Source organism: Arctopsyche grandis, chromosome 12 (assembly GCF_051622035.1).
Source record: "Arctopsyche grandis isolate Sample6627 chromosome 12, ASM5162203v2, whole genome shotgun sequence".
Taxonomy (NCBI): domain Eukaryota; kingdom Metazoa; phylum Arthropoda; class Insecta; order Trichoptera; family Hydropsychidae; genus Arctopsyche; species Arctopsyche grandis.
Genome location: NC_135366.1, coordinates 23,575,488 through 23,647,576, shown reverse-complemented (window position 1 = coordinate 23,647,576; position 72,089 = coordinate 23,575,488). Strand labels below are relative to the sequence as shown.

General features: G+C 34.5%; 3 protein-coding genes across 7 annotated transcripts; 2 read left to right on the top strand and 1 right to left on the bottom strand.

Moving 5' to 3' along the window:
• The first annotated feature begins 13,804 nt into the window (after positions 1 to 13,804).
• Positions 13,805 to 19,406, top strand: Grip75 (gamma-tubulin complex component 4). 3 transcript variants are annotated; one of them, XM_077442786.1, is made up of 12 exons: positions 13,805 to 13,959; positions 14,147 to 14,294; positions 14,375 to 14,672; positions 14,747 to 14,924; positions 15,017 to 15,204; positions 15,284 to 15,410; positions 16,805 to 16,961; positions 17,035 to 17,175; positions 17,256 to 17,430; positions 17,499 to 17,700; positions 18,922 to 19,082; positions 19,165 to 19,406. In XM_077442786.1, exons 1-12 carry the CDS (start codon positions 13,891 to 13,893, stop codon positions 19,319 to 19,321), a joined length of 2,001 nt encoding a protein of 666 aa, XP_077298912.1. In that variant the 5' UTR covers positions 13,805 to 13,890; the 3' UTR covers positions 19,322 to 19,406. The 3 variants fall into 3 exon arrangements, with proteins under 3 accessions (XP_077298912.1, XP_077298913.1, XP_077298914.1); XM_077442787.1 differs by having other exon boundaries at positions 13,811 to 13,959; positions 17,256 to 17,424; positions 19,165 to 19,405; XM_077442788.1 differs by having other exon boundaries at positions 13,814 to 13,959; positions 17,035 to 17,160; positions 17,247 to 17,424; positions 19,165 to 19,405.
• Art8 (Arginine methyltransferase 8) lies at positions 19,346 to 26,579 on the bottom strand. The gene is made up of 6 exons (XM_077442792.1): positions 26,398 to 26,579; positions 23,047 to 23,283; positions 22,778 to 22,971; positions 22,496 to 22,707; positions 20,900 to 21,131; positions 19,346 to 19,579 (listed from the first exon to the last, which is right to left on the bottom strand). Exons 1-6 carry the CDS (start codon positions 26,452 to 26,454, stop codon positions 19,420 to 19,422), a joined length of 1,092 nt encoding a protein of 363 aa, XP_077298918.1. The 5' UTR covers positions 26,455 to 26,579; the 3' UTR covers positions 19,346 to 19,419.
• Positions 26,580 to 42,662: 16,083 nt separating this feature from the next.
• Positions 42,663 to 69,184, top strand: LOC143920088 (growth arrest-specific protein 1-like). 3 transcript variants are annotated; one of them, XM_077442796.1, is made up of 3 exons: positions 42,663 to 42,810; positions 65,035 to 65,297; positions 66,793 to 69,184. In XM_077442796.1, the coding sequence occupies exons 2-3, from the start codon at positions 65,043 to 65,045 to the stop codon at positions 67,285 to 67,287; spliced, it is 750 nt and encodes a 249-aa protein (XP_077298922.1). In that variant the 5' UTR covers positions 42,663 to 42,810; positions 65,035 to 65,042; the 3' UTR covers positions 67,288 to 69,184. The 3 variants fall into 3 exon arrangements, with proteins under 3 accessions (XP_077298922.1, XP_077298921.1, XP_077298920.1); XM_077442795.1 differs by lacking the exon at positions 42,663 to 42,810 and adding an exon at positions 57,415 to 57,537; XM_077442794.1 differs by lacking the exon at positions 42,663 to 42,810 and adding an exon at positions 57,421 to 57,460.
• Positions 69,185 to 72,089: the final 2,905 nt, after the last annotated feature.

Sequence of the window (72,089 nt, the reverse complement as noted above, 5' to 3'; positions counted from 1 at the left end):
AATTGGCAAATTCTGATAGGAAACGATCGACTTGGAGTCACAAATATCCAAGTCTGACTAGCAGCATTACATATATACTCAGAATGAATTCTTTACAATCGTGGTAAACTCACGGGATCGAACCCGGTGACCTCTCGGCGTTAGACAAGTGCCCAACAACCGAGCCATGCTGCTGGCTACCGAGCCACCAGTTGTCACACTGATGGATAGCGATTGACGAGGACTTATATTTTATTTTGTTTCTCCAAATATACTGAATTCATGGTCTTCATATTTTATTTATTCCTCATCAAAACTTCTACGATTCGAATTATGTAATTACGAAATAAAATAATTAATCAATATCAACAGAAATAACTATTTTCTAGGGAAGCTCTATCTACACGTCCTCACAGATGTGAGATAGAAGTAGGAATTCAGTACGCACCGCCCTCAACGATCAGTGTATGAATGATATCTGCCTTGAAATGACGGCTCTGTTTTTTTTTTTTTTTTCATTTTTTGCACTTATTTTATATTTGACTTTTAATACGTGATAATAGTTTTCATGACTCATTACAATAGTTAATTTAACAGATTTTGTATTATTTTAACTTAAAATACACATTTTTAACTAGACGCTTGGCGTTGAGCACAGTGGTTAGCGGATTTTTCTTAGCACAGTAAGGCAAGGGTAGCAAAAAGAATATTTGTATGTATGTATTGTTATGTTCCAAAACGCAGTTTATATATTCTTTAAATTACTTGGTTAACAAACCAAGTTTTTCTTTATTATCATAAAAACGTTATATTTATGTTATTGGTATGCGAAAACTACAGATATAATTATGGAACGATGATGAATTTAAAAATAGATACGTAGAACTTTGTTTCTCTAATTAACTTTGGTTCATTTTGTTCTGCTGCTGTGCTGACCGTCACTTGCGGGGTCGATATTAATGACTACCACTCTCGGAGTCTCTATGGTGACGACTACCACTCTCGGAGTCGATGGTGATGACTGACTAATGTGATTGAATCGCGATCTATATAAATGATTTCTTTATCTCTTGGGTTGGGCAAAGTCCGGCATTCCTATCTTATGTGATTATCCCTTTACAGGAATTTTAATGGATTTGTTACTCACGTATATGAATGTGAGAAAGTGAATTTGATTATTGTGGGAACTACATTGATGAGCAAGGTACATAACAGTATGTATGTATGTACTACTCATATTTAAATAAAAATTTAAATGTTATGCTTAATAAAATATTTTATTTATTTTAATAAATTTTAACACATTATAATTCTTCTCTTAATATAAAGTAATTAAAAAAATATATTTGAGGTTTTGAAATATACCTTTTATATAAACTTTCCTATCAGAATCAATTCTCGATGCTTTCATTTTTTTCTCGTAAATTTTTAATACGCACTCAATAGTGTAGAAATTGGAAATTACATTTTAAACTGGACGTTTGGCGTCCAACACAGTGCCTAGTGGATTTTTTGCACAGTAAGACAAATGCTGAAAAAATAATAAAAAATAAAGTAGCTATACAAATAAATTTTTACACGTAGGCAAACATTCCTACCAGTAATTCCCACAATTTGTTTATAAATAGCCTTTATTAATTAACAAACAGAGAGTAATATTATATTTATACGTACCTGTGTGCCTCGGGCTGAGATTGAATCCAGTATTCAATCATTTTCAACTCGGTTCGGCTATTTTGCGGCATTGACGCGTCATCAATCATCCCCGATGTAAACGGATACTTTCGCGAATAAGGCAACACGTGCACGAGAACGTATGTACACGTAACTACAATTTACCGGATGAGGAGAGAGGGTAGGGGGGGGGGGGGATTTTATTTGCTTTTTTATCGTTTTATAAATCAACGAAAATTAAAGCCGACTCGTGCCCCTAAAGCTCCATTTCACACTCTCCATTTATCACCAACCCAAGTCTCACCGCACCGGGTTGTTCGGCTTAACAGGTCGCCTACAAAAAATAAAAACTAAATTTTCAGCAGCCGTTCAAATTTGTTTTATTATGGAGAGCTCTTTTGGAAGCCGTGAGCGATTTTCCCGGGCGCTTTTCCAAAGGTGGTTATATGTATGACGCGGGCGAGAAATGCCATCCGATTCTGGGCAACTTTTTTTGTAGGGCAATGTTGTGTGGTCAATCTACTTTTAGATAGAGCAACTTTATTCAATGACAATATGCACGTGGTTTAATAATTAAGAATAAACTAATCATATGACTATTGACCAGTAGTGGCTCGTGGAAATTCATAGTGGTGGGGCTGCAGAGATAAATCAGGCTGTAGTAGCTCGTTAACCAAACCGGTGATCGAATGAAAACAAAAATAGCATGCATATGTACTATACTGGGAGGTCTGCAGCCCGCAACCTATGTAAACGACAAAAATAGCATGAATTTGTACTGTACTGGGGGGACTGCAGCCCCGCAGCCCATATGGACGAGCCGCCACTGCTATTGACTATTCTCATTCTTAGTATATATGTATGTACATATGTTACAGTGAAACTATTTCACTAGTGAGATTATAATTTCACTGGCTCAAGCAGTGACTACAGATATGACAATATAATTAGAAATTTATTTCTCAATGTCAGTTAATTCGTAATTCGAATTACAAAGTACTTCCAACACTCACAACCTAACCCCAAATAAATAAACCCATCCATAACTTAACCTAACCTAACCTAATCTTAAATAAATAAAACCAATTCTAACTTAACCTAACCTAACCTCACCTTAAATAAATAGTTGTTGGTTGCAATGATATTATAATGTGTAAAACTAAATAAGTAAATTCTACTATAAAATCTACATTATATGTTTAGTGTATGTAATACAAAATAATCCGTTGGTTTTAAACAATACTTCGTTATCAAACTAGCATTAATCCCTTTGGCACACTTGTCAATTAGTTACCAACCACTTCTAGTTAAATATCGGAAATATGGTAAACGGACTACTAGTCATGTGTGAACCAGTCACAGGACAACCGGTCGCTGTAGATCGGTCACACGTGATCACCCGTCACACTAAAACTGGTCACGAGAAAACTAGTCACACCCTAAAACCGGTCACGAGAAAACTGGTCACACCCGAAAATTGGACCAATTTTTAATTTTACACATTATAATATCATTGCAACCAACAACTATTTATTCACATTTGACTAGTAATCAACGAACCGGAAATATACCTCTACCTCTTGTTGCCTCCCCACCATCAACTACAATGGATATTTATTGCCTTGTTAATGAAATTATTTTCATACACTTACAGCAGGAAGTGCATTATTAAGAAAGGAAATGTTGGCAAGAAGTCCAAATAAATATAATTGTATACACGATGCTTACGCGATTTGATACGCATTGAATTTCCTATAATGAAATATTATTAACTACGAATTATTCAAGTTAGCATAATACTACGGGGACTCGAGACGGTTAATCCACCTGCTTCCATTCCGCATAGTTACGCTTAATTATATCTAATTTTACGGTAGAACGCATATCGACCATACCAATATCGAACACCGAAATGCGTAGATATCACTGTGGCGTAATTAACTCGTCGTTTTCCTCGTAATCTGCTATCTTTCGCTACATACAGGGATGTTGAATACATACGAGTGGCTCTCTGATTGGTCCCGACAAAGTCCGTCTGTCGGAAACAAAATTGAGAAGTGCCGATCCGAGACAAAGCTCTCGATAAACTGCTTTGTCTCTCGTCCTTTGTTCTTTTACTGAAGGGATTTTCGTTATTAATCTAAAGAGTATTGTCTCTGAGAGTTTACTTACGCGTGAAAAATCGCCACAGTGTCATATTGTATGTAATTTATATATAATTGCCGAATTTCCTACAAAATCTATCGTTCGATTTTTGATTCAACACAAATCATAAAATAATTGCCACTTGACATAATTCCAGTATTAATTTTAATATCACATGTAATATTTTTAGAAACAGATCCAATTGATATACATATATATTAAATAATTAAATACCAAGATTATCTCCTTGGGGTACTCCAGAGTTAATGTATTGACATATTTTTGATCGCGTCACGACATAAGCTCCATGGACATTCAGTATAACGACTAGTATATGTATGTGTACGGCAAAAAATCCAGATAACTAAAGTTGCAATTGATCATTGATCCAACAACATAACGGCCAAACAAAATTCCAAAATGAAAAAAAAATTACTAACATTTTAGTATTTTATAAATCAGCACATTCGAGATGCTGAAAGCTCGAATTTTGCGAGAAATAATACAAGCTTGTCAATTTGTTGGAACCGTTTCAATGAAAATCAGATAAATTGGCAAACTCTGATAGGAAACGATCGACCTGGAGTCACAAATCCAAGGTCTGGCCAGCAGAAACCAGTGGGATATGAACCCGTGACCACTTTTTTCAAAGCATTGTATACTAACCACTAGTCTATTATATAATAAACCTTTTACTATCGCTTTTTACTAACTTCTTCTTAGTTTGGAAACGATTTGTATTATTACTAACCTCTTCTTAGTTCGGAAACGATTTTGTCGTGTGACAAAGTTTGAATTCTTATCCAATCGTTTTCAAACTTTGCCATTTTGCTCGGTTTGGTCATTAATACAAGTGGAAATGAAGTCCGCCATTACGATGGTGAAAAAAAATCGTCATGGACACGTTTAAAAAAAGTCCATTCTCTTTCTCGGTGACGTCTATTGTCCACATTGCTGCATTTGTCCACACAGTTCCGATCGTTTTTTCTTGTCGCCACCCTCTCGCTATGTCAGATTTTAATTGTTTAAACGCCTATAACTTTTTCTTTTTTCACTCTATATTTTATTCCTTGTATCGACATAGGTTTGATAGTGATTGAATACGTTGTTTCTCATATTAAGCCAGCAGCATAGATCAGTGGTTAACGTCTATTGTCCACATTGCTGCATTTGTCAACAGCGTTCTGGTCGCTTTTTCCCTTTTCGCCCCCCTCTCGCTATGCCAGATTGAGCACTTTGCCATATTCATGATCAAAGTTTACGGAGAGAATTGGTGATTTCTCAATTAGGTTTTTTTATATACATTTATTTTTTATATATCTTATTGTAATACGATACGAATAAATTATGTATTTAAAAATTAAAATTATTTACAAATATACATATGTGTATTATACATATACATATACCTTTATAATACATGCAGACGAAATAACTTTAATTGTAAATTTAATTTTCAGATTCCGCGAAGACTACCACGGACACAATAAACACCGGGAGTATTTGCGTGCACCGTGGGGAGCTCCACAAGAGGAGTACAACATGGGAGACGATCCCTCGTACTATCACACCGCTCGTGACAGGTAACAATGCAACATTAGTTCTACCTGATGGCTACCCACAAACTAATCTCGTAAATGTTGCCAAAGAGGTGTGAACAAACTGTATAGACGTGTATACATTAGCGAGATCTAAGACAGAGTGGTTCTCGAATATTAGTTTCCACGGTTGGTATTGTGTTCACGGTGGAGGCGTCGTTCGTTGTCTGGTTGCTTTATTTGCGGCCCAAATGAAACACTCAATTATTACAGACACGGTGGTTCATTCGGAATCAAATTGAATCGTTTTAATAGGATAGGCTGACGGGTGACGTATTTTATAATGAAGTGTGAATTGAAACCGAAGATTTTCTGAAACAATTAACGCCATATGTCAACTCGTTAGGTTGTCGCTGTGTATCGTATTTGAACATTGTTTAGACCAAATATATGTATAATCAACTATGAGAAACTTTTTAATGCACGTATAAATGATTGTTTTAATAACTCGGATTTTCGTGAGAAAGATAGGACAGGGATCTCAATTTGAGGGAACCGTTTCAATGAAACGATCATTTATTTATTTATTTTATTCTAAACAGACCATTGTGGCATAACAGGAATTCCTAAAGCGCCACAATGGTCAAAAAATATAGCACAAAAAAAACAAAATAACAATTAAACATAAATTAATACATAACGAAAATAATATACTCATCAATTATACATAAAGAAAATACATTTGAACATAAACATAAATACATCCATACATAAACATAAAAAATAGCATTTAATAATAGCAGATAAAGTAAAAATATCAAATAAAAAAATATATAGCATAAGGAATGCCTTGCACCTACAGCCAGTTTCAATAAATATGTAAGAAACAACTACAAATACAAAACATCCCTGTAAGGCCCAAATGGAAGAGAGTTAATCAAAATTTCACTCATAAATCACAATCAATCATGAAAACAATGATGAGCGCAGACTACCAGATAAATGGGTTAGAGTAATTTCCGACAATTTACGCTCACTAAGGTGGAAAATATCACATTCAGTCTCGGCAGCAACGATTTCATTAAGAAGTCGAATAGCTCTTGGAATAGGAGCCATTCGAAAAAGAACTGTGCGGGCAGGAGGTACAGCCGGCAAATGATGATGTCTACCACGCACATAGTGATCATAAACCAAGGTCTGACCTGCAGCAACCAGTGGGATCAGGGGCGTCATTTCAGCTTTTCCCAGGGGGGGGGGCAAAGTAAGGAATGACTTTCTAGGGGGGGGGTGTATTATATTAAAAAAATAAGTGTATGTATGTACATATATAAAGTATAAAATAATCTCCTGAAAATCTTTCAAAGCAAGACAAACAACAAAACAAAATGTATTTCGGAGTTTTTCGCGAAATGTGTTGGGTGCAAGTGAGACGGCATGTAATCCACCTCACAGAGTACAGCGGTCGGACTACATGCCATCTCGCTTGCACTGTGCACATCGAAAGGTTACTCGTCATCTGATGTGCAATCTATCATTCGTGAAGTCGAGAATTGCGTTTAAAGCAGCCATCCAGTTAATCTGTGGTTCAGCCTGTCTGGCACTTGTCGATCGTTTGCACCAAACCCCGCTCGTTATGTGCTCAATGTGAAAACACATTGCATACAATTCTATGAATTTGAAATGTTTTTGTTTTTTAGATATTCTGGTGATAACGGTCCTCAGCGTGTGGGTCATGACGGAATGATTGCATATCCAGACCTCTTAGCTCCACCAAATCGTCGTTCTTCAGCCGTATTCCGAGCTCAACACTCGCAGCCGGGCTTCTACTTGGCACCACTTTTAGCCGACGAAGAGGCTGTCTACTTCAAGCCGTTCTCATTCGGCTCGCAGAGTGGAACAAATTTCTTCGACGATCACGCGTTTCAGGTATATACATACATATGTATATAAGCACTGTTTTATTCACATACGTATTTGTTTATGGTTACCATAGTGTCATTCTTAAGAGGGCTGGACACCAGTGCCTTGTCCATACAAACGTATTACACTTTTCCCTTCCTCAATTGTGGCACTAGAGAAATTGATTTTTAATATGCTATGGATATCCACCATAGGCATGTTTCAGTGGCTTTATTTTTTTGATTAGTTATTTTTTATAGGAGCTAGGAGCCGCCAAACATCTATAAAATTGCCTCTTTTTTACACCCACGAAAAGAGTCCAGCGTGCTTATTTAACGGTCGATTTAAAAAAAAATACGCACATAGTTGCACAGAAAATATCTTTCTCATACCGATGATGAAATTTTTTTAATAATTGGTCCAGATTTGGAGGAGAAAATAGGAGAATACGAAACCTCGATTTTGTCGATTTAAAATACGTATTATCTGGTCGAAGCGCAACTGTCGTATTCACTCAATATATGTATATATTGATATATATTGTCACAATCAACTCAATATATACATTCACTCAATATATACATATATATCGAAGAAAGGAACGGCAACAAAATTGAGGTTTCGGGTGTTCAACCCTCTTAAGGCTTGATGGAAAATCTTTAAAACAAATCTTCAGTGTACCCCTTACCAGACAAACAATCATTGATTTTATAACTTGTTTTTTATCAAACATACATACATATGTCGTTAAATATTATTAATTTAATTTATTGATTTTTCAGAGAATGGACAACGGTGCCGAATTGTCTTTCAACTAAAAAATTCATCACCATTAAATAATGACGAATGTGTGACTACTATGACAGAATTAAAGAATAAATTTTCATTTTAAGATATATTATTATTAAAATAATATTAATAATCATTGAAAGAACGTTTACAATTTTCCTTGATGTTTAACAATGTTTGTGTTTTTATTAAACACACTACTCACTCACAAATAAAAAGTGATCTAGAATCTACATAAATCTATCTAGGATGATGGTGGCATTATTATCCCAGATATATCCATTACTTGTATGTATAATAGGATATACAAATCTTTATCGTTAAGAATATTGTGATTGTATTTACGGTATTGTTATATGTGTATATGACAATGGTATCTCAGACAGTTTTGTGATGAATACATTTATAATTTTGTGTACTGTACAGTCGTTTGTGTGAGAATGTTTTGAATTATTTAATAATAAATAGTATGGGAATATCTGGGGATAATTGATGTGATAAATAAAATCCCAAATATGATGATATCACCTGGATATTCTATCACAAAACTGTGATAGATAAAAGACAAATACTCTACAATTAACTGAACTCATACTTTTATTTATTTATACTAATTATGGGATGTGGTAAGCGATGATTTCAAAATAAAGACATATGAAAGATTGTTAAGAACTTAACTTAATTGCAAAAATGTTGCTAATTATCGCATGAGCAGGCATATCGTTGAATGAATCTATTCTTGTCTTCAAATTTGACTATCCATATCTCGTTTTAAATGAAATTAAAACGTACCATATCAGAATAATATCAAAAAACCTATCATATCACATCGAGTTCTGTTTTGAAAGGATCAAACTATGTTGTATGTGCATGAGACAATACGACGGGGCACTAATTTCAATGACAATAACTATGTGGTTTGTTATTTTAGGAAAATATTGAATATATTGTTATCATTATGAACATTAGTCATTAAAATTTACATATTTGGTATTTGAAGTAACTTTTTTAGTATGAATAAGCTTGTCTAAAGGTGTGTTGATAATAAAAACAATGCGAAAATTATTGAAAATTTATGTTTGAAATGAAAAAAATGTATGAAAAAAAATATCAGGCTTTGCCTATGAGTTTTTGCTTAAACGCTATATATAATTAATGACAATAAATTATGCTTCTACACATTAGAAACAGTGGCGTGCAATGATATAATGTGTTAAACGTAAAAAAAATAATTGTTAGTTATTATATTCAGTCCAGTTTTTTTTTTTCATTATATTCAAACTTTAAATGTCAATAATTCTAAAATAAAAACCAAGCACACCACTGGCATTTCTTATAAATCAAATCATAATTATATGAATAATTAAAAATTGACAATAAATCAATTCAACTACACACGTATGTATGTATTTTAAATTTTCTAAAATATACATACTATTGTATTGCGCAATTTCTTATACATATATATTATATTATATATATTGTAATAATTATAGATATTTTTGTTACTAATATTAACGCATTCTAAATAAAAATGATGAATATGCATGACAATAATATCTCCATCGACTGATTTTTAATCAACATAATATTAATGACAATAATAAAATTCATTTGCGTTTAATGCAAAATCATCCACATGAATTTTTCCATAAGTAATGCTGAATTGATTGTATTAAATTAATTGATGTACCATTATTTTCCTTATCGTTGAGAATGGATGTGAACTTTTACCACCTATGTATGTAAATAGGTTTATATCATTAACAGTTCAAAATATCACTTTATATATCAATACAGTAAAATTTTAATTCAAACAAAATATGATACATACTTAGAAAAGTAAAGCCCGCTAATTCCAAGTGCAGCTAAAAATATCAACGTTAAAATATATATTAACAGCAATTTTGACTCTGTCTTGTCTTGTATACTTAGCGTGTACTAAATGTGAAGAGATAATGTATTTTTCTGTGTAATTGTAGATTGTAAAATTTAACTCTTGATAATGTTTAAGACTAACAGATGTTAAGTGGCAGTATTGTTAGCACGTAAATAATCTGTCGATGTTAATTTGTGTAGTGTCAAGTCCACATTTACACACGTTATATATCCATATAGGGGAAGGTCGACCACCCCCGAACACTTTTTGATGTCCGATGGTTAAGTAACACATTAACAATCGGGCCTCTGTTAATATAAAGAGCGTTACATTCCTCAACAATAGCTAAAATAGCCTACTTTGTCAACTTTTTATTCATTATGAAGGACATTAAGCTATTTTGATATACATGTGTAATTAAAGTTTAATTATCATGTCTGTGTTTTTATTTAAAAAATACCTACAAGTGTCTGAGGGCTACCCGACCTTCCCCTATATACATTTTCATCTATAGAAAGGTTTGTGCAGAAGAAGTGAGACTTTGTGCATGTATATATGATGCCTAATGCGTAGGTCCCCTAAAAAATTATCGTACAATATCCGTATTTTTAATACAAATATATTACATATATACATAAATATGTGTATATATGTAATATACATACATATAATATCAATATAAATATTTTTTTATCTAAAAGTTATTTAAAACTTTATATTGTTTAAACATGGAAGTGATTTTCACTTACGCGACACCTGAGAGAGTATTGTACGCTGATTTGTATGGGTTTATATAAAGGTATTATTTATTTCAATTATTATGAGGTTTATATAATAGTTTGTCAAGAATAACGAATTAGGTAATCGTCCATAGCCTGTTGTGATGGTTCTGAGATACGAGGCACGGATTGATATACCAGAGCCCTAATTCGTTGATTCTTACATGGACAGTTTCAAAAACATGAAACACGTGATGAAATGTGAACTTTTTTATTTATATTGTACTTTCAGGACAAAATTCTTGTGAAACTTTCATATTAATTTCTATTTAAATATAAAATAAGCTTTAAAAACTATTCTTTGTCAATTTCGATCTCATTAAGGGTAATTATAAAAGTTTGGAGAAACATTTGGACAATAATTTTTTATGTAAATGCACTCATACATATATATATACATACATACATGTAATTTTATTTTCCTAAAAATTCTCTTCGTGTAATAGACTAGCCGATAGCGTTGTTTTGACTAATTGGGGATGTGAAATTTGGAGTAAAAGGGGTACAAAATTTAACTTTCCCTCTCCCTTATTGCATGTAATGATTGTAACAATGTTTTGAGTATATATTTATAACATACAGAGTGATCTGTGTTTTAAATATGCTCATCTTATATGAAGAGGTGTTCTGGGATTTGATTACGCTATCAGGTTTTGCAAAAAAACACTTACTATATTTTATATATGAATAAACGAAAATAACAGCCTTCATGATGGTTGTATTGACATTCTGTTGCGTGCAAATTCAGCATCAATTATTAATTTTTAAATGTCAAAACATTGAAACTGTTCAACTCTTCTCCGTCGAGTCATCACCTTAGTTAATCCTTCACACAAGAGTAACAATGATTAAATTTCAATCACTAAATAAATCGCTGCCCCATTTGTAGTTTTGAACTCTTTAACTGATATGCATCAATGGGATGTTTATACTTTAAAAATGCTTTAATAAATATAATGTACCGTAATTGTATTAAATTCCTATATAAGGTCAGCTTTATAGAATTCATATTTTGAAAATATTTTGACTATGATATGAAAAACATAGACTACATAACTTGGCTTTAAATATTATTAAACATTTTATTTTGAATTATTAATATATATATATATATATATATATTATATTATTAAAGGGGTAATACTGCAATCTTGAAATTAAAAAAAATTATATTATCATAAATTATGAATTATACATGAATAGATCAAAAAATACTTTTTAAGCATACTTTATATACTATATACATATATATATATATACCTACATTAATGTAAATCCAATGTGTTGTTTTAAAATTCTTTCAAATTTGTCTACGATTGTATTTAAATTTTGATGACTCTTGTGTTCAATGAAACATTCCAACTATATGCAGTAAATACTTGATTATCCACATTTAATATATAAATAAGGATAATGAAATATAAATCATTCGAATGTAATGATAATAGAAATGTAGAGATTGTTGTTATTAAAACACATCGAAGAATCTATTATCATATGGTTGATTTTGAATTTCTCGTATGTTATAATGTTATAATTCCTAATGTGGTCTGGATAATCGAGAATTTGTTGTTTTCAATAGAAAATTTAAATATTGCAAATCTTGTAATGATCGGAAAAGTTTTAATGCTATTTTCGCAACGTGACTATGGAGAACTTTCTATCGATCAATATAAATTTATATGTATATTATATAAATGTATCAAAACTTTAAATGCAAAGTATAATTAAATGTGAAATTTAACCAAAATTAGAAGAAGATTAATAATCAAAATACTAATTGTCAATTAGGTATTTAAATTTTTTTCTTTTTCTGTTTTTAAAGTCGAGAAGCAAATATTTTTTATTGTAATGTATGTATACTTGTATGTTTTATTAAGATATACTAAAAATTTGTTGGTATGATACCTTATAGATTTTATGTTTATTATAAAACAAATATCTTGAACATATAAATGTCAAATAAATTTTACGCCATTATAAAATAATTAATGATTGTGTAATATTTTATGTAGATTGATATTAATTGAAATAAATTGAAATGAAAATTCGGCATCTTTCATTTGCTCCTATGCACATACTTACAAAACCAATTCAATAAAATGATTTAAAAGATATCAGTTTCAATAATACGTACAAATAAGTTGATATTGAAGAATTGTTAACTCCTGTCTTTAATATTAAATAAAACTCAAAAGTATTTATGTTCCATATATTTCCTGGGCAAATACCAAATACCAAAATTTGCTGAGCAAATACAAAAATTAATGATCTAATCTACAGTCGTCAAACACTAGAATCTTTAACTTAAAAATAACATAAATTATAATTTCATGATCACACTACTGCTCTTATTGACTATTAATTCAATGGAGAGTAGCATATTTAATTTTCATGATTTCTGTCTGGATCATGAAAATTAAATATGCTTCTGAATCTGGTCTGGTCTATATCAATAATCCAAATATTGACCAGGCCCTTTACTGTGATCTCCCTCCGCATACATTCAAGTTTATATTCACTGATCACATGAAATATTTATTGATCACTTTTGTGGAATAAACGAAACGCAAGTGGTTTGCGCTACACCAAACACCTGTTAAAGCTTAGAAAATAAGAAAATAAAAAGAAGAATCCTGTAACATTAAAAACCTTTGGTACTCTTGTCCAGAGCATCGTAACCTGTGCACCGCGGTAATGACTGCCGATGAAGTACATATGTATGTACGTAGCTGACAAACTCTACAATGTGAGCCGCGGATATCCAGAGGTTACGATGCACTGCAGTCTTGTCTATTAAAACTATGGGGGGGGGGGGTAGGGGGTAAAACAACAATATTGTTGTAGACATGATATTTATTTGCATGGCCTTACAAGGAAGTAAGGTGGGATCTATCAACATGCTCGAATATCTATCAACTCACTGGATAGCAGCCCAAGTCCAACCATGTCGTTGGGTCTTCAAAAATCGAATAAAAATATATTATCTTAGCGTTTGTATATTTTTAGTTAAAAAGGGGAAAGCTCACAATACACTGGTGAACAATTATATTTTTTTCGATAAATTTAAAACTAATAGAAAATATAAATAAAATCAGTATATGGTTATACATCGACGTGTTACAGCCAATGCGACAAATTTGTTATGGCCACTGTATTTGACGTTTATTTGAACGGCTGTCATCGATATGCATAAAAATTAGTTAAAATGATCCACGATGCAATACTACTCCTCTGGGAGTATCATAATAAACCAGAATCCACACATTACGAACAGGTTATGGCCAAAAAGTGATTTAATTTAATATAAATGCGCAATGAATTAAAATATTTGACTGTCATATGAATACAAATTACCATACTCACATATAGTGAAATTCCTCAATAAAATATTTTAAAAAAATATATTTGTTCTACTTGTTTTAATATAAAACTAACAAAATCAATTCCCACATTGCTTCCAGGAATTCAAAGAATATGTTGTGAACTTAAATGACGCCGAGAAGGATATATTTTTAAAGATCGCCAAAATTGCCAAATACCATGGCTCAATCCGCCATTTTATCAAAAAATTTTCTTTCACATCAGGAAAGAATTCATACAACCATCATAGTGCGTATACATATATATTTATTTACACTGCATAAAAAGTATATTATACTTACATTTATTACTATGATATAAAATTTTAGGTAAACACTCTCGCTCATCTTCAGGACTGTATATTCAAGCCTTAACCGAAGGTATTGACGAAATATTAGAACCATATCGATTGCACATCATAGAATTGGAGAAGCATGCGCTGAGCAATCCTCACTTGCCGCTGTCGTACATCCTTGGCAGCGTTGAAAAATTCAAATTCTTACTATTCACAATCAGTAAAATACTATCGTCTATCAAAGAGAAGAACTTGTACGGGTGTCAGATTCTAGACGTGTTGCAACATCACGCTCTGAGCGGTAATAGAGAAACCACATGTGCCTTGCAAAAGTATGCATATACGTATATTATTGATCATTTACATGTAGGTTATACTGTTTTTAATTTTGGATTTAATATTCTAGTCTATTGCACATAGTTCACCGGGTTTTCTACGAACAATTATGCAGTTGGATGCTCTACGGAGACTTGAAGGATCCACAAAAAGAGTTCTTCATACACATGATCGAAAATTCAATGGTGTCTACGCCGACTCTCAACACTACCAAAGCTAGCTCTATACATTCCAACGATAGAAATAATGTACTTTCCTACAGTTCATACTTCTCTGATATTCATATGTATAATGTATATCTTTCGAGCATATAATATAATATAATTCGTTCTATTTTCAGGATTCAATAATTAAATATGGTAAAAATATCAACTATGAAATTAATGAAGTTATGCGACCATATTATATACCATTGTCGTTAGCTCAAAAGATTTTATTCATCGGAAAATCTGTAGTGCTTTTTGATTCTACGCCCTTCGAAGCCAAACAAGACTCTTGCCTCATATCGCTCGGAAAGGATCTGAAAAGGTTTTGAGCCCATTCAGATACATATGTATTTAATATTTACATTGTCATTATTATTAATATGTATATTCATTTATATTAGATTTACAATATGGGGAGAGAAAGAGACCGACTTTCACGTCAACCTGTTGGAATTGAAGAAAGCTGAAAGTTTCGACGTGTATAAATTAGATATGCTAGTTGATGAAATTAAATCATATGTCACCGAGGTATATATTTTATTATTATAAGAAAATAAGGAGACGTATGAAATTAGGATGGATTGCATTTGGGTGAATGAACACTGTTTTTAAATCAAAAATGCCAGTTTGCCTAAAGAAAAAGATCTTCGATCAATGTGTTTTGCCAGTGATGATGTATGGATGTGAGACTTATGTAGATATATTGAACGCCAAAATTCTACACTAAGTTCAATGCACTCCAGGAAGTATGCTCGGCATAAAGAGGACAGATAGGAAACGGAATATGTGAGTGAGAAGTATAACAAGGGTAGTTGATATAGTGGAGGGAGTGAAGAGATTGAAATGGCAATGGACAGGACAAAAGAAGTGCTGGAATGGTACCCAAGAGAATGTAAAAGCCAGCAGCATGGCTCGGTGGTCGCTTTGATACTAAGCACCGAGAGGTCGCCAGGTTCGATCCCATAAACTGACCTCGATTGAAAAGAATTTATTCCGAGTATAACCTTTAATGCTGCTGGTCAGAATTGTATATTTGTGACTCCAAGTCGATCGTTTCCTATTAGAGTTTGCCAATTTATCCGATTTCATTGTTGAAGCGGTTCCTCCATCAAATTGGCAAAAACAATCCTACCCACTATGTCACCACTATTTGAATATGATTTCAAAAATGTATTATCTTCAACATAGATGTCTCGTTAATTTTCTTATATATAGTATTTGTACTATACTCTATATGTCTGGTCACAGTGACGCGTTAGAGTATACTGTAATGTCACTGTGGCTAATATGTAAATAAATAAAATGGTGAAAGAAAGATGGGTGGGGAAAAAAAAGGTATGAGGGCGAAAGGAATGAAATGACAGTGTGGTTTAATGCACGATTATTTAATGTGACGGCTGGGAAGGAAGTTAAGTGGTAGCCACCAACATGGTGGAATCAGTCCCAACTCACAGGACTATGAGCCAAACTTGACCATGTCGTAGAGGTGGATAAAATTAGAAAAATGCGTCACCAGTTATGATGTATAGATTGAATTCAAAGAAGTATGAAACGCTGTATGCTCAACATAACGAGGAGAGATAGAATACGGAATACATGGGTTAAAAGTATGACACGGGTAGTTAAATATAATTGAGAGAGAATAAACCGATTGAAATTGCAATGGGCGGATCACTTAACTAGAAGAATGGACGATAGATGAAGGAAAGAGGCGTTGAAATGGTACCCAAGAGACTGTAAAAGGTTGCAAGGAAGATGGGTAAGTGAAATTAGAAAAATGTGTAGATTGAGATGGATGAGAGTTGCTCAAAAAGAGACGAATAGAAGCGTGTTGAAGAGGCCTTCACCTGGCAGTGGATGGTAAATGGCTGTAAATTTTATAATTAACATAGAATTTTTAACTGAGCTGATATGTATTATAGCACCTTTGGATCGTCGCTGGTGAAGAAGCAGGTGTGCTTCACGAATTGCAACTGATGAAAGATTTCTATTTGCTCGGTCGTGGAGAACTGTTTTTAGAGCTGTTACGATTATCTTCGCCGTTGTTGAACTCGCTTCCAAATTCAGTCTCTACTAGAGGTATAGTATCTTAAGACTCATTTCAAGAAATTTATCCAGATCGTATATATAATATATAAATTTGACATTACAGATATAAACCGAGCGTTTCAGGCGGCTGCACGAGCTGTCCTCTTGGGGACAAATAAAGACGTTGAAAAATTCAGCTTTGATATACCGTATAATAAGCAAAATTCGTCATTGAACATTTCCAATTGTGAATACGGATTGTTAAGTAATTATACATTATACTCGATAGTTGTTTTATGTGTGTATTGGTAATTTTTATAATGAAACGATACGTGTTTGTATCAGATGGTTGGTCTACGGTGGTATTGAAGTACGATGTAAAGTGGCCGCTACATTTAATCTTCACACCGAAAGTACTGCATCAGTATAATGAAATATTTCGTTTCTTATTGCGACTTAAGAAAGTTCAACACGATTTACATTCAATGTGGTATGCTTTCAAGGAGTCTAGGAAGTATGGGTTAGTTGTTCGAATTCTATTGTATTGAATCATATACCATGTATTGGTCAATATTTGTACACTTTCAGAAATTCAGTATGGCAATTACACAACAAATTGATGTTCCTAATGGACCACCTCCAACATTACCTTCAAGCAGACGTACTCGAGAGCAACTATTCAAAGCTTATTACGGAAGCTGAAAAGATAAAAGACTTTGAGCTATTGAAAACGGCACATCACACATTTCTACTAGACATACGAAGTCAAGCTTTTCTATTGATGACACCGGTAAATATAATAATAATGATATACATATATGTATATAAAAACGGACGCGATGTATGTATGTATGTATGTGGCGGATGCGTTAACAAGTATGGAGATTTAAAAAAAAAACAAATTTTAGAATACCAGTACATATACGTTATGCATAGGGATGTGGTGTGACGACTGATCGTGTCGAGGAAACACGGGGAAGCGGGGTAGCAGGGAAGTGGGGGGTTGGGAAGCGTCTGAAATATGCTCCTGATATTGAATATTGAAACGGGTGACGTCAGCGTTAGATGCGCGGGAGCGTACACATATACACATCCCCAAAGATACACACACACATTTATTCATCATTTCAATGCGGGCAAACGGGTAGGTTTAATGACTTTTTACGATTAAAAATATATAAATTACCTACTAAAAATATATAAAATACGTGTATCAATTCCATTCTGAAGTCACCCGTTGAAATCAACGAGCATAACATAATATATATAAAAACGGACGCGATGTGTGTATGTATGTGACGGACGCGTGGACAAGTATGGGGATTTAAAAAAAGCAGATTTTAGAATACCAGGATGTTGTGCCTAGATATTTATAAAATAAATACACGCAAACAAGGCGCACAGCCAATCAGAGTGAACCACCACAAAACCTTTGACCAATTAGAGGAACGTATCGTCATTCTGACCAATGGGTGCATTTTTAATCATCCGCTATAGGAATGTGGCGTGCGATCGTGTCGAGGAGACGCGGGGAAGTGGGGGGGGGGGGTGTGGATCGTCCGACATATGCTTCTGATATTGAACACCGAGCAACGGATAACGTCAGCGTCAGATGCGCTGCGCAGGAGCGTACACATACACACATCCGTGAAGACACACACACGTTCATTCATCATTTCGAACGGGTTGGATCAACGAGCGTGTAATGCGCGCATTCAACTTTTTCTATTAATACGCGTGCGCCTATAAATTACCTTACATTATATTTATATATAACGTAGAACTTTATTTTAATTCGTGTATCAATTCCTTCCCAAAACCACCCGTTGAAATCAACGGGCACAACATTAGTCTTATATATAAAACAAAGACTGTTCGCTGTGTGTTCGATTCTGATTGGCTGTCGTTAAATATTCAAATAAATTTAATTTAAAAAAAAAAATGAACGTTTGCTATTGGATTTACTATTAAGCGGTTTATATTTTATTCCATAACCAAATCATCATCTCAGAACGAAGAAGACGATGCCGAGGGTTATTACATCGACTACCAATTAAATCCTGTCATGTCGAACATCATGGATGTTATACAACTGTGCGACAATGTATGCTCGATAGTCAACGATCCGACAGATCACAACCGAGACTATCTAATCGCCGGATATTCCACCAGGTACGTTTACATTCTACACATTCGAGAAACTTCCATCTATATATTATATGTATATCCATATATATATTTGTTTTATTTTCAGATTTGACGATCTGGTCGGCAAACTCTTGAAACTTTTAACGGCACTCAGTACACAGCCGTGCGGCATGCACCTAGCTCGTTTGCTGATGAGATTGGATTTCAACCGTTGGTTCAGCAGCACGGCACACCTCACTCAATCAGTCAGTTGCATCCTATAGGAGAGGAGATATGAAAAGTCTATACATGTTTATAAAAAATCGCTTTAATACAAAATATTTAATAAAAATATACATTCGAATTTGAATTATTGTATAATTTATGAAGTACTGCTACTGTCTTCCGAGTTGTTCGGTTCATGCTCCATTGTATACTGCTGGAGATAGGTTCTTATTACGATGCATTTGGTCATGTCGCAGGAGCAAGGCATCGGATGACTTTCTTTGGTCGGATCCAACAACTCCAACTGTAAGATGTACCTACATTCCAGAAAACAAACTATTGAGACTGACTAAGGATTGTCTTACCGATTTAAGGTCTGTTCATACCTAGTCAGCACGTACCAACTGCAGCAGGTATCCGGCCGTACGAAAAGTATTCTTTGGTACATTTTGTATGGGTATATTCATACCAACCGTCACGTTTCCGCCACGGCAGGCTTACAGCAGAACCCGACATTTCCTGTTCATACCTTACAGCAACATCCGTCAACATATCGTATCCGTTTTTTTGGCCATCGTGGAAATATACACGCGAATTACGTGCCATGAGTCTGCCGCTTTGCTGTTTTGGACCAATTATCGATAGTGATAGTTGACAGCTGTTCAATCTTTCGACATGGTTTTGGCGCAAATATTTAAAAAAAATTTTAAATTTTTACGGAAATATTTAAAAAAATTTTGTCCATCATCCACAAGCTCCTTATACAGTGTCCAAAACTCTCCTTCGGTTTTTCTATTTTTTAACATGGGATGCACATCAAAACGCCTCCGTGCTTTTTTATTGCCTTCTTGAGCTTCTTCTTCCAACAACAGCGCGATTATACATAATTTTTCGTTCGATAAACGTCGAAACATTTTTGCTGAATTGTATTCTGACGCGTAACTACGAATGCACGTGTATGCATTCATATTGCAAGTACTCGACAATACGACGTAAGCAATATTGCGCCGTATCGTCAGGGCCTCTAATGTATAAGTAAGCCGATTTTGCCTTGCACTCGGCCAAATTGCTGTAAACGTGACGTGACCGCGACGTGTAGGTAGATATGAATAGAAATGTAATAAAATGACATATTTGAAACGGAGTCGTGCAGTGCTGAAGCCGTGCAGTGCTGTTAAGTATGAACAGACCTTAACCGGTAAATCGCCAAAATTTCGCCATTGGTAATTATAACATTTCCAGATATTATTATATCGCAAATTAAGTACATATACAGGCATAATAATGTATCAAAAATCGATGCCAGTGAAATTTTTAGTCTAAACACCATTTTTTACGACTGGCAGCACTGCTTTCTAATATGAATACAATATATTGCAACGTTTTAGTAACTCATTGTAATAAGTTGTAGCGGATAACGAGCCTTTTGTCAGTTTAACAGTTCTCTTGTGGCACCACTGGTACATTCGTAACAGTGGCTACACTGATGCATACTTAAAGAGTGGCAACACAGACCAACCAAGTCGTAATAAATGCGATCAGAAAATTGTTTCAATTATGATTATTAATTTTTACGAATGGACATATGTATTTATGACATAATTCACCTGATATTTTAATCCCTAATTGAGACTAACCTTCTACTGCTTTCATCGGATCTTTTCATATTAAGCTCCCATGCAATGGGTTGGCCCTTTTCTATGAGTAGCTCGTTCGGTAATACTATTACAGTTTGTTTCCAATGCGTCGGTGGACTCTTGGGAGCGGTACATAAGATGACCGCACACTCTGTATTATCTCCGCTCATTGCCGGGAACAAACACTCAAACCAAATGCACATGCCTTGGTAATAGCCGCTCTTATTTGAACCTAAGAAAGTAAGTTAAGTGAGACAAACTCAAACCAATATTAAATCGGGTAAAAAATAAGTCAGTAGTATTTTACAGCAGGTGTTTCAAAACTTTGAAGCAGGTCCAAAAAATAGTGACCATTAAAGGTCTATTCATAAATAGCAGCAAAAATCAGTACGAAAAGTATTATTTGGTACATTCTATATGGACACATTCATGTTCCGTAATGTGTGCGTGGCTTAGAAATAACAGCAGTAGCTGACAAGATCTATTCATACTATACAGCAGTACACATCACCGTAACGCATCAATCAAAATCAGCTTTCTTTAGCCACTGTGAAAATATTCGCGTGACAATATAGTAGCGAGTGCACGCGTACTAACGAAAGTGCGCATGCGCACATGAATATTTTCGGAAACGTCCTATTGTGACAATATTGACTCGACGCTCTGTAATGTATATTTTATTTCATTTCAAAGAACATGAAGACTCGCCTTTACAGATCGCTCCAAAGCGACTAGTGCACTTTAAACAGATAAAGACATCTATGGAGAAATTTTTGCAGCATTTTATAATCAAATTGGCAAGAGAGATAGGAAAGGAGATGCCAATTTTACAGGAACCGTTTCAATGAAAATCAGAAAAATTGGCAAACTCTGATAAACGTGGAGTCACAAACCAAGATCTGGCCAGCAGCAGGGCTCTAGTGGAAATCGAACCCGTGACACTATGCTCGAAAGCATAATATGCTAAGTACTAGTCCACGCCGCAAGTTATATGTAAGCCGATTTCATCTTGCACTCAACCACAACTTGTCTGAACGTACGCTGCTGTATAGTATGAATAGAAGTCGTCTTTTCCCTGCACTGCTGTGCCGGACTATATAGACGTTCCGAAATCAATTAATGTTTTGAATCCATTTACCATATCAAATCAGGGTCAATTTTAAAGCGAATTTTGAACCGTTTCATAATTTTGAAACACTGGCATATTACAGAATACATTACTTTGTATGTGCCTTTGAATCAATACAGTAGAGATAATAAATCAACATTTTATGTACATTAAACTGCACACAGAAGAGTTTAATATATAATCAAGTCAAGTTTAGTTTACCTTTGAGATTTATAACGCTTTTATGCATGTCGGAACCACTCCTTATCTATGCACTCTCCTTGCATCTTTAACCTCCATATACTAAACGATCAACTCTTCGATGTATGTATATGTAGATGTGTACATGTAAACTAAACATGACCAAACTATAGTTTGTAACACACATATCCATATTACAAAGTATAATTACTCTCATTTGTATGCAGTTTTATAATCATTATCTTCATATTTCATTTTTCATAACATACAATAGTGAAATCAATTACCTATGACTTGTCTCGCTGTGAAAGAATCCAAATTTTCAAGAGTGTTTTCCTTCAAATCGATCCAACACATCACTACCGGTTCGGAAAGCAGTTGACTCTCTTTGACTTCTATCACTTTGGGTTTATTAACATCGCTCTTCCGTATCAAACTTCCGAGCGAGTTCATTTTCACTCCGTGAATGTCTTCCCAAAAGTTATACATTGACGGCACGCTACGGTAGTATACACATTATTTACGATTGAGGCATTGATAAATATAATCGACGTGTGGCTCATCATCACCTGCAAGGTGCCATATATATCGTGGCACTTTCGGGAAACATGTAACCACCCGGTTTTAAGAACTTATCTCTGGCAACGAGCACCGAATCTAGCATGCCCTCGTGGAGCAGATAAAATCCCATCCACTCCGATACAATTATATCCACCTTTTCGTTGTTCGGCAACTTGACATCTTCCACTTTACTGTGAATAACCTGCGCAAATTAAAATCTCAATACGTAAATATACACATATGTACATATATGCCAAATTAATCTATGTACTACGACCTCTATTATCTTTTGGAATTTATTTTCTTTGATTACACTCTCGGCCAATTCGGCTACATCGCTCGCTTCTACTGCGTACACTTTCTTAGCACCGGCCATTGCGCAAAATATGGATAGTACGCCAGTACCAGCTCCGACATCCATTACTGTTTTTCCTTCTATGTATTTCTTATTAGCCATAATGGCCGCTTTATACGATTTCATTCGCTCGTCATCTTGTAACATCAATCGATGCACCTGTAATATATCCACAGTTCAATTCATTCACATATGATATGTATATATGTACATAGGTAATATATGGTGTCACGACAAAACGTCCACGAACAAAACGTCTGACGACACAACATCCACGACAAAACGACTACGCGACATAATGTTGAAGGATGTGTCATAGGACAATGCGCCTTCCTAGACAATTAATTACAAACATTGCAGCATCATTATTATGTACATAAATCACTGTATTTCGAGAGACTGAAGAACACGAAATCAAAAATTAATTAAATAATTAATCCGTAGAGACGTCTATGGATTTAGAATTGTACATAAATTTTTACATATTGTACATAAATTTTTACATATTGTACATAAATCAAATTCAGATATTTGTGACAGCGGGTAGGATGATTTTTGCCAATTTGAGGAACCGTTTCAACAATGAAAATCAAATAAATTGGCAAACTCTGATAATAAACGATCAACCTAGAGTCACAAATATCCAAGTCTAACCAGCAGTATTAAAGATTAGCACGGGATCCAACCCAGTAATCTCTCGGTGCTAGACATAAACGCAACCACCGAGCCATACTGTTGGCCAAAAATTATAAAAATTATGGCGCGTTATCATTTTGTCTGTGAACATTATGTCGCGTAGTAATTCAGTCGTGGACGTTGTGTCGTTAGACATTTTTCTCGTAGACGTTTCGTCGTGGAACCGTAATATACATATCAAATTTACAAATAAAAAAAATACTTCAATAAAGGTCTTCATTGTTTTATTTTCATCACAATAAAAATATCGATAAATATATACAAAATTATTTTTAAAACTTCGTTGTAATATTTATTTATTTTAAAATTAGACCATAGTGACTTAATAGGTTGCTCCTAAGCACCACTATGGGGGGGGGGGGCGTCTGGGGGGTTTCAGTTCCGGATCCCGATTCCTTTTTCAGTTCTGGATCCTGATTCCTTTTTCATTTCCGGTTCTGGATTCCTTTTTGTTTCGAATACGGACTCCATTTTCAGTTCCGGATACCGATCCCTGTTTCAGTTCCGATTCTCGATCTGTTTTAGTTCCGATTCCGATTAATTTTATTACTATACGTATTGTAACTTTATTTTTCCGAAACCACCGGGAAAGCATTGTTGAAAATGTGCTACTTATATCTTCTGTGACGATAAAATTTCCATCTGGCTTCAAATACGTTTGAATTCCCAAATATTGAGTCCACAGCCCTCGATATTTTGATATAATACTATTTTATATTAGATATAATATATAGCTTGCAATTAAAAGCTGCATTATTTAATGTCAAAAAAGATAATTCCTAAAACTCTTTTTGAGAACAGACCAATAGGCCAATATTTAAAAAGCTGCATTGATTTTTACACTTGGTACTTCATAAATATGTAGTGCTTAACAACATATTTAGAATTGTAGCTTATAAAGATAAGTACGACATAGTAGGATTTCCGTAATACGTGGGAAAGTTTTTCCTTATAAATTCGTCCCTAGCTATCAATGCAATGTTTTCAACGGCCGGTATTTCTATTCTTTTCCTTGGATAGTCCTTTTTGCCCTTCACCTCGCTGACAATCGAATGCTCGTCGGCCATGGGCAAAGCGTCCTTATTCAACTTGGCTATATTATGCAAAATAGCGCAACACATTACGATGTTTTGCTGTGTGTGCGATTTGCAAGCTAGAAAAGTTTGCAAGCAACGAAAACGCTTCTTCCACTCCATTATACACTCTCCGGCCACATATGTCTTCGACAAAGCTTCATTATAATAATATTCTCCCGTGTGCTGCGGTTGCTTGACACACGTCATGACCACCGGTGTCGGATTATAGGCATAATTGCCTAAAAGTACACCATTCACTTCTCCGGAGAGGAATCGTTCGTTGACTTCACACGCATTGAAAATTTTGTTCTCGTGTGTACCACCTGGCCATTTCGATACTATGTCCAATATCTCTAAATCGGGTCCAATGATCAACTGAAATGAATATTGTAATTGTAATCTATTAAAAAAATAATAATAATGTATTGCATTAAAACTCACTTGTACTCTCACTGAATGATATCCATTTTCATTTATATAACCTACGTTATAATCTCTGATTCCTTTCACTCTGACACCAACGTGAGTCGATCCTATACAGCCGACAACATCAGGGAACTTTCCCTTGTCGTAAAATTTACTTTTATTACAATCAACTTCAGATTTGTTAGGAAATCTTATGAATTGATTTTGTAAGGCGGCTAAGAGTTTCGTTACCCTAGTGTTGATCCTAGATATTGTTGATTGACTCACTCCATTCATTGCCTTCTTTTGGACGGAACCTAAAACACAACGTTAAATAAAATACAATTCATATATGTTATTATTGTTGTATGCATACTCACCGGTTGTTAAGTATTTAATGGTCGTAAGTAATTCGATGAGTGGGGGAACGGGTGAACCTCTATTGGTGTGTTTTATTAGACCGTTTTTAATCAGCTCCATCACATCATATATAGTCTTCTTGCTAAATTTGTACGAAATTAAAAAATCTTGATCTGTCATAGTCTCTAAAGGATTTCCGGAATCTTTCAAACCTCTGTATGGGTTATCAAGATCAATTTTCTTTTTAGGCAAATCAACGGTTGCACTGTCGTCTTCAGATTCACTATCGTCATCGTCTGATTGAAAATAATCATCGCTCATTACTTCACCGTCACTTTCTTTTTCGAGGTCTGAATTAGTCTTGGATCTTTCGATTGCAGTCGGCCTATCGGCAGTACGATTTAAATTGTCGTTTACATGCCCGATTGAAGCGTCGCAGACTCCTTCTAGAGTGTCCATAGAGTCTATAATTTGCATATAATGGAGATATCTTTCATATTGGGCGAATCCACCGAAACTCTCCATTTTGTGTGTAGTTAAAAATTAACCGCCATTTTATCAATGTAAACAAACGATTGACAGCGGCTGTCAACGGGTAAACGTTCCAGCATAAGCTGCGAAACCTCTTTTTAGGGACCGCGCGCAGTTGCGCAAGCAGCGCACACTGCTTGTGCTGAAACGCAGCGGCGCACCGCACGTAACCTCAAAACCTAACTACATATGGAAAAAAACATACCTCGATGTCGGCGTAGCTTTGAAAATACTTCTGGGGTTCCGGAACGACTTGTTCCATCTTTTGTTTTATGATTTATAGCCTTGAATCTGCAGGAAAAATGGAACAAAACGAACGCCGATGTATAGACAAGTGTTGAGTTCGAGTTTCCCCCCTCCCGCCAATGATAATCTTGGCCGTAATACAATACAATACACATCAGTTGTAACAATAATACTTTTAAATAATAATGCAATCAAACTGATTTAAATTTGATATGAGATTTGTAAAAGATTTGCCATGATCCTATAATATCTTCAATTATTAATACTTAGGCAGCAAAAACCTCTTATAAATTTTGATGCATTATTTTAATCAAAACCAATTTTTAAAAATGCGCAATTTTTTCTATATATAGAAAAATTTACAGTTTTTGGGCAATGTGTAATTACTAGCCATTTAAACTAAAAAATAAATTAATGCCAATTGGCGACAAAATATTTCTTTTGGTCAATAATAAACAGGGTCGTCAACACGAGTACAAATGACTCTCAGTAATTTCACGGTATTCTTATTTGTTAGCCAGTGCATAGCTATAAAACTTAGTTTACAATTAAGTTGCATAACTATGCACTGGATAACAACTTTAGAGTATCCCCTATTGAAATTCAAATAAATCCTAGTAACATTGTCAACTACATACCATTTGTTTCTTTTTGTATTTTGCAGGACTGGAGACGGATTCTGTAAAAATCAAGCGACTCTGACTCCAATTACGCAATTTAAATTGCATTATTTTTTTACATGATAATATGTTAAATTACTAATCAGTAATGACTCACCTAAGTGCCCAATATATCGATGCGGTGCAAACGATTGACAAGCGCCAGACAGACTGAACCACAGATTTACGACACGTGTACCTTATGCGTGCGCACTGCTCGCACTTACACTAAGCGAAATCTACCCGATGTTCCGACATACCTACCCTGTATACGTTCTGTGCTTCTGATACTTTAGTTCCGAATTTTGCCTTATTAAACTCGCCAGAAAGATCCAACTCAATTTTAATCATTGCATCTGTGCACATCGAAAGGTTACTCGTCATCTGATGTGCAATCTATCATTCGTGAAGTCGAGAATTGCGTTTAAAGCAGCCATCCAGTTAATCTGTGGTTCAGTCTTTCTGGCGCTTGTCGATCGTTTGCACCAAACCAGCAATATATGTATGTATCTAGATCTGAAAAGTAGTACATATTTAAATGTTTTTTTCTCATGCTTAGATCAAATTAAGAAGAGGCCTAATTGTTGACAATTCCGTTTCACATAAAAGGTTAATCTAAAAAATAATGATTTACGTAAACTCACTATATCAGTATTCCAGAGAGATTAGAAAATTAATCCAATAGGAAGATATGTAAAAAAAAAACAATTTTGCATTTTAAAATTTTTCAAATGTAAGCAGAGTTGGATTAGGGGAAAATTTCGCAGTCGTATTATGGGGAATACATACATATACATGCATGGTATTTGGCAATTTTTTTTATAAAATTTACGATTTTAGAAAACTGATTCTAATTAATTATAAGAAAGAAATATAAATCAACATCGAACAGAAACCCACTTTTAAATTTCAATGTGTTTCATTTCATTCTAGAAATCTAGAATCTGGTTTCTATTTAGTATCTTGATTTTTATAATTTATTTAGCGCATATCTATTAAATCTGCGACCTCTTTTCTGAGAAAAGCACTGTCATAAACCTTTTTTTATTTTATACATTCGCCAGCATTTTTTTTCTTACGACACGCAACCTTTCAATATAGAACTATACAATAAATCGTTCAGAGCAACACCTGCACTTATGTACATATACATGTATGATGATAAGAGCTGGGCTAAAATTTTCAAGAATTATCACACCACCCATCTTCAATTCGACATAAATAAAGTAAAAATATATCAACACTCATCATTAGACACCGGATAGTCACAGTGCTTTTTCTAGGAATCGGGGCGGTTTAGTTCTATTAACAAAGCTAGAGTCCAAAAAAAAAACGTTCGGCGAACCTTTAACAATGCAATGAACAATACACAGACTCTGGGTCCGTTTTTTTCAAGACGGCACCTTGGCTATCCGGCCTTTACTCATCATCTTCCTTATCATCAATAACTGAATATATGTACGTAGGTACTAGTACTAGGTACATATTTGCATGCTGCTTCGCATTGGGAAGTGTAAATTTACAATTGGTACATGTAACAAGTTTTAAATTGAACCAATGGCACACATGGGTATGAATGGGATCTGGTATCGATGAATTTGTATGTTTACTCGGGTCGGGATTAGTGAGCAGTGTCCTACACGAGCTTTTTTTATGAGTGTTTATTTGGGCGGACGTGCTCCGCTACCGTAAGCAAATGTTTGCCCAAGAATTTCTTGTGTGTTTATGGTGTTTGCGCATCCTCACCGGCTCTCATCACAATAACAACTTCATTACGCCTCCCCCTCCCCCCAATCGCACCTTCGTCAAACACAGAGGTGAGGAATACCTAAATATGTTTAACGTTGACATATTTCACACTGCGCAATCAGAATGTAATCAAATTTGTGAAAAAAAAAAGAAAAGTTTCGTAAAAATGCAACGTGTGTCAATAACTGGTGCAACGTGCAAGCAATTGATCGTAAAAGTCATCAGCTGTAGTGGAGAGATCGTGAGCAATGATGTATTGTCATGGACGCACCCCTTTTTCAACCGCGTCGTATCTTCTGTCACGATTTATCATAATCGGTTTCACGGATAAACCGATAAATGTAAAATAAAAAAGTAATCCTTTTTAAATGTATGTTCCTAAAAGTTATTCAAGCAGAATAAGTAAATTATGTTCGAGTATAAATATAGCTTAACTTGACAATATCAACAATGTCAGCAATAAGTTATTGCAAACTATTTTACTTCAATACAATCTATATATGTATAATATATAACCAGTAGCGTGGTCTAGTGGTGAATGTTGAATTATCTCGTACTTGATGTTACGAGTTCGATTCCCGCTAAGTCTCGCTATTGGCCAGACCTTGATTTGTCAAGGTCGATCGTTTCTTATCAGAATTTGCCAATTTTTCTGATTTTCATTGAAACGATTCCTGTAAAATTGGCGTTATTTATCGTATTAATACGAAATTTGTAATATCTGACGATAGATGTCAGATATTGTTTAGATTTACATGTATCTATGCAATAATAGGAAGTGGGAATCCACTGCAGTATTCTCCCAAGATAACTATGATGTACAAAAATAAAAGTGTGAAGAAGTCTGACTCTCCGGATGACACCCGGCGCCTTCGAGGTTCCAGGTCTCACGGTGTGAAATTGGCTACTGGCCACATGCATGTGACTCACCAGGCATCATGTGGAAAATATACGACTGGAGAAACTTTACGGAACAAATCCAAAATTGGTACTTGGAACGTTAGAGGACTCCTGAATCCTGGGAAAACACTGGTTGTTGAGAAAGAGATGTACAGTCATGGGCTAGATATACTCGGAATCTCGGAAACGCACTGGAAGAACAACGGCCATTATAAAACTTCAAATGGAAATACGATATATTTTTCTGGTAACCAAGATTCGTCACATAGCGGTGTCGCGGTGATCTTAGCATCTAAATTAACCAGTGCACTAATTGGCTACAACCCCATAAGCGACAGACTTATACACTTAAAACTCAACACGCATCCGTATAAACTCAACATCCTTCAAATATATGCTCCTACTGCAGATGCCGAAGATATTAAAATAAATGCGTTCTATGCTTCACTACTCGATACATTGTCAAATATCTCAAACAAAGAAATGACCATCATTCTTGGTGATTTTAATGCCAAAGTCGGTAATAATAGCAACATTGATAACATAGTAGGTAAATATGGATTGGGTATTCAAAATGAGAGAGGAGAGAAACTTATAAGTTTCTGCATTGAAAATAAAATGTCCATTATGAATACTTGGTTTCAACATCATCCTAGGCGATTGTACACTTGGATATCTCCTGGGGATCGTCACCGCAACCAAATCGATTATGTATTAATAAATTCTAGATGGAAATCATCGATACATAACGTCAAAACATATCCAGGTGCAGATTGCGGATCGGACCATAACTTACTTGTTGCTAAATTTCGACTGAAATTGAAAATGATTAAAAGACATCAAAATAAAGCAATTAAACTCACCAATGATGATGTAATTAATTTTGGCAATGTAATCAGAGAAAAAGATGCAGAATTCCAAATAAATCCTAATGTAGATGTAGAAGAGTCTTGGAAAATTTTTAAAGATCTCATAATTCGGTATGCCAGAAAACATCAAACACCGCAAAATGAACATCGTAAGTCTTTTATCTCTGATTCAACTTGGGTTAAGATAAAAGAACGTAAAAGACTTAAACAAACTGGCATAACATCGACAGAATATCTTGAAAGGTATGCAATATTACATACAGATATTTTTTTTTATTTTTTTTTTTATTTTATTAATTGAAAAATCAACAGACAGGATGTACAGAGATAGGTATAAAAAACACAAAAAGTAAATAAATAATATATGTAACACCCGAGTCCAATAATAGATTTTTACAAAAATGAAAAAGATAAATATAAGGAAAACAAATTAAAAAGTAAAGAATAAAGGCATGACAAAATATGTAGTACATTGCATAATTAAACTATAGTATTAAAATATTTGGAAAAGGTTATAAGATAGAATATAAGAAGAAATTGAAATTTACAAATATAAAAAACAAATGAAAAAGGTAAATACAAAATAAACAAATGAAATGGAAAGGAATGAAAGCTATAATATGATTAAATAGCACATTACATAACTAAACTAAAGTATAAAAATAATGGAAATATTGGAAAAATAGAATAGAAGAAAAAATGAATCAATCGGTCAAGATTCTCTTGATGTTAGACCTGAATTGATGTAGGGAAATACCAAACAGATCAACCTCATTCAGCTCTCCGTTAAACATACGATAAACGCGCTGCAGATAAAAATATTTTTGGGAATTAGTATTGAAAGGATCAAGTGAAAAGAGTGTAACGCGTCTAGGGTATCGAACTGGGATTCTGAAATTAACCTTATTCAGTAAATCAGAACAATCAAGGAAACCATTTATGAGCTTAAAGAAGAATATAGCATCAGAATGTCGTCGCCTGACAGAAAGATTGTTAAAAGAAAGGATTTTTAAAATGTCGGAAACAGTAGAATGGGTATAGGTAGGAAAAAGGTAGCGTAAGGATTTAATAAATTTAAGTTGAACTTTCTCAATACAATTAATATGGGATAAATAAAAAGGTGACCAGATAATTGAGGCAAATTCAAGGTGAGACCTTACAAAGGAAAAATAAAGTAATTTTAGTACATAAGGATCATTAAAGGGTTTTGTTGAGCGGAGTAGGAATCCAAGAGATTTAAATGCTTTGTTGGTAATAAAAGAAATATGTTCAGAGAAATCTAGTTTATTATTGAGTATTACACCAAGATCCTTAATAGAAGATGACGTGTTAAGGATTGAATGATTTAATTGATATTGATTAGTAATAATTGACTTATTTCTAGTGAAATTTAAAATAGAGCATTTTTCTAGATTAATAAAAAGATCATTATTTAAACAATATATAGAGAATCTATCTAGATCTTCTTGTATCTTATGACAATCGTCTATGGTGTATATAGGTTTGTAAATTTTTAAATCATCAGCGTAAAGAAGTATAAAGGAATGTTTGAAGATGTATGAGATATCATTAATATAGAGTAAAAAGAATAAGGGACCTAAATGCGACCCTTGTGGGACACCGGAAGGAATATGTCTAAGTGATGATCTAAAACCATTGAGAATTATGATTTGGTGACGATTTAGTATATACGAAGAGATCCAACGAAATAAATTTCCTCGGATTCCAAGGGACCAAAGTTTATTGAGTAAAAGGTTGTGATTGATTTTATCAAAAGCTTTAGAGAAATCCGTATAAACGACGTCTATTTGGATTCGTTTGTCCATATAAGATGTGAGAGTACTAGTGAAATTAAGCAGGTTAGTCTCTACCGATCTCCCCTTAAAAAAACCATGTTGTTCAGGTATAATGTAGTTTTTGAAATTGGAGAAAAGGAAATTATAGATAATTTTTTCAAAGATTTTACTAATGACAGATAGTTTAGATATAGGACGGTAATTCTCAATAAGATTCTTATCACCTTTTTTAAAAATAGGGGTGATGTAAGATAATTTCCAATAGTCAGGAAATTTACCGTTCGACATAGAAAGATTGAAAAGGATTGTTATGGGAAGAGATAATGGGACAGCACATTTAACAAGGAAAAAAGAAGGCAAACCATCACAACCCGCACCAAGATTAACATTGAGAGAGTTGATGTGACTGAGTACAGTAGATAAGTCAAAATGAAAAGTAGATAAGTTACAAGAAGAAGTATCTGTATTAGAGATAGAAAGGTTAATGGTAGAATCACTATTGAAAGTGGAGTCAAAATAGTCAGCAAAAATGGTACAGATTTCAGAACCATGTGAAGCCGACTTATTTCCATAATACATTACGGAAGGATATGAAGAGGAGGTATTTTTTTTTGAATTTATATATGACCAAAATGATTTGGGATTAGTTTTAATATTATTTTGAATAAGAGAAATATAATTTCTAAAGCAGATTAAAGAATATTTATTAATTCGAGCTCTTAATAGTGAAAAACTTTGATAATCTAAGGGATTTGAATAAATTTTAAATTTTTTATGGAATTTGTTTTTTTCTTTTATTATTTTAATAAGAGACGATGTAAACCAAGGGGGATATTTGGTACGTTTAGATTTAAGAGTAAAAGGGACGTGGCATTCAATAATATTTTGTAAGGTATCGTAAAATTTTTTACAAGCTAAATCAATATTTAAATTGGACAAAAGTGAATTCCAATTGATATCGCTTAAAATTGGAATAATTGTAGCATAGTCAGCTTTTCTAAAGAGGAAAGTTTTATTATAATTATAATTCAAGGGTGAAGATTTGTTGTAAATTATTGAGATGCAAAAGGATAAATGATGAGAATCTTCATGGATTAGCGTAGAGTCAGCACGAGAAATATATAAGGGGAAACTACTAATAGCTAGGTCAAGAATACGATTATTAGTATTTGACAAATAATTGTATTGATAAAGTTTATTATAAGATAAGAATTGAGTAAAGGAAAGGGAAGAAAAATTAATACAATTGGAAGGAAATAGATGCAGATTTGAGTCGTATTTTGTCCAATCAATAGTGGGAAGATTGTAATCACCGAGTAAAATGAATCGATCCTCTGGATAATTGGTTATTAGATCAGATACTTTATTTAAATGGGTAACTAATAGAGTTTGGTGAGAATTACCAGGAGGAATATAGACAGTACAGATATTTAGTTTAAAAAATTTAGTGGTAATAGTAATCCAAAGGTCTTCTGTGGAAGTTAACCAATTATTTTGAATGACAGAGGGTAGATTATTTTTCACAGCTATGATTACACCACCACCAAATATTTGGTTATGAAGAGAATAATCTCTGTCACGTCGAAACACCTGATATCTGGCATCAAAAAACTCACTATTATTGAATGAGTCATTTAGCCAAGTTTCTGATAGACAGATAATATCATAATTATTAACTAATACATTTTGAAGAAAAGAGTCAGATTTAGTTCGGAGACCTCTGACATTTTGATAATAAATGACAAGACGATTAGAAGACATTGTAAAAAAGGAAGTAGATAGAGCACGTACTGATATAAATATAAATATCCATATGCATAAATGAAAATAGATATATGCATATAAACATACACATAACTGCATACACAGATAAAGATATGGAATTATTAAGCAAACCATCCTTGGTGATACCAGTTGAAATGCAAAGGTATACATGGACACAAATATAAAAACGAACTCGTACCTTTTTTAGTTTATGAGTAAAATATATGTAAATAGCATAGTTATATAGTAATAATAAAAATAATAAATTATATAGCCATACGTACATAATTGTTTGCACATACATTATAATATGTGATGCAGACCAGTAGACAATAAATGCATAGATAATTATTAGGTTATTAAAATTTAATATTGCACTTAGTCATTTGATTTTGCAAAGATCTGATTCTTTTGAGATTTGTATGATATTGGAGCTCGCACTTTTTCTAATCATGATCTTGCAATCTTTAACCCACAAGTAGGCGTAGTTATATTCAGTTTTCAATTGGCGTGCTCGCTTCAATAATAATTTATTCGTTGGTGTAAGGTGATCCGTTACGTATAGGGTGGTGGGCGGGCCTGGAATATTGATGTCGTTGGTGGTGATGCCGCGGCGGGCGCGCACGGCCGCCATCAGCAGGTCCTTACGACGGCGCTGAGTGAACCGTACGACCACTGATGACGTGCGCACACTCACATCGCTGTTGCCCTCTCGCTGTTGCTGTTGCTGTTGCTGTGAACCTGCAACGCCCTGGGACGGGTACGGCCGCACACGGTGTATGGTGTCAATATCTGTGTCGCACAATTTGTGACCCACGACAGCACATAAGTCATATAATATAGACACTAGATTTTCACCCTTTTTCATAGGTATGCCGGATATTTCTACATTGTTTTTTCTAGAGAATTGATCTTGCAGATTGTTTTCTTGTTTCAGTTCAACAATAGTATTTTGCGCCTCAATTAAACCTTTATTTACATCAGAAAAGCAGGAAATTTTCTTTTCAGCAGTGGTTAGTCTCCCATCAAATTCATCAGACTTAGCCTCTATTGTGAATCTATTCTATCTATTCAAAGGAGTTGTAGGCGGGATAAAGCTAAATATATAAATGACATATGTGAGGAGATAGAAAAACACGCATTAAAGAATCAGGCAAGGGATATTTTTCACAAAGTAAAAATCGTCACTCAAAAATTTTCACCCAAAACTTGGACAATAGATGATCAATTTGGAAACACGCTTACAGATATTGATGTGATACTCAACCGATGGAAAGAATACTGTTCGGAATTGTACAGTGGTAGTTCGTCGACCTCAATTGTTTCCCTAATTGATGATGTCAGGGAGCCTGACATCTTGACATCTGAAGTTGTAAATGCCATAAAGAAACTGAAATGTAAAAAGTCTCCTGGCAGCGATGGTATACAAGCTGAACTTCTGAAAGAGCTTGGTGAAACTGCGATAAAGGCGCTATGTAATATGTGCAACAAGATCTGGGTAAACGGAGTATGGCCGAAAGATTGGGTCAATTCAATATTCATTCCCTTACACAAGAAAGGATCTACAAAAAAATGCGAGAATTACAGGACCTTAGCCTTAATATCGCACTCTAGTAAAGTATTGCTGTATATAATTAAAGATCGTTTGAGCAGTTACCTTGGATGGCAAATACCGAACGAACAAGCAGGGTTTGTAAAAGGCAAAGGGACGAGGGAACAAATACTGAATATACGTCAACTCATTGAAAAATGTCGGGAGTTTCAAACTCCAGCCGTTCTTTGTTTTATAGACTATAAAAAAGCTTTTGACTTTGTGAACTGGGACTATCTGTGGAAAGTTCTACTGTACATGGGAGTCCCCATGCATCTTGTAAAAATAATACATAACTTGTATAATGATAACAATGCAGTAGTTCGAATCAATTCGCTAAACTCGACAAATTTTCGAGTACAACGTGGAGTAAGGCAAGGGTGTATATTATCTCCAGACCTATTTAATATATATGGAGAGTATATAATGCGTAGAGCACTGGATGGTTGGAAGGGTGGAGTGTCCATTGGTGGAAAAAAACTATCCAATCTTCGGTATGCGGATGACACAACGCTCATAGCTAATAATCATGAAGAAATGGCCGAACTGATCCGTCGTGTTGAGACAGAGAGTAATGTGCTTGGCCTCCAGATAAACCGCCCCAAAACAAAAATTATGATAATTGACCGTCACCAACAGCTGCAAAACAACAACTCGGCTTTAAACGGTATAGATGTGGTTGATAATTTTGTCTATCTGGGGTCACTCATATCTAACAACGGCGGCAGCGAATTGGAAATACGGCGCCGGATTACATTAGCAAAATCGGCAATGTCACAACTAACGAAGATTTGGAAGAATAGAGCCATTACAACTGCTGTCAAAATCCGTCTCGTGAAGAGTCTCGTTTTTTCTGTCTGCCTTTATGGTGTCGAGACGTGGACCATGAAGGCGGCGGATAGACGGAGAATCGATGCCTTCGAGATGTGGTCCTGGAGACGGCTACTGCGCGTGCCTTGGACCGACAAACGCACGAATGTGTCTATTCTTGAAGAATTGAAAATCAAGGATAGATTGTCAACAATATGCCTGAAACGTATATTGCAGTTCTTCGGCCACATTGCACGAAGAGGTGAGGAGAGCCTGGAGCGGTTGGTTGTGGTTGGTAGCGTCGAAGGCAGAAGAGCCAGAGGCAGATCCCCCGCACGCTGGACTGACCAAGTATCTGCAGCGACGGGCGCTTCCACGGTAGCAAGTCTTCGCCTGGCCGAATTTAGAACTGAATGGAGGCAGCTGGTTGACCGCACATCATAGTCACGATCCTCAGTGATGAGGGAACCGACAGCAATAATGTAATAATTATGTGTACCAAGAAGGCGCATTTAGGGTTTACCTGCCTTCCTGGTATATTTGTATATATGTATGTAAAAAATATGTATGTAAAATAAATAAATAAAATATAAAATCTGCCGGCCTGTCTCGTATAGGCTCCTAAACCACTCAATCGATTACGATGGAACTTTCACGATTTGTTGTATGCATGTCCGGGAAGGTTACTGTTAAAAATAAACGGGAAAAAACCTCTTAATAATAATATTTGTAATTACGATTTTACCGACGCTAAAGTATGAAGCGCCGTTGTGTAGTCAAGGAAATATGTTTGTTGGTAACCACGTTACCAGTTGGTTTACGACGACACGGCTTTGAAGAGGCGTTAGTTGAGTTCCAACCATCACTTGAAACAAGAACGGGAACGGGAACGCAACGGGAACGGGAACGGGAATTGCATGCCTTATTCTGGCATTGCAACGCATGCTGGTTTCAGCTAGTATAATATAATATTAGCACTGTTAACGTCTTTGTTTCTTTTTTAATGATAGTCTTTAGTTTTGAAGATTGTTATTAGTAGTGAGCGGAACGGGAGCGTGCTGTTCATTGTTAATTGTTGGCCGTGCTTTGTTAAAGGTTCGCCGAACCTTTTTTTTGCACTCTAGCTTTGTAAAAAGACCCAAAACGCCCGATTCCTGGAAAAAGCACGCTCCCTATCCGCCCTTTAGTTATTAGCAGAGATCGACGGACAAGTTTCTTTTGCCCACAAAAAATGGTTCACTGTTGCAATTACTGTTGTCCTACAAAGCAATTATTCGTACACTTAATTAATTTAAAATATCAAAAGACAAACATGTAGGTAAAATGATAAACTTATGTATTTCTGTCTCTCGCGCATTTCCCAAATATGAAGGAAATGATAGTCAATTCAACGTGTCATCATTAGTTAAACACCTTCGAGTGCTTCAAGAACAGTTTGAAAAGAGATTTCATCAGTTTACTACATATAATCGAACCAATGGTCTTCTTTTTTCTAATTTCATCAATCCTTTTACTTGCCAAATAAATATAATGGAAACAGCTGTATAAATACATTGCACAGCTTGTTCAAGTAAAGACAGAACTGGGGCTAGAGATTTCGGACCATCAGAATGATATTATGCTAAAATCCTTTATATCAGATGAGGACTTCTGGAATACAGTGGACAAACAAATAGTTTCCATTCTTAAAAGAGTAGCTTACAAGATAAAATCTTTTTTCAGTTCCACATAAATACCTTTACGAATCATTGTTTTCAAACATGAATTTAATAAAATCAAAATATACATAGATCTCGACTAACCAAAGAGCATCTTTATGATTGTTTACTAACAGGAATATCATCAGTGATCCTAACTATGAGGCACTCGCTAATGAAATGCAATGCCAATGACTTTGAGATTGATATTATAATTTTTATGTAACGCCTACTTTTTATTATAAGGCTTTTGTATGTTTCACTTAGCTAATGGTTCAGGCAATATTCCTACATTATTTCGATATGTTTGAAACTTTGCCATTTTGCGCAGTTTTGTCAACGATTGAAATTTTGTATGATGCAACCATGACATGTATTAATTTTACATAAGAATATAAACAACAATTTATATATTTTAAAGCTATTTTTTGTGTATTATTTATTACCTGTGTCCAACTATAAATTTGCTTTTAAAAAAACTAGGTGTTGCTCGCCGTCTTACCGATATTTTAGAATGTGCTCTAGGGTACAAAAAGGTTAGGAAGCCCTGGTATAATCAATGCGCTTGCTTTTTTTACGTTTATTAGGACTCGTTTACACCGGAATTTCTCGTTAACAGTCTTCGGATGCATCTTCCCGCTTTTGTACCCGCTGTCATTTGTAAAAAAAATAGATGTTTTAAAAAAAACTTACACTTAAATTTTACAAAACTTCACACTCTAGTCGTCATCTCATCACAAACACACAAACACTCCATTTTAATTATGACTCGTCTCTCGCAAACAACCCCAATCCAATCTCAATAAATAATACGCACGTGGTTCTATTATAGATATATCTTAATAAACAACAATAGTGACTTGTTGATAATAGTAATTGACAATACTGAACCATTTATTGTGGGCAAACGAAACTTGTCCGCCGATCTCTGATTGTGAATTTATTTAAAAGAAAAATCAAGGTAGATTAATATATATTATTTCCAAATTCCATACGTCCATAAATTGATTGATAAGTGTCCTTCCATCCATTAGATATAGCGATGTTCATCGCAACTTGCATTGCCAAAAAAGTCTGTAAATATATTAACGTTGTCACAACATTAATATATTTAGCGTTTAAGGAAATACAGGCATCAGTCATAACGATTATGAATAAAAATTAACGAATATTAATTACACTAACCCAAAATATCTGAAATCCGAGAGCAGCTAATCCTTCTAATCTATGATATTTTAAATTCCAGCACTGCACTTACTTAAATCTTAATAAATATAAAATATTACAACATTTGAAGCTATTTTCGGTTGCTTTCCTAGAAAAAATCAAACTAGATACATACATACATATACCTTTTCTACAAGAGCTACTAATGAATTTGTACACGTCATCTCATATGAGTCAATCTAAATTAGCTGAAACATAAATCAAACTTAACGCATACGCCATAAAATGCTCCCCCACATGAAAATATACCTCAACTGAGATTTTAACGGACTTTCGGATATAAAAATTATTAGTTCGAATTTTCGTATGAACACAAAACTACATCTATTGTTACTACGTACATAGATAAAGTAAATATATATTATGAAAATTAAATTATAAGAACTAAAAAATAAAACTTTTTTAATATTATAAATATTGTCATTTTGGTGTTTTTTTTTTACAATGTACATATCTAGTATTTGTATAAAGTAAGAAAACAAAAGAGCCGCAAGTAAATTCTTTTTTTTTCAAATAAATAAAATTAATTTATCAGTTATTGAATTTTGGGGACTAAAGCAACATCACGAATTAAAATAAAATGTTTCGAAAAGTGAAAACAAAAAAGATCGCGTTGAATTGATGCTGAAGGTCCATGAAAGAATTCAAACCAAAACTGAAATATGTTTTCTTATTCTATTAGATTCAGGGGTGTCATTTCAGCTTTTCCCAGGGGGGGGGCAAAATTTTCACCAGTAAGGAATGACTTTCTAGGGGGGGAGGGTGTATTATTTAAAAAAAAATATGAGTGTATATAAAGTACAAAATAATCTCCTGAAAATCTTCCAAAGCAAGAAAAACAACAAAACAAAATATAGAGTGTTCAAAATATATATACCTGGCAGTGTTCTAAAGAATTTTAATTCAAATTCATAATAATACATTAAACAACGTGGATAGTCCCGTTCAAATCTAGGGGGGGCGGCTGCCCACCCCAGTCCCCCCCCCCAAATTCCCTCAATTAGAATTATTATAACTAGTCTTCGGCGGTGGAGCGTGCTTTTTCCAGGAAAAAGGACGTTTTGGGGCTATTTTCCTAAACTACAAAGCTAGAGAACAGAAAAAAACGGTTCGCTATAAAAATGAACAATAGTGCGCAGGGTCGCACCGGCCTATGATTATAACTAGAGGTAGGACCGGAAGCGTGCTTTTTCCAGGAATCAGGGCGTTTTGGGTCTATTTACAAAGCAAGAGAGCAAAAAAAAAAGTTCATCATAAAAATTAACAATGCGCCGCGAACAATAAACAAAGAACGGCACGCTTCCGGTCCTACCTCTAATTATAATGGTTCGGTAATTATTGGTAACAAAGCGCTCGTCCAAAAGTTACTAAAATCTATATAACGGAACATCTTTACGAACGAGCCTTTTACTCGCAATTTTACCGATTTAAAGTTCAGCACACTTCCAATGAACCTCTTTAAATGAAAATAAAAAATAGTGCGGTCAGAACACTATTCCAATAAACATGTTTCAATAGAAAAAAATCAATATAAAATAGTATTAACAGTGGGAAAAAATCCGAAGTGAAAATACGTACTTTTGACTTTTGATTTGAACTGGACGACTACTTAGAGAAATTTGAAAGCTGAAAAGTACTACAAATGGAAGATAAAATACCCGACTATAGATTCCAATATTCATTTTGAACAGGAAATTAACATATTTTGAGACATCGACCGAACAACACCAAGATATAGAAAAATCGCGCGATTTAAAAAACACATACTGTACATATACATATCTCCGAATCTCGAGCCAATCAATATTTTTATGATTACCAGATTCGTGTTCACTGGGCATATATCTATAAGAAAAGTCATATCTCGTCTCTAAACCAAAAAAAATATCGTCATTTGTCGAACAGTGTAATCCAATTACCGATTATAACTTGAAGGTTTCAAACGAATAATTTTTATAAAAGTCTGTTATTATGTTATTAAAATCTACATTATTCGCTAATTCATATTCTTGATGTCCGATTTTGGCCACTGGTCGATCTTAAATAGTTTTTGACAATTTAAAAATAATAGGAGAGGGGCGGGTGCACCTCACGGGATCGAATTAGAAATGCACGAAAAACCAAATATCGGAAGGCAAAGATCGAAAATCGAAAGATCAAAACAAAAGGGTGCATGGTAAACGGTACATACTCACTTAATTTGCGCAAGCAGGATACAACAGGAACAAGAGGAACAGGCTTTTCCTCCCGTATTCTGCGCGCGCACATTAATACAGGAGGAAAAGCCTGTTCCTCTTGTTCCTGTTATATCCTGCTCGCGCAAATTAAGTGAGTATGTACCGTTTACCAAGCACCCTTTTTTTTGATCTTTCGACTTAAGATCTTTCGATTTTCGATATTTGCCTTCCGATATTTAGTTTTTTGTGCATTTCTAATTCGATCCCGTGGGGTAGACGGATGCGGTGCATCCATCTACCCCACGATAAATTGAACGACAGATTAATAGACAGCTGCTTTAAATGCAATTCTCATCTTCTCGAATGATATATTGCACATCAGATGACGGGTAACCCTTCGATGTGCACAGATGCAATTATTAAAATCGTAATTATTAAAATTGAGTTGGATCTTTCAGGCGAGTTTAATAAGGCAAGATTCGATAAGTTCCGAATCTTGCCTTATTAAACTCGCCAGAAAGATCCAACTCAATTTTAATAATTGCATGTGTGCACATCAAAAGGTTACTCGTCATCTGATGTGCAATCTATCATTCGAGAAAACGAGAATTACGTTTAAAGCTGCCTTTCTGTTAATCTGGCGATTTTAGAGCGGATGCACCAAACCCGGGGTAGACCCGAGAGGGGCGCCCAAAGCGCCCTCGGCAATCGCCCCGTTGCCAATGCGTTACTACAGCACTGACTTCACCTCACATTACAAAAATTGTATCATACGTCTGAAACAACACTTGAGACCCAAAGCCTCAAAAGCTACACAAGATTAGTATGCGCAAGGCAGTACCAGGAAGCGGCGTGGCTTGAGCCTCCATAGGTGGAGCTGGTAAAGCAGCGAAATAAGACAGCAGTGGAGGGGATGTTGATGTTGATGTTGATGTGTTGATGCGCGCGAGAGGGAGGGAGCAAACGAAGGGGAAGGAGAAAGAGAGAGAGAGAGGGAGGGGGCTGCTGGGAGCAAAACCGCTCACTCCGTGGCCCGCCGGTGCCCCGGTGTGGCGGTTCGCGCGTGTAACATCTGGCAACATTTACCCCCGTGACATGTGACCACACTAGCCATCACACTACCCCCCCTAAAGGTGCGGCTACTTTTCAATTTATTTATTTATTATGTGTTCAATCGTGGCTGTTTTTTACATGTATGATTTGTGTTATATTTTATCTCGATTTGACTGTTGAACCGAAAAGTGGCGCGATAACCTTCTCCCCTTTTGCGTGTATTGTTTTGATTTGTACTTTTGTACTTACAATAAACAATAATGATACGTGTGGCGTATGGTGGGATTTATTAATATTTTAGGACGTATTAATCAGCTCAATTGTTTTATTCACTGGTACTATGTAGAACGAAGTTTTGCGAAAACCGATTCAAAGGATACGGTATTTGGTAATAATTTATAAATGCTTACAATAATAAATTTAACGAATTTGTTTTTGCATTGTACAAAAGTGATTCTTGGGTGTTTAAAATGTTGCTTATATTTGTAGGACAAAGTCCTTTTTGTTCAAGTTCAGAACGTTTTTACTCCAATCTGTATGTAAATACAGTCAAATCTCGTTATAATAAACTTCTAGTATCTAGTTTTAAACTTATTATAGTCTTAAACCCCTGAATTACTTCGTAATAATTTATTTATTTATTTAAAGTTTGGACCATTGTAGCATTACAGGAATTCCTAATGTGTTACAATGGTCAGAAACTACATATGAGTCGTTATATTTAAAAGTGGCGCAAGCCCAATTTCTATTTGACTTAATTCACAAATTGTTATCACTTCTTTTAATTCGATATGTCTGGAATCTCGGGAAAGCACAGAAGAAACGTATTACATGCCGCCAATATTTTTAAATATTGTTAAACGAAAAACATTATATTCAATGTTTTGCAAAGTATTTCTCGAAATGAAGAAAAATTAACTTATGCCACTATCAATTATAACGGCTCATATGTGGAATGAATTCTTGAATGAACGAAATTTTGACTATGACATATCAATACATATTATTTTCGTGAGAAATTTCGACCTTGAGATTTTAAAATGTATCCAATATGAATCCAATATTCCAATATGAAAGTGTATCATGTATGTATATATATTTGTTTTGTATTAAACTGAAACGACTTACATATTTAAAATTTTGATATATTTGATTATATTTTTATTGGATACAATATTTAAATAAATGCATATGTTCAAGTAATTAATTACTCATTTCCAATGTACACATGTACATATTTATAATGTGTCTGTTATGTCACGTTTGTTTCTATTTCTGATGTCAATAAAAATTGCTCTGAAGTAATAGCTAATTTTTGCACTGCTCAGAATTTTCTGCTTCAAATTCTTTTATTTTTTTTACTCACGAAAAACAGATTTATTACAGTATTTTTAAAACGACGGAAATATCATTTTTTCATCCGCGCGCGACACGTCAAAATCGTAGGCGTATCTAATTGAGACACCCAAGACCGGATATTCCAACTTTTTGGGAGTGCATTATATTAATTTTAGTGTCAGGTCGTTAAATTTTCATGTCGACATTTCAAACAATAAATAAACATTTTTGTTTTAATCAAAAACGATCAATTTTCAAGTGACTTCTTTTGTTTTTGTTTTATATACAATATGTAGTATTCAAATTTTCTTTAAGCATGTTCATATGTACATAAGTATTTGCTTTCGAACTGTCACTGTAGTCTCCTGTTCAAGAGTCAATTTATAAATACCTTAACCGCAGCAGGGATTAGTAGCGGTGGTGCCCTTTCAAAGTGAGATCTCAATTTAGTACAGACTTCACACTTTACAGACATGAATTGTTGAAAAAAATCTATTTTATTTAACAACATATATACAATGAAATAAGTAACAAAAGACAAACGCATATCCGCTGGAGGCGAACATCGTCGAAAATATATACATAAGTACGTTTGTAATCGTCTAAAAATACGTAAGCACTGATACGGAACGTTCACAGTACTGCCAAAAATTTGTTACACAATATTGTTTTTTTTTTTAAACAATTTAATATAAATAGTAAATGGGGGGAAAAACCATAATTTTTTTGGTTTGACTTTTTTAAAATAACATTTCAGTTAACTTGACACTGACCAATAGAAATTGCGTGTAATAAAGGCTCATATTAATCGAAAACCTCTCATTTTTGGTTTAATTCTCTTAAAATTCAGTTAATTTGGCTTGATTCTTCTCGGTGATCAAAGACGTTTGATACATAGAAAACGCTTATGTATGATAAAGGCTCCTATTAATCAATATCTAAAGGCTACTCACTGTATTTTTACAATTTCATACAAATAGTAAATGGGGTAAAAACCTCATTCTTGGTTTGATTCTCTGTAAATAACATTTCAGTTAACTTGACGTGATTCTTCTTGGTCATCAAATATGTACGTCTAACCAATAGAAATATATAATAAAGGCTTATATTAATCGAAATCTAAAGGCTACTCACTGTATTTTATCAATTTCATACAAATAATGTGTGTTAAAACCATCATTTTTAGTTTGATTCTCTTAAAATAATAATTCAGCTAACTTGACGTGGTTCTTCTTAGTGATCAAATACATCTGATTAATATAAATTGCGTATAATAAATGCTCATATTAATCGAAATCTGAAGGCTCCTCACTGTATTCATACAAATAGTAAATGTGGTATAACTCTCATTTTTGGTTTGATTCTCTCAAAATAATAATCCAATTAACTTGGCATAGTTCTTCTTAGAGATCAATAGAAAACGCATATGATAAAGGCTCATATTAATCGAAATCTAAAGGATACTCACTGTATTTTAACAATTTCATACAAATAGTAATTGGGGAAAAAACCTAATTTTTTTGGTTTGATTGTCTGAAAATAACATCAGTTAACTTTGTGTGATTTTTCTTCTTCATCAAAGACGTTTGATCAATAGAAATCGCTTATGATAAAGTTTCATTTTAATCGAAATCTAAAGCTTACTCACTGCATTTTATTTTAACAATTTCCTACAAATAGTAAATGTGATTCTCCTTGATCATCAAAGACGTGTGTGTGATCAATTGAAATCGCTTATGATAAAGGCTCATATAAATCGAAATCTTAATTTTCTCACTGCATTATTTTTTTAACGACTCAATGGAAATAGTAAATGGGGAAAAACCTCATTGCAAGGTACATCCATTCCGTTTTTAGAATTGTGCAATCGCAATGAAGACCGCTAGCTCCACCAAACGCATCTTTAGAAAGCTTATCACACCCAAAAACCGAAGCAACGTTCGTTAACTGTATAAAACTAAATACATCTTCTTGAACTTATTTTTAAATTTAACGTCTATTTAACGATCTAGTTATATTTTGCTTCGTTTACATCGTTAAAGCCAACTTCTATCGACTTGTTTACGTTTTCTCTTTTTATATTTTAAATGTAAAACACATTTTTTTTTAATCTTGCGCAATTAGTACGTGTAATATATGTAAGTACATATATACTTTCTTATTTTTTTTCATATAATATATATTGTTTATAAAGTCCAATATCTGATACCTGTTCTGTAATCCTTTTAACGCTCGATTTAACATCCTTATCCAAGAACGATTGCGGTATAAGCGCTTGCGGTCAGATTCTTGCGGTCATAACCCGATGATGATAACGCACTAATCAAGCGTTCTTCTATTCATTGCTACTTTACGTTCATATACATTATTATAATTGATAACAAAAAATAACTTCACGTTGTTATATCATCAACATCATCGCGAATGGAATAAAACAATCAAATTTCTTATGGTTGCGTTAGTTATCGAACACGCTGTCTGTGCTCAGGTATATAAATTTTGCTGAAAAGCGTCGAGATTCACATGTTCATGTGTTGAAAGTCGAAAGCAACAGCAAGTCCACGCCATACATAAAACATGAGTCGTGCGCTGCGCAACTCCGATTTACTTCTTTTTCTCGGTTCTTCTTCTTCTGAACACGTTCACACCGAGGTGCCACTAACAAGCCATTGTTCTCACGAGGCGACATTTTCAGCACTGTGACTTCTCCCGTGTTTGCTCTTCTTTTTTTTATTCTGCCTCTTATTCACACATGTGTGCAAGTGCTCCTACTCGTTCACCTTCGGCTCTTCTTATTCGAAGTCTCATCTCGTCGTGGTGTGGTATTCGGTCCGACAAGTCTATCTGGATGCAATTGAGCAGTGTGAGTCATCGAAAATCAGAGTCAAAACCCGCTAGATTTTATCCACACGTTCATATCGAGCTGTGCGTACGAGAGCCGTGTCTATAAACGAAGAAAGCAACCAAATTTGGAATACTTCCATAAGCGGTTTTGATTAGTGGAAGGACCCGTATTGAAATGCAGAATTACTCACATGCTTCATTCGTATTAAAACTGTTATTATTTTGACGTTTTTATGTATGTTACGATACTTCATACGATACTATTTTAAGGATTGTAAATAGGTTTTTGAGCTCTTTTTCCTATTATGCTTTAGATTAACATTAGAATAATAATATAATACTGTGATTACTAACCAAATTAAATTAAAATTGTAAAATAGAAAATGATCAGTAGATCAGTAGCTATTAAAATAGATATAAGATGTATTGTGAACATAATTTCGTAATAATAAAAAGCATTTAAAAATCAAAAATACGATACTATTTTGACGCAAAGCTATGTACGTACACATTTATGGGGACAATTTAAATGCGCATTTTATAAACCAATGCGCATTAAAAATAATTTCTAATATATTTAAAAAAAACGTAAGATTATAAATGAAAAGAAAATTTTCAAAGTTTTATGTTTCTTAAATATCATGTTTGTAAACTTTTACAAACTAAAATTACATTAGCATTTTCATATCAAATGCGGGCATTTGATAAGTTACTTTCACAGCAGATAAATACAAAGCAGCCTAAATTGAAAGAAAGTTGGCCCAATATGTATAATAAATGTTTAATCTTAATAACTCGCGAGTTAAGAATTTGTGATTTAAACTGCAAATTTGTTGAAGTTGAAATCGATTCTACCTTTAGCTGCGCACTTTATAATTCTAAAAGGAAAAGGAACATTTTTTTTATTCATACTATTGCTCAATGTAACATTGTTCATTTAACAGAAACGCGTTTATTTAATGCGCAATTTTTTAAATTATAATGCACGAATGAGTTCATTTTAGGAGCAAAGCTATTTTTTTAATGCATTTTTTAAATAGTACCCCATATTTATTCATGGAAAAAATGTCGCTTTTAAAATCATTATTCGATAATGTCTTTCGCATTGCAATAATATTTTGAAAATGGCGCTTTTTATATTATGTCGAATTGTCCTAGTAACCTACAGTTAGTCTACAGTTTTGCATCAAAGTTATGCTAAAAATATATGTAATTCGTCAAACTGGAATTCTGATATCTTCTTTCCTGCAAGAAATCATAAACTATTTGGATGACTTCTGAAAGATTTCACATTTTTTTTTAAACTTATATACATACATATGTATGCTATGAAGCAATTGAAGTCTCCCAATAGCCGAAGATCGCATACTGCAATATTACCGATGTGAAAATTTTCACTTGGAAATGTTGCTACGCATTCTGAGATTGTCATATTTCAACGTTGAAGATGATGTGAGCGTTTCCAAGCTAATGCTATCTCTCTTGTCTTAGCCGATATAATTTATGGCCTGTCGCTCTCGTGGACTCTGAATGATTTACTGATGTATTTCCGAATGCATTTCTGAGGCCGTTCTTTGCTTGCCTGATGTCTGGACTCACAAACTGCACAAACAAAAATGGTGCTGATCTACAGATAAGGCAACTAGCTCTTCGCCAGACGGCAATGCACTTCACTGTCGCCATTTCTGACTTTTTGAAGAAGGCACTTCAAAAAATGATCTTAGATCTATTTATTACATGTGTAGTATCTCTCCGTGAGTGCAACAAGTGTATGGTATTGCGATCTTGAGAGATATTCTCGGATATCCTGAATGCGCGTGTGTGTGTGTGTATTTTTATACGTTTTTGTCTATTTTTGGAAGTGATGTCTTTATGTCTTCTGGACAAGCTATAAAATTCGTTTTATTGGCGTGTTTAGAACTTGTCGCGTATATATTCGTCGCGCTCCTTTTGACTTCTGAATCAATGAACACAAATTATACAAACTGCAAATTAAAATTAGTATGAGGTGCTTTGTATAAAATTCAACACATCATCTTTCAAAGTCGTCTTCAATTTTATATAATTTCTTTTTTTTAATGTTTTCGCTGATATCTTATCCATCCGACTTCACATTGTGATTTCATGCAATCTTTGCATTTTCACTTTTTATTCATAGCAAAGCTTGTCACTGGAATTAAAACATGTACTTACTATTCATTGATTTCTTGATCAGATTCCTTTTGCATGACTCGATGCTGTGATTTCTATTGCTTTGATTACTATGCTAATGAATTATGGTAAGAAGTTCTTACTAAGAACACAATCAAAAGTGCGGCACGGCACACCTAGTTAGACTAGCTGTGATAGACGTGTTTTCATGTTATTATATATTCGTAATATCTTATCATATCGTCAAGTTTCTCCTAAATTTATTCAAATATGTTTATCACCGTTATGGACGTCAACCCTGTCAATACAATGATAAAATGTCACCTTAAACACTCCAAGGGGTGATCTTTGGGAAGGATCGCGATGGTACAGACTAGGCATACCAGCGTTTTTGCATGTGCAAAACTATCTAAGAAACAACACGTACCGGTTACCATTCTGTGTGTCTGCACCAGTAGCGTTCTGTGAAAATCTCACTGTTTTTATCTCACAGCCTTACTGTGTGACGACATACGTATGTGAGTGAGGCTGTGCGATAAAAACAGGGAGATTTCCACGGCACGCCACTGGTCTGCACCTTTAGTAGGTATGGAAAGTTTCTGTGTTTTATCGCATATCTTCCTAAAGATGCAATTTTACATTTATTTTGTAATTAAAAGAATATACCTCTCTCGTTTACCAATAGTAGTTATAAAACTTATAATCATAGACCGGCGCGACCCTGCGCACCGTTGTTCCTTTTTATGGTGAACCTTTTTTTTGCTCTCTAGCTTTGTAGTTTGCCCTCTTTCCTGGAAAAAGCAAGCTCCACCGCCGAAGACTAGTTATAATTAGAGGTAGGACCGGAAGCATGCCGTTTATTGTTCAATTGTTGTAAATCCTTTGTAAAAAAGGTTCGGCAAACCTTTCACAATCCATTTACAACATTTGAACAATAAACAGCCCGGGGTCCGGCCTTTAGACTTATAATTAGTCACCGGACCCAGAAGGTGCCGCGTATTGTTTTAAGGTTGTAAATGCATTGTTAAAGGTTTGCCGAACCTTTTTTACAAAGGATTTACAACAATGGAACAATGGATAGCACTGTGACTATCCTACCTCTACTTATAATACAATAACCAGCAACATAACTCAGTAGTTATCAACTGAGGGGTCATGGGTTCAAACCCCGCCCCGTTGTTGCTGGGCAGACCCCTTGATTATATGCTATTAAATTTTGCCAATTCATCTGATTTGATTGTTGAAACGGTTCCAAATATATTGGCAACCTACTATCATTTAAATATATTTAAAATTTTATAATAGTAATGCTATAAATTTATATACAAGTACATATTAACAAATTTGGCCGAAGGTTTCGCCTTGGGGTAAAAAATCCGTAATGACATCATGGTAAATGTAAAAATTAAAAAAATAATAATAAAATTTTTAATTTACGTAGGGAAAGACGTCCTTCATATGTTCTTATAGATTTTAAAAATATTTACTACAGGTGAAGCTTTTTTCGTAGATAATTTCGTAGATAGTAATACGAAATTGTATCATTTTTTTTTTCAATATTGAACTGTTACAAAATATTTTTTATGATTTGTCTATCAAACTCTCGGCAATCCTTATCAGATTCGAACTTCTAGTGGCCCTGTTTGAAATACATATACGAATAATTTATCTGTTTGAAAAATACCGAAAAATTTATCCAAATTACAAAATCAATGGAATTATATCAGTATTGTATTTACGTATGCACTTCTAGTCCAAGAGCAAACGTGATCCTTACGACTTTCGAATATTTTTCGGAGGTTTGACGCATAAAAATCCATGGAAGCGAAACGAAAGCCAGACCTCTTAAGTACAATGCAACACGTCTGGAGGACGCTGAAAGGGCACGCAAACTACTCATTGAAGGGCTTGCACTCGGTTCCCAGAAATGCATCTCGCATGAAAGGTGCACAACTGAATTACCCTCCCTTCTCAAATTACCCATGTCGAGTGTGCATACGAAATGCGGGATCATAAACAAAGCAGATTTCTTCTCATCTCAACATACTTTGTGTGTATGTAAAATGCAGAAATTTATGTTGAGAATCTTGACATTTTTATACGTATGTTAAGATTTTAATCTGTCGACACGGTAATTGCATATATGCACGTGTGCATCGCGATTCACTTGCAGTCGATGAACTCGCTCTCAAAATCAACAGCGTGTTGATGTAAAAAAAAAAAAGCATAAATACGAAGATGAAGATCTTAAGCTAGGACTTGTGGTGTGGTTCTCGCCGACAAACAACACTGTTGGGTTTTATTCAGTTGGAGGAATGGCTCAATTACTCGCTCCAGGTATAAACAACCTTTTTTGTACGTATACAAATGCGTGTACTTTACTTTGGTCGGAGGTTTGATTTGGAATAATACGAAGAGCTGACCTAAAGTCACCACTTAATTGGGAAAAAGTCGACCATTTTACTAAAAACCCAAGCATACGTTGCATCAACAGATTGCACACCCACTCCAGACAGTCGTAAACTTAATTGGGGGATGGTCGTCGCCAGTTTCCGGTCTGAAAATTGCAACATTTCGAACGAGACCCAAAACTTTATAAGCCATCGGTGTTTTTATGAGCGTCCGTTCTTTTGAACATGCAACCGAGACTACCCGTATACGTGTATATGGGGCCTCTATTGAGTCATTAGGGCGAGACCCAAGACTTCAACCTCCGGGGCAGAGCCGAGCACTCGAATTGCCCTACAATTTACTCTTGATTTGTTGCCCGACCAGTACCCACACACGTGTACGTACACGGACTCGTACCAGAGTTGCGCTACCGAATCTCCGAAACTTAATAATCGTGACTGGGTAATATTTTCGTTGTCCCAGCTGTAATAACGTGTAATTTGTACGAATGCTCGTACTTATGCAGGGATCAGGGATCTGGACGTGGGCGAACAAGGGCAATTTTTTTATTGTTTGTACGTCCTTTTGGAGAGCTCGCCATATGGGCAGACGTCGTAATCCTCTTTGGTCCCCACCCATCTCCTTCCTATCCCTTGTGCAAGGACGAGGTAGCTTTCTTTTGTCGTCTTGCTTTTATCGCTCCTCGCCTTATAAATGTGTACAATGTGCATTTCAATGCAGATGATGACAATGCATGTGTGTGTGTGTGTGTGTGTGTACTTCCTCCCACAATGGAAGGATTTGTGGATGGACGTTGCGTGCTTTTGGTGATGTCTCAATTTGGGAAATGTTCCAATGTTCCAATGTTAAAGAGATTTTTTTATGTAGTCGGTCTGCTGTGTGCTTTTAGTTCAGTGAAGCAGAATCAGTATTGTAAAAGTTCTGAATGTATGTATGTACATATGTATATGTTTATTGTGGTTGTTCTGGATGTTGTATAGTTTTATTTTGTTGCGATCGAATCCCTTCTTCGATGCTGCAATTGGCAGAACGGGTTTTCCAGTTCCGCTTGAGTTTCATAATAATAAATAAGACCAGCATTTGACAGAATGAGGTGGACTATCTGATCTGCAAATCTGCTTCACAAACTTCAATATTTAAGCTGTTTGTTCTTTGAATTCTCGAGTGTTTCTAGCAAGTTATCATCGACTGCTCCAAAATATACGTAATATTTGTCAAAACCACTTCCTTATTCTTTAATATCGAAATTTTACTGCAATAGTCCTTCTCGAGTGGTATATTAATTCTGTACTATCTCAGAAACACTTCCCTAGTCAAATTAATTTCTTTCGAGTCAATCTTCCAATGTCATTGATATTAAAACTGGACGTCTTCTCCTGGGTATTGTATTCACTGTCTAGCAACTTCAACTTGGATTTTCCAATCCTGCTGCTGCTAATTATAACATTTACAAGGGTCATAAGTAGTCACCGGAGCCTGAGGGGGCCGAGTATTGTTCAAAGGTTGTAAATGCATTGTTAAAGGTTTGGCGAACAATGGATAGCACTGTGACTATCCTACCTCTAGTCATAAGACTCATAAGTTATGATTCATAACCAAAGATTGGCGTTGGAAGCATGCTTTTCAAATAACAATAGACTGCTCCATTAGTGTTCAAATCAAGAGTGCAAAAAAGCATGGATTTTAAAGAAATCCCAAAACCAAAGACTAATTATTAGAGGTAGGATAGCCACAGTGCTATACATTGTTCCATTGTTGTAAATCCTTTGTAAAAAAGGTTCGGCAAACCTTTAACAATGCATTTACAACCTTTGAACAATACGCAGCACCTTCTGGGTCCGGTGACTACTAATTATAACCAGAGTTCGGTGCCTCATTGCGAAAAATGGGTTCCTATTGTAAATTTCTATTGTTAATCTTTTTTTTTTGCCCGCGAGAGAGCAAAAAAGGTTAACAATAGAAATTTACAATTGGAACACATTTTGCGCAAAGAGGGCCCGAACTTTGGTCATAACCAGATATAAGCCACATGTGAGGGCACCCATTAAGCAAAGGTTTTTTTATTGTTCACTTCTTAGAAAAACCTTTTTTTGCAACCTTTTTTATTTCTTAATCTTTGTTACGTGTATTTGTATGTGGGATTACCTTAATGGGTAGCCTAAAACTAGTCATAACCAGAGATTGACGGCCAAGATTCTTTTATGCACAAAAAATGATTCGTCATTGAAAATTACTATTTTCCTACAAAGCAAGAGAGCAATAATAAAAGTTGACAGTAGTGAACCATTTTTTGTTCATAAAAGAATCCTGACGGCCGATCTCTGCCCATAACTTGGTTCTTATCCACCTCCGAGTATAAATTTTATTCATATCTACTCCAAAACTCATTAATTACATATGTATTATACTTTGGCATCTGTCTAATTGTATTTAATAACTTCTTCTAGGTTTTAATAATATGTCGAAAGCAAAAAATACTACTGCCCACCTGTTGATCTAAAAAAAAAAACTTCTTTCTTTTCCAAACCAATCTTGGTTAAATTGCTAGACAGCTGTTCTATACAGAATGTTTGTGCTACTTAGCAAAGCGATCGCAGTGTAAAGCAATTAAAAATATATAACACACAATAAAGGGCAAATCTAAATTGAAACTCAAATATGTAGATTGCATAATGATCGTTTATGTAACATATGTATGTAGATTACATACATACATAACATAACATGAGACGTAAGTTACGCCACGATTGCTCAGAATGAGGAATCATATTCCCATACGTTTTCAGGATTTAAAAAAAACACGTGCAGAGTGACACACAAAGTATCAGTGGAATTTGGAAACATACTCACACGTGTTACTAATTACTGTGAACTGTCACACGGGCCTGTAACTCAATATCTCGACATTTTCTAGTAACTTGAGCCCCCCACAGGTCACACATGTTGGGAATATTTGAATAGTCGAATCCCAATATGTACAATATGCAATATTTACGAAAATGATGTCCAATATATGTAGTTATAGTAAGCGTGTGTGAATGTAGGAAGAACGGCAACATGGTGTGTCCGTGATTCTGAGGCTGGCTTTGGACAGGCAGAATGGCACAACAGATCGCTTTTTATGATCTCACACAAAAGGGGAAAAAAAGAAGTTCATCCTTCAAAATAGACGGTAAGCTCGGCTCTTTTGTTGGTTCCAGGGAGCTTACGGTAAATTAGGAGGTATTAGACGGAACATTAGAGACTTTGTAAGCAGATGGCAGGCAACAGGTATAAATTTTTACTCTGTGCGTAATTTTCGCACAAAAAGGTGACATTTTGTTTTGTCTGTAACTAGTGATGATTTTTTTATTAACACTTGCCGCACTGTGATGGATAGCGAGTGACCAGTATATTCCTCCAAATATATTGAAAGCAGGGTGGGTCTTCATATTTTATATTTTATTCCTCATCAAAACCTCTATGTTTCGAATTATGCCATTGCAAAATAAAAACATTGATCAATATCAACGGAAATAATTATTTTCTTATTGCAAAATATATTTTATAGGATATTAAAATTTGGTTGGCGTTTTAATATTTAACGTTAAAACGATTTGTATTATTGCTTGTGTTTCTTAACAGTTTTATTTTTTCCACGTCCACTTCAATTTAATGTATGTATGTACGTATTAACTTCGTTGCAAATGCATTGCGAATTACAAAAGACAGTCATCAATTTGCCAGGCGACGACTCAATCTGCAAATCCCGCCCGTCGCTTGCATTTCAATCGACCACATTCCAAAACAGATTTCTCAATTTAAAAACAGCGATCGTCAACATTTTTTCATTTGTTCCAGCACTATTAGACAAATCGGCAGAGAAATCTGCTCACGAGCAAAGATCAGCGTTCGATCGATGCTTTTTCGCACAAAAAATCGATCACTATTGTCAATTTCGTAAAAAAAAAACCCATGCTTTTTTGCTCTCTTGCTTTGAACACTAATAGAGCGGTCTTATTGTTATTTGAAAAGCATCCAGCCAACGCCGAAGATTACTTATGGGCCATGATCAGAGATGGACTAGTTATAAGGGCATTATATCAGTTCGTCCGTATGGGCTGCGGGCTGCAGCCCTCCCAATATAGTACGCATTCATGCTATGCTATGTTTGTCCTCCATATGGGATGCGGAGCTGCAGCCCTCCCAGTATAGTACATTTGTTCAACGAACTACTACAGCCCGATTCATCTCTGCAGCCCCCCACTTTGAATTCTAACAAGTTACTACTGGCACTATTGCTAAGTTCTTATAAAAAAACGTATTTTACAAGTTTTTGCTCAATTGAGCGGTCTATAGTTATTTTACAAATGCCCTCACGAGAATGATACAGTTTGAACTTAAGGTTTATGCCTTGGTGCCTATGTACCTTATCTGAAAGTCCAAATGAGGTCCAGAACTACGACATTTTGGAGTCTTCGACCTAGTTTGGAATAGCGTGGAATATATCAATGACAATTAAAGAACGGAGGTTGATTAGGCCAATTCGCTTTTGAGGCATTATGGCTATTGCTAACTTCGTAGAAAACTATTTTTCTATTGAACGTTTATTGTGTTTTAGGATTACCCTAATGACTATCTGATGTCTAATGATTAGAGGTAGGACCGGAAGCGTGCCATTTATTGTTCAATTGTTGTAAATCCTTTGTAAAAAAGGTTCGGCAAACCTTTAACAATGCATTTACAACATTTGAACAATAAACGGCCCCCTCAGGGTCCGGCCTTTACTAATGATGAGTAAAATTTAGTGACAGATTTACGCATAGGCAGGAAGGCCGATTGGACAGGGACGTTAGCATTTTTTTAAAACAAATTTTTGATTTATTATACTTATTCTATACCAACTCGATATAAAATCATGAAAGTTGATTAAATTCTGTAGAGAAAAAAAAGTTAATTATTCTACTAAACGCATCATATTTCCAAGAAGTTCCATGCTTGCACTTATTTACCAAAACTTTATAGCCGGAATTTCAGCAGACGACAACAAAAGCCAATGGGGCCGTTTATGCGCGCACGTACGGATTTCTGAAAATGCAATTAATACTGCTATCGACTTCATTTGGTTAAACCCAACCACTTCACGATAAGGGTGGGGGGGGGGGTTGAGACCCGGCTTTGTATATTTGTATATACATATAGGGGCCCCAGATAGTTGTAACACATCAAGCCAAATATTTATTTGCATAGATGACAAACTAGAAATATATGTAGTTATAAAGAAGAGTATAAATTGATATATAGATGCCATGACACTAGTAATAATCATGCGTCAAAATTATGTTTAAAAATCTGCTAAAACCGTCTCTTAGTAAAATCATAATAAAACAACATAAATTTGTTTTAAATGTAGTATTTTTTTACCGTCATCGCAAGATAGCCTTATCTCATGCAATTTGTATTTTCGGTTGTTAAATCATCGAGTCGAATATTAAACGACACGCAATTATGATAAATATTATCTGTAAGTTTGGCTCAATCATCAATATTTATAATACGTAACGCTCCATTCATTAAATTTAAACGTGCCAAATCATCACACAGCTTCTTCTCAGTACACTCGGCTACTCGGCAAACGAACGTTTTAAACGCAATAAATTATATTATATTATTATTTACACTTGTTGTGTATTCAGTGCGCTTCGCATAAAGCAAGATTAAAACCCACGGCAAGTGTAAACACACACGTATAAATACATTGTGTTGTTATTAACCCGAAATCGTTACGTCAACTCGGCGTACAATCGATGGCTTTGTACTCGTGCTTGTTACGTGGGTGAGTGTTCGTACATTCTTCGGAAGAAGTTCGAGATCCGACGGTTTGCTTTTCCTTTCGCTTCTTGGAACTGGATCGGACAATTCTGCTTCTGTCTGCTTTAATTTTCACTGATAACAGCGTCAGTATATATGTTACGATGCGGCATAACGAGGCGTCAGTCGCGTCAGGTTCGTCTAGTTTCAGTTCAGAAGTGATACGATTTGGTTTTGTGCGACAGTTATGTAAACGAAGTTGGATGTTTCAAGTAAATGGTTCAAATTTTTACTGTAAATCGTATGTGGTTATCAATCTGTTGAAACTTATGTGTAGAGTTGGATAAGGATAGTCGAAGCTTGTTTATATGTGTTTGTTTATTTTATACTGATTGGTTTCGACTAAAGATTTTATAATACGTCCGAATTTTTTTTTGATTTTGACAGTATATGAGTCGTATATAGTGTTTTTGGAACTGAAAATTATACTTCCACCACTCAAATATAATGGTTCATATAATAAATAAAATGCTGCATAAATTCGTGCCTAATTTTCAAACACTTTTAAACGGGCATAAACTTATGCAATCGTTTAATATTTGAAGTATAAAATTAATCTATATTTAAATTTATTCTTAATAAATCCTAAACATATTATATGTATGGGAAAATAAGAGAATTTTTAAGATACATTTTGAGTTTTTGACGATTTGAAAAAATATCACTGTTCGACACGAAAAATGGTTCAGAGACGAGATATGACTTTTCTTATAGATATATGATCAGTGAACACGAATCTGGTAATAAAAAATGTTGATTGGCTCGAGATTCGGAGATATGTGTTTTTTAAATCGCGTGATTTTTACAAACCTCTTTTATGTACGATTATTCTATATTTTGGTGTTGTTCGGTCGATGTCTCAAAATCTGTCAATTTCCTGTTCAAAATGAATATTGAAATCTGTAGTCGGGTATTTTATCTTTCATTTGTAGTACTTTTCAGTTTTCAAATCTCTATAAGTATCCGTTCAGTTCAAAACAAAAGTCAAAATTACGTATTTTCACTTGGCATTTTTTCCCACTGTTAATACTATTTTATATTGAAACATGTTTATTGAAACATGTTCTGTCCACACTATTTTATTTTTCGTTTAAAAGGCTTAATTGGAAGTGTGTTGAATTTTAAATCGGTAAAATTGCGAGGTAAAAGCTCGTTCTAGTATTTGAATTGGATTGAATTAATAGAAATAACATATTAAATTGTCTTTATATAAGAATTAAATAAAATTCCACTAAGAAAAATCATATTTTGACTATTCTTGTGGATTAATAACATAAGCGTGTATTCATTGTTAATTCGTAAGATCTTATTATTTTGACAAGTTTCTCCTACATTTCTACAAATTTGGGAATCTAGGAATTGATCACTGTCAAAACTACGTCAATACAATGGATAAAATATCATTCCAGGGGGTGATTTTTGGCCCGGATCGCCATAGATCAGGCGTGCTAGTATTGTACAAAACTAAAGATTTTATAATACGTCTAAAAAAAAAACATGTGTGTCTGCGCCCTAAAGGTCTATGACACGTTGACTTAGCAAAATAAGTAAAAACTTCTAAAAATGTGAGGAATGCTACTTAAAATCTGAATTCCAAGTTTTCATGCTAGAACATTAGAAGATAAAATTTTACTGCAATCACTTCAGTGTACGAAAAATAATGCGTTATCATATTTTTGTCCGATAAGCGAGCATTAACTTACATATTTCTTATACCAAATATTCTACATTTTACTTCTACGCGTCAATTTCTTATGATGACACTTTCAAAGTTTCAAAGTCTTGTCAAAATATGTATGTTACAGTGAATCAGTATTCCTCAGTGAGGTTATACTTTCACTACTAGAACTATACTTACGCCAACTCAAGTCGTTGAAAGCATATCACACAAATTGAAAACATGCTGTCAAATCAGATACTAGATCATAAAAAGAACGATTGGAAGAAAGGACTGAGGACTGTACAAGTTTTGAAATATGGGGCAATCAAACCCCATATGAAGTTGGTCTAAATATCATCAAATTTGCCTTCTGATGTAATTTATACTCTGAAGAAGATATTGAAAAAATTTTGTTGGAGGTAGAAGAAGATACAACATACAATAGAATAGAAGTATCAGAACTAAATGTAAATTGTTTGCCAACGCCAGTGAAAATATACTTTCACTGCTGATATGAAATCACTGTAACATACATAGTTCATAATGCACACGCAATGAATTATTTTATTGTCGGTATTGCAATAGTGCCAGTTAACATTAAGAGATCTGAGTAAACAACTACGTAATTTCGAAATATGTAGAAGCTGCAACGTCCGATAAGAGAGCATTCTCTCAATTATAAGTCAGTCAAATAATGGTTTAGAAATTCAAACAAACACACATAGTGTTCTGTTTAATTAACATGACAATTATATTGCTGGAATTCTATGTGCTTATTTATGATGAATGCTATTTAACCCCTTAATGAGTTTATCGCTCCCGCAATAAGACATCTTCTACATAAACAATAAATACATGCATACATGCATGCACAATGCATGAATTTACTTTTAATTTACAGCCATTCACCATCCACTGCTGGATGAAAACCCCTTCAACACTTTTGTTTTAGGTCATACAATTTTGAAATTTAATTTCACCATCTCTCATATGGCCTCCCTTGCACCCGTTTACGTTCTCTTTATTTCTTCCTTTTTTATTATTTTTACATTCACCGTGCGCCTACCGGTGGGCGCTTGAGCTAGGTTCAAAATCGCCACGCGCCCGCTCATCGACACATATTTGCTACACCTAACGAAGCTAATTTAATTTCGATTTCTTTAAAACGATATCTATGCATAGTTTATCTTCTTTGTGGCCTTCCCTTGATCTTTTTACACTCTCTCGGGTACCATTCCATCACATATTTTATCCGGTGACACGACAACTCGTTCACAGATTTTCCGTAAACCGAGGATGCGCTCCAGGCATTTACGTATACGGCCATCTCTTTCTCACCCCGTCTGTTCACCAAGATCTCGTTTACTATGCCATTACGTATGCAGCCATCTCTTTCACAAACCGTTTGTTCACCGATAACGATGCCTGGAGTGCATCCTCGGTTTACGGAAAATCTGTGAACGAGTTGTCAGGTAACCATTTTATCCATCTTTCGCTTTTTCTTCTTGCTACATGACCCGCCCATTGCCATTTCAATCTCCACTCTCCATACTTATGTATTTTCTTACACTTACATACTTTTCGCCCGCATACGGCATATTCCGTTTCCTATACCGAGCATACAGCGTTTTATATTTTTTTAAGGCATTAGTCGCTACACCTGAAATCAAGCTAAATTATTTTCGTTTTTTTTTTACAACGACATGTACGAAAAAACTATATTCTTTGTGACCTTCCTTTCTCCCTTTCAAATCCTCTCGCGTACCATTTGAGCACTTATTTTGTCCACATTTCAGCCATTCTTCTAGCTACACGACCCGGCCATTTCAATCTCTTCACTCTCCCCACTATATCAACCCTTATCAAAGTTCTCACCCACGTATTCCGTTTTCTATCTCTCCTCGTTCCATATTTATTTGAGTGCGTTGGACTTTGTGTAACATTATGGCGTTCAATGCCCTGGTTTCGCATCCATTCGTCATCACTTGCAAAACACGTTGATCAAAGATATTTTTCTTCAAGGAAAGTGACATTTTTTATTTAAATAAATGAGATTAGTAAGCCGGTGAGTTGTGAAGGGGCCGGTAGATAACTAACTGTCATCGCTTCAATCTGACGCAAGATTTCGATGAATTTTTAATGAGTTCGTTGATGATTAAACTCCTCTAGCTTCATGTTTTGACGCATAAACTTACTTCAATGTCAGCTAACTCTCGTATGTCGGTAAGATATCGAAGCGACCTGAATAGTGGAAGTGTTTCAAAATCAGATCACATTTTTTTAACAGACAGGAATGTCACTGAACTAACATGGTGAAGCTAATAAAAAGCTTGCAATGAAAATAGGCGTTCTTCCGTCCAAATGTATTCCATTTAAATTTAGTACGTCTTTTTATTTTCTCTTCTTTGTTCCGGAAATGTCTATAATTTGTTCTAAATATATATTTAATTACTAACTACTTCGTATATGCATGTAATAGTGTATATTCTGAATAATTCATATGCAATGTAGGTCACGGCAAAACATTGAAGGTTTATTTGACAATTTTTTCTACTTTTCTTTGTATTGTTCCACTACATATACACAAGATAAGGAAATAATTTGAATTTTCCCATTTTTAATAATGTCGTGTGCTGGTCACACGTTTCGAATGGTTTTTTTTTTTTAATTATTCCCAGACAACACAGACGTTACTTGCCTTGTTTAAAAAATTGGCGGAACGTGATTTAACTCTTAACATATTCGCGCCGGTGATCTATGCGAAAATTATTCACAATTTTTACATATAATCAATATGGGAGAATTTAAAATATTCTCGGCGGCTATGCGAGTTCGTTACGACAGCTCGGGAATTATAATCGTTTTGCGAATTGATCCGTTAAAAATGACGGTGCGCATAGTGAATGCCTGTCGTGCTTGAGGCCTATTTTGTCGCTGATTGTACGCTGTGTTGGATTATTTCTGTATTAAAGACGACCGTACTATCGTTTCAAAAGCGGATTGATCATATTACTTGTTGATTCTATTAAATATTGATTAAATAACGTTTTATTTTGATCCGTAAACTAAATTTGATTGTATCAAATGTACAATGTATTAAGCATTTATCACATTAAATGGTGAATTCTGTATTTGATTATATTATCTGCCAGTTCGGTTTAATTACCACTTTGCATTGAATATCATCTGTGAGTAATTTTATTGATTGTATAAAATTTTTATTTTATTCAATACTGATCACATTATATGTTGATTTTTGTACAATTTGATCACAATTCATACTTATCATCGATAATCATTGTTTCGTAAAAGATTTTATTGAATTAAACTTTTTTTTAATTACACTTGATCACATTATTCTTAGTTTTAATTTCAATTGATCACATTATTTAATTTGATCAGATTTAATATTTATTTTGATCACATTAAATATTTATTTTGATCATATTGAACTTTATTTTTATTTCGTTTGATCACAATAATTTTATTTAATTTGATCACATTAAATATTTATTTTATTTTATTTCATCAAATTTTACTTTGATTTTGCCTAATTAAAAGACATTAAGCATTCTTTTTATATTATTTGGCCACAACAAACTTTGATTTTATTTAATTTGATCACAATAAACATTGATTTTATTACATTTGATCACAATAAACATTGATTTTATTACATTTGATCACAATAAACATTGATTTTATTTTATGTAATCATATTTTAATTTGTTTTTACTTGATTACATTAAGCTATGTTTTTGTTTAATTTGATCACATTAAATTTTATAGCTTCAAACGTACATAGCATGATTACAGTAAGCGTTTATTACGTAAGTATATAACATTTGATCACATTGCAAACATTCGATCCCACTAAACATTAACCGAAGTTGATCATATGATACTTCAATTTTCACACAATTGACTGCGCATAATTTGGTGACATTTATCTTTGATTACATCATATCTATACTGATATCATTATTGATTGATCGCATCATATTATAAACTAAGTGGGAATACAAAATATTAAAATATAACATCGAATAACATACGTACCTACTACAATTGAGACCATTAACATGGAGACAAGATAATATCTGCTGAGAAGACTCATATGGTTTTTGACTACAATATTTGTCGCCACAAGACAAAGCCCTAGCTTAGTTTTCAACAATATTTTTTCGAATTCAGAGACCTTAACGTTAAAAAAACTTGTGAAAAGAGTATTTTGAATTATTGAAATACACCTTCGTGTATCGTGTTGTATTGTGAAAAAAAGTCTTAACTCTAAGCAGACATATTACTAGACATTGAACTGCATCTACGACAGACAATTTTCTAGAGACTGTCTGCCAATCGGTCTGTCGACAAATCTACACGACATTGCCCACCATAAATAGCATATTTACCATCAATATTGATAGTAACGATCTCCCCCATCTTAATTTACCGCTTTCAATTGAGTTAACGCGACTAATACGGGCGGGTTCTCACGAAGGACTCGGTTTAATCTTTAAATTGACCGGTCGAATCCAAACTGTCAGATGTAAATAGAGATTGATCATTGCGTCGTTGCATTTGAAGAGTGATTGCATACGAGCAAGAGTGCGTCATGTCGTCGTATTGTGTTCAATTTTAATGGTTCGATTGCAATTATCCAGTTGACGTTTCTAGCTGTAGCTCGTACGTGTTTTGTCGATCAACTCGTCTCATTACAGCGTTGAAACGTTTCGAAATTATGACATTATAATACAGTTTATGACATTATGACGTGTGCGAAATTTATCGCTTTTGTAATTAGTGTATGTAATATGGGAGTGTTTTGAACAAGCGATTTACATACGAAATCGTGTGTGCAAATATATTTAGACATCTTTTCGTTCCACTTTCAATATTTTTGCTACTATTTTCACTAATGGAATCTCTATAATTAATTCTCTCATACTTCAGAGACCTGGATGTACGAATTATAGATACTTATTTAATACAGTTATTCCTTAAAACAATTTGTGGTACTTTGAAACATAATAATACTTACTTTTTTTTCGTAGTTGAGAGATTATTGTACGATTTGCATTATCATTTGAATTAGAATTGTACTATTATTAGTGTAATTTATTATGTTGTTTTGATTTTCATTACTTTATTTATATAAATAGGTAATAAAAGTATCAGAATAAGATACTTTTGTTTGCAGAAAATGAGTAGTTGTGTAAAATCAAGCGAAACCTAATACAAGAAAAAAATTGAATTCTAGACATTCGAAAATATGTATGCATTTACAATAAAACAAATATTTTGATGATTAGTAAATTAATATTATAGAATGCTCAGCTCTTTTTAGGCTCAAAATCTGACGTTCGTTTGGTACAAAAGATTATGATACAAACCAGGTCATTTAGGCCTCCTTACATTTCATAAAATTCTTTATTTTTTTCGGAATTTTTTGTGTTAATATTAAAGGTACTATACACGAGGAAGCTCTCAATGACTTTTTTTTTAATAATCACGGAAACATGTAACAAATTATGATTTTTTGAAAATGACGCTTCCCCCATACAAACATCCATTGCGCTGTGTATGGGGACCGAGCGAAACAGCAACTTTGAATTCTCGTTAACCAGTCAAAACTTATAATAATCGACCCAAATAAACTTCAATATGTGAATAATGAGCGTTTATTTATTTTAAAAATAGTAAAAAAAATCTAAACTATTCTCGACAAAGAAATATATGAAAAAAACCTAATTTTTCGAAATTTTTGTCAAGATAAATCAATTGATTGGAGACATAGGACATTGTTTAAAAACAATGATTTTTTTTATTTAACCTTCCATTGATGTGACCAAAGTTTTCTACTGAGTCCATTGATGAAAATCCAAATTTCGTATGTTTCGCTCTGGCCTAATACATATTCCTACATGGGATATGTGGGTGCGTTAGTTGAAGCGAGCAAAACACGATTTAACCTACCCTTACACTACAACGGTTGCTTTATATTTTGGTATGTTTTTCAACTTGTTTTAATAATGTTCTTTCTTTCCAGGTGAGGTGATGTGGGTGGTGTTGATTGTGGTGATGTGGTTTGCGGCGGGGGTTGTGCGGGGCGAGGATATAGGATCTGTCAGTGATGTGGGCTGCACCGAAGCCAAGCTCCGATGTGCCTTCCGAACTGGATGTGGCAGAGCCCTCACCAACTACGTTCTCTGGTGCTCAGATTTGGTCCGAGGTGTCGCCAAGTGTCCTGAGGCCTGCCAGCACGCCCTCATAGCCCTTACATCCACCGAGGAAGGGAAACTTCTCATGAATGTAAGCATTAATACAAGTATTTGCTTGTTTCCATTGAAAACTTTAACTAGATAAATCAGGATAATATTGGGGTGACGGTCACCGCACCGACAGTCAAAAAATCGAAAATGTTCGTTTACCATGCATACATATGAAAAACGGTTAATATATATATGTATATCAGTGGCGTGCGGTAAAACCCTTCTTTCCCCCCGTCGTACTTCCTCACTTAATTTGCGCGAGCAGGATACAACAGGAACAAGAGGAACAGGCTTTTCCTCCCGTATCCTGCGCGCGCACATTAAACAAGGCTGTATGACAATAAGAAAGATAATTTCACCGCATGCCACTCTTATATATTATATATACATAGTAACGTTTACCAGCACCCTTTTTTTTATCTTTCGACTTAAGATCTTTCGATTTTCGATCTTTGCCTTCCGATATTTGCTTTTTCGATCTTTTGACTTTCGGTGCCGTGAGGTAGACCCAAAGCAATTTATTAAGTAGTAATGTATAGCAATTTGCTACTTAATAAATAAAGTTCTTGCAAATTCGCGTTCATTTAAGGCGCAAACACACTGAATCGAACGGCACAGGCGCATTATTGGCTTCCTGTGGTGAAAAAGCACGTCACACACTGCAGGGGTATCTTTTTCGACAAGTTTCTTCTACATTTCTTCAAATATAGAAATCATCGTTATCAATCACCGTCAATACAAGGATTTTTGGCCTAGGTGCCATAGCCTAATTTTGGGCGAAAACACTAAATACACTCATACGGAATTCACATTTTCGCGATTTCCAGATGGGTAGGGCGTTTCTTCGGTTCTTAGTTAATTCGTACAATCTTATTATTTCGACAAATTTCTCCTACACTTCTTCAAATATGAGAATCACCGCTATCGATCACTGTCAAACAAATATCAATACGAGGATAAAATATCACCGAAAACACTTCAGAGTGTGAATTTTGGACTGGGTGCCGCAGTAAAGATTCTGGGCGAAAACACACTGAGTAGTATGCGACGTCATGTGTCCTTGGCTTCCCGCTGTGCACATGCTGAATGCATATGTTTGGGAGGTCGCACGTGTATGCATATCCATATGCAACCGACAAGTTTCTCCTACATTTCTTCAAATATGAGATACATCGTAATCGATCACTGCCAAGCAAGGATAAAATATCACCGAAAACACTCCAGGGGGTGATTTTTGGGGCTGTGTACCATAAATATGGGCTAGGGGTGCTGCGTTTTTTTCGCATATTTAAAAGTATCTAAAAAAACAACACGTACCACTCAGTGTGTTTTCGCCCTATGAGTGCTAGTGTTTTTTTACATGTGCAAAAAAATCTAAAAAAAAAACCACGTGCCTCTCTGTGTGTCTCAATCCTCGAAAAGGTACATTTAAATAATAATCATAGCGTGCACATATTTTTCATCGAGTAAAGCTAGCCTTCTCACTTAGCCTTCCTAGTTATCAATAATTTTAATGCTATTTGTTTTTTGTTTAGTGCGCCTGCGACGATGACTACTGCCAAGAGACAAAACAACGTGTCGAAATATGTCGAGCACAGGTGTTGAAGGCATCTCAGAACGAAACAGTCTCCTGCAGAGTGTCCCAGCTGATCTGTGCAGCAGACGCCCAGTGCTCGACAGCCCTGCACTACTATCGCCACCTGTGCGGGTCCATGTTCAAGGGGAAGAGGTGCTCCCTGAGGTGCCTCAACTCGATCAACATCCTCAAGAAGCAGGAGAAGGCTGACAAGCTGAGCACGTGCAAGTGCGACGGCTTCGAGGACTACGACTGTCCCAAGGTGCAGAACAACATGGCGCGCCTGTGCTTCCGAAAGCGCAAAACGCCACACGTCGAGGACGTCGACAAGACGACGACAGAACGCGAAGACTTGAGGACTAACGAAGTGAACTGTGGAAACTGTCGTTCGTGGTACAGAGCCGTTGCTCTGACAGTGTTCGTTTGTGTGATCAGGCTGCTGGTGCCCCATTGAAGCATAGTGTTGCAAACATCCTTAGCAACGTATTATTACCTCATTTTAGTATTTCGTCGTCAATTGACCTTAAACTTTTGGAAGCAGTAATTGGTTCAACCACCCAAGCAAAGGATAAGATATTTTATGTCGTATATGTATATATTCAATGCACTACATTTGACTTGTCAATTCGTAATATGTAAAAACTAAAAGAACTTATCTAGTGCTAATAATATGAGCAGTATGACTATGTATGTATGTACTCCTTATTTGGTGATCCTAGAGTGGTCCTATTTTTTTTAAATCAATGATTTGCATTAAAAAGCTCACAATCTGAGCTATTTGTCTCCCAAATTGTCTTTCGTAGAGATGGCTGTATACTATATACTCCTGCCAACCTGCTGCCTACTATTTACTATTTCATTGTTGCAATAAATTTCCCAATTTATTACTCGATTTCAGGTCACATTTGACCAATTTAATTGAACAGAAATCGTCGTTAAAGATGCTTTTATACGCAAAAAATGATTCTCTATTGTCTATTACTATTGTAAACCATGATTATTTGCTGTCTTGCTTTGTAGCGATGTATTGTTATTTGACGAGCAGCCAGCCAAACGCCGAAGACTGGTGATGAACAAAGATCGGCGTTAGAAGGATGCTTTTCAAATAACAATAGACCGCCCCAATAGTGTTCAAAGCAAGAGAGCAAAAAGCATGTTTGACAATAGTGAACCATTTGTTTGTGCCAAAAGCATCGTCCCAACGCCAATCTTTAATGATGAACATAGGTGGGCGTTCGATGGATGCTTTTCGCACAAAAATGGTTCATTCAAATTGAGCGGTCTATTGTTTTTTGACGAGCACCCAGCCAACGCCTACCTCTGGTGATGAATATTGTATGTATTAGGACGAAAACACACTGATAGGTACGCGACACGTGTTTTGTTGTGTGTTTTCGGCCTTACCTCAGCACATTTTTCATTAGCAGTTCATATGAAGTCTTAAAATAATGCATCAGTCACCACATTAGTACTCAATATATCTTTAATTCACAACCAATAATAATCATTATAAATGTCATCATTCTACGCCTCTGTTTTAATGAAAAACCAAACAAATAAATGCATAATTCGGTCAATCTCTTTCGAAATTCGACGGAAGAGGGAACACCGGTGCGTTCACTGCATAAACTTTCTACCGCAACAATGTAGCAATCTAATCACAGTTACCGGTAGAAACTTTGTACGATGACTGAAAACGAATCGGTTCGTATCTTCAAGTTTCTACCCCGATCTTCCGACGATTCGTACGGGAAACGTGGTAGGAACTTATGATGCGGCAGCCCTTTGATATAATGAAGGTTCGTGTCGATTGACCCAAAGTTACCGGAACCGGTTCTAGACCTTCGTCCCTCTCCTCGAATCCCTTTACCTTCCTCAATCCTCAACACAAACACACACAGCTTTAAAAAGCCATTTATCGGATTTAATTTCTAACGCAATTATTCAAATTTTGCCATAGGTGAAGCAAACTTATCATTATTTCCACATTTAAGTCGAAATTCCTATTATTCCTTAACAAATTTTAAATATATGTTTTGCCAAGAATATATACAAAATTTGAGCGTAGTATGATTTGATCAATCTAACTGAATAACTGATGGCCTAATCAACCGAATTATACTGTATGCATTACTCTATATAATACATATATATATACATACATACATAGTTTAAACAAAAAAAAAATTTACACTATTACATTGGTTTTTGTATGATTTAATTGTTGGTGTATGATTACAAATCTCAATCTATATAGTGTGACTATTGTGAGTGCAATTGACGACGAAATTATATATTTATTCGTATCATATTTGAGTCTATTTAGGTATCGTACTGTGTATTTTTATATGAAAAAAAAAATAATATAAACCTATACTATATTTAACCACAGTGTACCAAAGTGAGATTATTAAACTGTAGTTAAATTTAAACTTGAATGGGGTTCGATTTAGCCCACACTTAGAAAATTCCTTATGACCGATTTTATCTGTACCGATAAAGTTCAAATAGATTGTAATATTTTAGAGCGATAATAATTTATTATTGTGTGCGTGTGTCCTTGTATGAATGCTGTGTTCTTTAACTTATTTTTACAATTATAAAATCAATTATAATATATTTTACTCTAATATGCACGAAAATGTATGTATATTAGTTGTATCTACAAAACGTATCAATTTCATTAAGCCAAAGAAATCTATATCTATTCACAATTCCCGAATCTGTTCTTTTTTAATTTAAAATCGCAAGTTAAAGAATTACATTTCCAATAGTGTGTAGTTGACACGACCGCATTTGTAAATATAATTAATATTTTATAATTTAATGGTACAATTTCTATTCTACTTTTACATTTTCGAGCTATGTGCCAAATCAAAACGTATGCAACGAAAAATCAAATTTCTTTATTATTATTTTTATATAATCGGTCTGATGATAGTGTACATACGTAAGATTTATTATTATATACTTTTATATATATATAAATATATTATTTAGATTATATATTATATAAAATCGGCGTACCTTACCATTGTGCACATGTATAATTTATTGTATTGTAATAATTTTTTTATATGTACATTATAGAATGTTGATCGTAATAATGTTATTTTTATGTCCCACATTTTGAGGTATCTATAGTGTATTATTATAATATTATTTGTTTCGACAATAAATTATGTGTTCATGAATTACGTTTTTTTTTATTTTTTTACTTGACTTGAACGCGCAGTGAAGCGCGAAACCCAAAACCTCTATACAAAACACGGAAGCTCATGTTGCTTAAGCCAAGAATGATACAATAATAAAACACAATCGAAATTGAGATAATATAATATTGTAGTCACTGTTACAACATGCCTAATAATTAATGCTTGAAATTAGCATTTACAAAAAAAACTATACTGAGGACTTTATTCTGCATTATAGATTTCGTACCTCAATGATTGAATCATCAAACCACCAAGGAACATTAAGATAAAAATAGCATATACATACATATGTGAATTTGTATTGTTGATTTACAATATTGTAATACTATTATTTTATGAGATACGACCCATCGAATGCGAGGTATATACATACATACATATGTAGATACTAAAAATAACCATCGGTAAAATGGAACCAGTGATGTACAAATGATACGTCGTTTGTTTCATTTTTACCTCATATTCTTCTCGGAGGTCTGTTTAACACTCCCGCTGGTTCCGATCTACCAGGGTGGTCCAAAAGCCAATTATTCACGTGCCGTCCTTGTCGCACTCGCCCAATCCGCTACGATTATTATACGCGCGACTCGCTCTCGCATTCATATCTACCTCTCAATTATTTCCCTCTCTACAGATAGATAGATAGGTAGACGCACAGGATGTCAGGAAGTCGCCTAAACGTTAATAATTCGGTCTTAGAAAGTTGCTCTCAATACTGACCAAAGCTTTGTCTAGAACTTTCACTCTGCATATAGGAAGTGGGTATTTATCTTATTCTTTCCGGTCGTAAATATTTCGAATCTAATTTATCACCCGTGCGAAACATAATAGAGCAATCCATTTACTTAGACTTAATCAGCTATGAGGAACAATTTATAATTAAATGATTTATATTACATACATATATAATCATTTTATTAAATCTTACGCTTTAAATTTCACAGAAAAATGCATTGCAAATTTGAGTTTTCAATATCTGAAAATATTTTTTTCCGTGTATAGGTTTCTACAAATTATACATATCAATAGAACAACTTCAGCTTCTTGTTAAAAATTTAGTCTGCAAAAAAAAATCTTTTGACTACAGTGAATATCACTTCATTGATTAAATTAAAATAGCAGAGTGGAGTTAATAATAAAAAGCTTGTAAAAAGGTTGCCCATCTCAGAATATATGTATTAGTGCTTCCAATCCCGGAAGGTTTCGTCAGCACCGGGATTGCGGTGGTGGGAAATTTCGATCCCGGGATCCCGGTGCTAGCACCGGGATTCCGGTGTATAAGGAAAAAAAAGCATATTTATTAGCATAATTGCACATACATTTAAAAAAAAGTTCAATTACACATACATTTAAAATCTTATTAAAATATAAATAATATAGAATACTGTGTACTATATGAAAAAAAAATATAATACTCAGTATTCGTTTATTTATTTTTATTATACAGATCTGAATTTTATTTTTATTTTTTATTTTAAATAAGTTCGAAGTTAGCTAAAACGAAACAATCCATATAATATAAATACTCCAATTTAATTGACTTTATGTAAAAAAAATATCACACCAACGAATTTTATTCAATAATTAATTTTAATATAGTTTATAGTACTATGTATATATCGAAGAACCGGACATGTAAATATTATAATAAAATGTACTTACATCAAAATAGATAATCTTCGTACGATTAACAGAAACAACAGCGTCTTAGTACAACACACACCGCGTAACGAGATCTAAACATTTGAAAATCCCCTGTACGACTGATAAAATCATATTCGATCCTAAATAACACAGGTCTCATAAAAATAAAAAAAATGTCAATATGCTTCGAATATCATTGCAGTTGAGGACAAAATCTGCAATACAATTCAGGCCGTGCGTAATATTTCGAGGAAACGGCGAGCTGGGGTGAAACGCTTCAGTGCAAACAAATGTATTATGACTGTTATTGTTCGTTGTATAATGTTGCTACACGCTTTTTCCATATTATTTTTGTAAAAATAATATTTTAAAGAAATTTCTGCCAGCACCGTAATCC

What these genes read in the sequence shown, in the direction of transcription:
- Grip75 (XM_077442786.1), top strand. Translation starts at nt 13,891, where the DNA reads ATGATCCACGATGCAATACTACTCCTCTGGGAGTATCATAATAAACCA. An exon ending in CTCGGAAAGGATCTGAAAAG is followed by an intron (nt 15,205 to 15,283) that starts GTTTTGAGCCCA and finishes CATTTATATTAG; the next exon opens with ATTTACAATATGGGGAGAGA. An exon ending in AAGGAGTCTAGGAAGTATGG is followed by an intron (nt 17,431 to 17,498) that starts GTTAGTTGTTCG and finishes GTACACTTTCAG; the next exon opens with AAATTCAGTATGGCAATTAC.
- Art8 (XM_077442792.1), bottom strand. Translation starts at nt 26,454, where the DNA reads ATGGAACAAGTCGTTCCGGAACCCCAGAAGTATTTTCAAAGCTACGCC. An exon ending in ATATATATGGCACCTTGCAG is followed by an intron (nt 22,708 to 22,777) that starts GTGATGATGAGC and finishes ATACTACCGTAG; the next exon opens with CGTGCCGTCAATGTATAACT. An exon ending in CACAGCGAGACAAGTCATAG is followed by an intron (nt 21,132 to 22,495) that starts GTAATTGATTTC and finishes TTACTTTCTTAG; the next exon opens with GTTCAAATAAGAGCGGCTAT.
- LOC143920088 (XM_077442794.1), top strand. Translation starts at nt 57,430, where the DNA reads ATGCGGCATAACGAGGCGTCAGTCGCGTCAG. An exon ending in CGAGGCGTCAGTCGCGTCAG is followed by an intron (nt 57,461 to 65,034) that starts GTTCGTCTAGTT and finishes CTTTCTTTCCAG; the next exon opens with GTGAGGTGATGTGGGTGGTG. An exon ending in AAGGGAAACTTCTCATGAAT is followed by an intron (nt 65,298 to 66,792) that starts GTAAGCATTAAT and finishes TTTTTTGTTTAG; the next exon opens with TGCGCCTGCGACGATGACTA.